The sequence below is a fragment of the Rhinolophus sinicus genome, chromosome 17, assembly GCF_057876585.1.
Source record: "Rhinolophus sinicus isolate RSI-liver-muscle chromosome 17, RSI-T2T, whole genome shotgun sequence".
NCBI lineage: Eukaryota > Metazoa > Chordata > Mammalia > Chiroptera > Rhinolophidae > Rhinolophus > Rhinolophus sinicus.
This window is the reverse complement of record NC_142517.1, coordinates 64,978,233-65,045,000: the sequence shown is the minus strand read 5'-3', so window position 1 is coordinate 65,045,000 and position 66,768 is coordinate 64,978,233. Positions and strand designations below refer to the sequence as shown.

The 66,768-nt window shown below is 38.9% G+C and overlaps 1 long non-coding RNA gene across 1 annotated transcript; it reads right to left on the bottom strand.

Annotated features, from left to right (window-relative positions):
• Positions 1–19,930: 19,930 nt before the first annotated feature.
• On the bottom strand, positions 19,931–41,725 carry LOC141571317 (uncharacterized). Its single transcript, XR_012496084.2, has 4 exons — positions 41,613–41,725; positions 36,164–36,287; positions 25,346–25,542; positions 19,931–24,270 (listed from the first exon to the last, which is right to left on the bottom strand). It is a non-coding gene; the product is annotated as an uncharacterized LOC141571317 (long non-coding RNA).
• Positions 41,726–66,768: the final 25,043 nt, after the last annotated feature.

The following is a 66,768-nucleotide window of genomic DNA, read 5'->3' as shown; positions in this document are numbered from 1 at the left end:
TTATAAAACAGGTCTATTTTTCTAGGGCAACATAGCGTGTTGACTTTTCTACTTTCCTTCTTCACTCAGTTTGGAATGCCTTAGGATTGCAGTAAGAAGATTCACCATTTCCTTGTGAAGAGATATGCTTTCCCATAGCAATAAATGACTCTGACCGAGACAGACAGACTTAACAGCTGCACAGCAGATGGCCCTCAGTCATGTTTTAGGTGACTGCTTCGATTGAATATTATAAAATTGGATGAAATTCTGCCAATTTCTCCTTGTAATTATAAAAGTGCAGAGTGAGAAATTGAAAAGATTTAGTTAGTATTCATTAAAGTGAGTATCCTTAAATAGAGTCTTTACTTCCTATTTCTGAAAAACCCCATGTTTCCTTATAGCACCAGAGCACTTTATTTGCACCTCTAATGAGCTCGGGCCTTTACTAGAGCGATGTCTATATGTTGCCTACCTTCACCACCAGACTGTGAGAGACTTGAAGGCAATTTTATGTCTGGTCCATCTTTATATTCCAGCGCCTTGCACACTCTCTTGCCTACAGTATGTGCTCGCTGAATACTGAACTGATGAACAACCAGATGAATAACTATGCCATTGAAATTTTCATAATTAAATCATACTTTATGATGAAGTGGAACAAGCCACTATTTAAAGGTACTCTGTGGAAAATTGTTATGTATAATGCCAAACCTCCTGATTGTTTATCGTATATTTTACGTATCAAGTTTTCTTAATTTAATACAATGCAAAAATGCACAGAGTGAGCATCTGCTACCATTAGCTGTCCATTGACAGCTAAGGTGCTAAGATACAACGAAGAGTGAGACATGGTCCCTGTGGCAAATTTCATTTTCTGCTTTTTTCACACTGTGATTTCCTGATGCTCTTCCCACAGAATGGTGTCCTCTCTCATGACCTGAGTGGATTTTAGTGACGGCTCCATCCAATAGAGCATAGTGGAAGGGATGTGACCTCTGAGTCTAGATCACAGAAAGGATTCAGCTTCTGCCATGCTTTCTCAATCAGGACACTCCCAGCTTGGAAGGCAGACACCATGTTGTAAGGAGTCCCAAACTAGGCCCCATGGAGAGTGGAGAAACCACATTAGAGAGGTCTATATGACGAGGAACAGAGGCACTCCAGGGAAGGCACAGAATCAGCCACCAGACATTTGAGTGACAAGCCTTTCTATCAGGGTTTCTCAACCTCAGTACCATTGACATTTTGGGAAGGATAATTATTTCAGGGGCAGGAGTCCTGTGTATTACAGGATATTTAGCAGTATTCCTGACCTTCACCCAGTAGATGTAGGAGCAACCCTCCCCCCTCAAAAAATTCTGGCGATCAGAAATGATCCTACACTTTGTCAATGTCCAATGAGGATAAGGCAAAAAAACACCTCCAGCTGAGAACCACTACTTTAGATGATTCTAGCACCCAGCCTTTGAGTTGCCCCAACTAACAGCAAGTGGAGAAGAAATGAGCCATCCTCACTGAACCCTGCCTGATTTGGAGATGTGCGAGCATGAGAGAGAGCTTGTTCTTATTATAAGCCACTCAATTTTGGGATGATTTGTTATAAGACATTAGCTAATAGGAAGAGTCCCTATTATCTCAAGGGACATTCTAGGGTAAAAAAGTTACATAACCAAATAATCACCATTCTACAACAGGAACGTAATAGAATCTGCTATAAACTTTGGCTGGGGAGGCACACCTTGAATCGATGGATGTGTGTGTGTACACAGAGGGGCAGCACTCTAATACTGAGTGCTGGTCTGTGGTTATACTGAGCTATTAGAGCATTTATGTTAACCTAATTTCAGTATATGTAATTACATTGTCTTCTTAATTTGTTCATGCACTTTCAACTGGAAGTGGTGAACACCGGATTCTTAAATAACTCCACATCACTAAGGTTGCCTACAGTAACACACAGCTTGTTTTCCTGTAAGCTACATTAGATGACTCAGTCCCAGAGTATTTGGAACAATTGTGAGATAATGTTCTGAACAGAGCTGTGCAGGGTCATGTTTGGTTTGCCTAGCACTTATAATTTATCTTTAGATATCATGGAAAAAGTCTGGGTACAACGTGTAAACACGTTGTGGCTCCATAAAAAATACATGTGCTAAATTTAGAGGGTTTTGTTTAAAGAATTTAAAATTAAGATAAGACACGATACTATGTATTCTAGAATTTATGATTTTACGTAATTATAACAAGTAATGTGAGCTCCAGAGTGGAAGCTGTGTCTCACTGACCTTAATGGCAATGGCTACTTACTGAATGCTTACGCTCGGGCTCTGAGCAGTATAGCTGTGGTGTGAATCCTTGCCACAGCCCAGCAACTGCAGTTCACAGAGGTTAAATGACTTGCCCCCCAAATCCCCTTGGTTTTGAAGCTTATCTCTCTGATTTCTAAGGCTGTTGTCTTTCCATGACACCTGCTCCCTATATCTTTGTGCCCTCACTAGCTAACATAGTGGATAGTACATAGATAGTCAAACAAGTTTGTAGTTATTGATTAAAAATAGCTTTGAATCACAAATGTAGCAGCTCCATATGGAAAAGAGACAACACAGTCTATTAAATGCATCATTATGACGGTCAATGCATGTTTGTTGATTTCCACACAACAAAGAAATTACCAAATAAGTAATTATTCTAGAGGCTAAGCCAACCGAATTGGCTTGACTCTGTGCAGTATGACTGATTGCCTAGAATCAGCCATTGAAAGGCAAAACTCATCTCCTATGTAGAAACAGCCTTAAAAGGGCCTGCTGTAGTAAGTCATTATTTTCCTGTTTTATGAAGGGAATGTTGTCTCAGGAAGGGGAAATAGAAATCAGCAGAAGTTCTTTCTCATAAGGAAAGTGATAAACCGGTTGAGAGATGCTGACTCTGATGGATAAAACACATTGCATGTATAAGGCTGATAAAATTAATTGCAGTTGGGTTGTGGATTGTAATTAACACTGGGTAATGCCCACAAAAGGTAAATGAATAAATGAATAGATGATTGAATAAAGGACACATAAATAATGAAAATAGTAGTCATAGGCATTGTCAATTGACATCTGATAATATTGCAAAGTGAACTTATCAGGAGAATACGTACACATAGGCCAATTGCAAACAATGGCTATTAGTATTTAAAATCGGTTGATAACTGGTTATTTGAATTAAGCCTTCTTTTCTTCTCCGCTGCTTGCTGCTTCACACGAATTGCTATAAACTTTAGATTCAGATTTAAGAACCATGCCATGTGTGTGAAAGAGAGAGGAAAGAGAGAGAGGGGGGAGAGAGAGAGAGAAAGAGAGAGACAGAGAGAGAGAGAGAGAGACAGAGAGAGAGAGAGAGAGAGAGAGAGAGAGAGACTGGCCTGAGAACTGCTTTTGTCAGATAGACTTTCAATTTTTCATAACCTTAGACTCTCTCAGGTAGCTTATGACCCTAATCTCATAGTTTGAAGCTACACAAATCAGAATCTTTTCACCTGAGCAGGAAGCAGCAGCTAACCCTCTCCTCTCTTCCTGAAAAAGGTGAGGGGGTAACACAGGTTTAATAATTCTCAACAGGGGGTATTACAGGCTTTTTGGTGGGGGCTGGAAATGTGTGGGGACTTTGGAGCTGCCACAGTGACAGGGAGCACCAATAGCACTTAACAAGTGGAAGTCAGGAAAGGAAAATATCCTGCAACATACAGAACGGCTTTCCAAAAGGAAGAATTTCCCTGCCCTGAATAATAATATCTTTGAGAAACATTAGCCAATTCTCTTTTGGAACTTCAGAGGTCACTTGTTCAATATCAGCAAGAAGAACCAAACCAGGATTTGGCTGAAAAAATTTTCCTGATCTGAAGCAAAGAAAATCCCTTATAAATGCTTCCAACAATAACCTCTAAATTCTTCTCAACTTTAGGGATAGCACTTGAGTCTCTACAGGCATAGAAATTTCAAAGAAGAAAGCCAAGGAAAAGACAAATGCTAAGATTCTGTTTAACCCCCAAATTACCCCCTGCTCAGACAGTGAGCTTGGTTGAACATGCAATAAATTAACTAAAGGAACCAGGTGGGTTGTAGGGTGAAATGCTCACTTGAAAGTGCTATACAATGTCCCCTTCCTCCTACCCTCAGTCTTGGGGGAGACTGTGGTTCTTGCGCATTTCTGGAAGACAATTAATGTTCACTATGCAGGTGGGCTGAGGATTTTAGCAGATGGTAACAGGATGGCTGTAAAAGAGGAAAGAGCTCTTGCAGATGGTATACTTACTCCTTTCTGTGTTTTTCTTTTTGGAGGCGGAAGGGAGTTGCAAGACAGTGCAATCATGCTGCTAACTTCCAAAGTACTTACACATTTTATAAAGTCGTCACTTATTATCTTTCATCGCATATCACAGAGGAGAAATCAAGCAGAAAATGGAGAGGACAACAGGAAAAATTCCTTTAACACGTACAACTATAAATTCACCGTCCTGTAGAATTACCCTTCATGAACTTGGAGCCTGTTAATGCTGTAAATTCCCCTTGTATTTTCCTTCTCTAGGTGAACTAAGATAATTACTATAACTTTTTCTCATAGGCCATTTTTATTTCAATGTTGTGCAATTATTTTTGGTGCTTGACTTCCAGCTATATGCATTTTGCTCATCCTGTGTTTCTGAGATGCTACAAGTTGGTCACAATATTCTGATAATAGCTTGTGAGATAGGAGCTGCCTTCACTGGTATTCTCCTGTCAGATGACACCACCATCTCCCCTGGCAGTCCTATCCAAGGGAGAGAATGTAGTTAATGAAGCCACTCTGATGTGATCAACTTCTGCAGTGTGGGCACCAGTTTCCCACCATAATGAGCAGCCACAGCCATTAATTGGGCTGCAAGTCTCTCTGAGTTTTCCAAGCCTACTTCTTCAGCTCCTGTTGTCATTGTAAAGATGGCAAGCGTTAAGTTCTTTGCAAACTCCTGTCTCCCACAAAAGTGATCCTGGGACGTTCACCCCCAAGGACTGCTATCTGCTTCCTTTTCCCATGCTGGCTTTGGGTAAGAGTGTCCTCGGGGTATTTTCTCTGCAAGTATTTTGATACCAAAAAGGGGGGTAAATGACAAAGGCTCTTGAGTGAGGTGGATACCTTTAATAATTACCCTGATGATTCATTCACGTATTCATCTGTCCATTCATCAAGTTAGCAAATATATAAGAACCTATTATGGGGCAATCCTGGGATAGTTACCAGATACAAGGCAAATTAGATCAAGTTGTGGTCCCACAGGAGCTCTAGGCGGGGAGGACAGATAAGGAAGTCCAGAATTACAATTCAATAAGTATGTTACTTTTGAACTGTATAGGATCCTCTAGGAATGTTATTTCAGCCTGGAGGGTCAGGATCAGAAAAGCTCGTAGAGTAGGTCACCCTTCTACACAGTGCTGAAGGATAACTAAGAGTGACTATCAGGGAGCCAAAGACAGGAGAAGTGCACCAAGGAAGGGATGGAGCCCGTGCAAAGGCATAGGGACCTGAGAGAGCACGCCCAAGCACCAAGTAGGTAGGAAAACTTTGGCATTGAGTACAGGTAGGGCGTGGCAGTCATGAAGGTGGAGACAGAAAGTCCAAAAGGAATCAGGACTTAACCAGAAGCTAATTAAGAACCAGCACAGCAAACTGCCACCCTAGCACAAGTCACTCAGCTACCACAGTCTAGGAGGTGTGGGTTCAGAAGGGAGAAACCGTGGTGCAGTGAAACAGACTTTACTTTCCTCTCAATGAGCTGTGGCTATTCCTGCTTTATAACGTGACACAGTGTGAAGAGGGCTATTGCCTGGCGACAATGGGCAGAGCTTCCTCAAGCAACTAGAGAATACAGCCAGGAACTTAAGTGGCTTCTTATAGAGGACATTTGTTGCTTTGACCACACAGTATCCAGTCCCCTTCTTTTATGATACTATCATCCCACATTTTCTTTGGAGAATCACTATACGCCCACTTTCAGTCCATGTGTAGTTCCATTACTCCAGGAGGGAAGTCTGTTACTCAGCTTGGTACATTAGCACACCAAATCACATTGGTCACAATGACTGTTTCTGAGACAGGCACCCAGCTCAAGCTGGGCCAGTCAAGATAAATACTGGAGCTTATTCAAGAGCTGCCAGAAATATTTGTTCTCTCATTTCTTTGCCACTGAACACAAACATGGGAACATTTAAGGTCTGGAGTTACTTACTGCCAGCTATCTTGCTACATTGGGGAACTGGAGAATGAAGTCAACACACGAGGAAGCAGTCAGGAAATGGAGAAAAACTAAGTCTCTCCGACATATTTTGAGACTCTTGGATCCAGCCACAACTGAATCCTGGACTGCCTAGAAATGTATGTCAAAATTTTTTTTCCAATTTATTAAAGCCAGTTTGAGTTGAATTTCCTGACATTTGATACTGAAAAAATATCCTTAGTGATATAATACTAAAATTCTTCAAAAATTGTCTTGAAAAATGTAGTGTCTCAGGGCATAAAAAATACCGTGAATAAGTGAACAGTAATGGAACAGGATCCATAAAACCTGTTTTTCAGGTCTGGCTTTGCCACTTACTAGTTATATAGTTTTGGGAAAATTACTTCATCTTTCTGAGCTTCAAATTTTCTACATCTGAAATACAGATAATAATTCTAACCCCCTCCCCATATCGCAGCCTTGCAATAAAAATAAACTAAAATTATGGAGGAACGACTTGTCAAATCTGAAGTGCTAAATGAATGAAATGGCTACTAAAGTATTTTTTATGTATTCATTTTTTTTAGTAAGCCCTTAAAAAATGTTAGTTTCACATTAGGCATCCGTCTCATGTTCCCCAGTTGTCTAATAGGTCTAAGGATGTTGATATCCAACCAGCACCTGCTACAAAGCATCAGGTTCCTAAAAGCTAAATGGAAATCATCATTACCTCAGGTCAGGAGCCGGCTTAGCTTAAAAACGTGCTGTGCCCATGGTAACACGGTACATGTTAATTGTCATTATGTTGGCAGTCAGTTGGTCCAAGAAAGAAAATGCAAAAAAGCTATGTCTAGGATCTACTTAGATCCTAAAGAGGTCCAAAAAAATAACCAATAAACAAAACCAAACCAATCTGATTAATTTTGCCTTCCAGGTTGTTAACTACATATTCTTTTTTTTTTTTTTTCTCTCTCTCTCTCTCTCAACAACCTGCCCATGCAAATGATCACCTGACAAATAGGTTTTATGAATCCTGTCCTTATAAACAGGGGGAAGTTGGACACAGGGACATGCATAGAGGGAAAACAGCCTGAAACTACAGGGAGAATGCCATACATAAGCCAAGGCATGCCAGGGGCTACCAGAAGTTAGGAGAAAGACATTGGCACAGATTCTCCCTCACGGGCCTCAGAAGGAACCAATGGGCCAACACCTTGATTTTGGACTTCTAACCTCCAGAACTGTGAGATGATCAATTTCTGTTGTTTTGTGGTACTTTGTTACAGCAGCCTTAGGACAATAATACAGTAGTCCTCCAGTGAACCGCAGAGATTACTGGGTACAGGAATGGATTCTTGCAGTCACACAGATGAGATTCTCAGATTATTATAATTTAGATATTAAAGGTAAGTGTGAAAAACTTAGGGACATTCAGAGAGACGAGTCTCTCCCTGCTGCTTTCAGAGTGGAGCACTCCAGCTCTCTTATTATATCAAAGGAGTTAGTTTTGTGACCCAGTTGGAATTAAACTGTTTCATGGCGTATAATACAATACAAACTCCTTCTTGGTGAATTTCACCATCTCCTTCGTTCCTAGAAAGCTATTTGCACTTAATATTAAATAAATATCCTATAACTTATATCTCCTTCAAGGCCTTTCTATATTTGGGGCTTTCAAAAATAACTAGCCCCTCTTAATCCAAAAGTGACCAAAGGTGTCTGCCCACAGAAGTTGTAGGCCAAGGAAAATAATTTCCTAACCATCTTTGGAAGAGTGTTATTAAGAAAGGGACGAGGTTGTTCACAGCACTCAGTGATCTGGAGATAATATTGAGCACATTCTTCTGAAGCCTGCTTTTTTCATGTGGCAATATATCATGAACTTTTCTGTGTCGATAAATATTTCTGCACAACATGATTTTTAATATCTACAGGGATTCTATCATCAGGAAGTACATTCCATAATTCACCTAACTAATCCTCTATTCCTGAGACAAGTCAATGAAAAAGTCAAGACAGTGAGTTGAGCCCAGAGGTGTGTATGCCCTAAGGACCAGCTCTGTGATCATCTGTTTCATATTCCTCCATAAATCTCTTTATGGTGCTTTCTTTGCTGAAGAGAGTGCCTCGTGGAATCTCATTCTCTAGTCAGTGGGCATTTCTAGGGCACTGAAGGGAAAAAAAAACAAAAACAAAAAAACTGTCATCAAGCTTCTGAATATATCATCCATCCCTTCACTCAGCAAACAAGTATTTCTTTTGCACTTAACATACGCATAAGCTAGACACTATTCTGGAGCCTGGTGATGGAGCAATGAACAAGATAGATATAGACCCTGCTTCCTTTGACTTGAACATCTAAAAATAGTATACAAATGAACAAGATAAATTCAAATCGCTGCCATGAAGGAAGTCACACAGGTGATGTGCAAGGAACTGATGTTAGAGAAAATGATTTAGATGGAGAGATGCGAAGTAGCTTATTGACTGAGACCTGAAAAAGGAACAGAGACATCCATATCAAGAGCCAGGGAAAGCACCCCATATAGAAGGAATGGCTGGAATAGGGTATGATGTGGAGGAAAGTATGACATTTTCAAAAAATAAATGTTATCCAGGGTGGCTGTCCAGAGTGAAACAGTGGGTGACATTATTATGTTCAAGAAGCAGGTAAGTGCTGGATCGAGTGGATCCTCACAGGATATGGAAAAGCAGCAGGACTTCACTCAACTACCTGGAAAGGCTTTAATTTGGGAGTGTTATGTGTCAACTCTATTTTAAGAAGACCCCTCTGGCACTGGTGGGAAGGAAGCGTAGGTTATGGAGAAGCATGAGAGGAAGCAAAAAGAGACTGGTTAGCAGGCTACAGCTGTGCACCAGTGGAGAGAGTTGTTGGTACCTTAGACTGAGCTGATGGCTGTAGAAATAGAAAGACCTGAGCTGGTTCATGATAGATTTTTATACTAGAGTAGGCGGGGCATACTGATAGAATGAGTATGGGTGGGTGAGTTAAAGAAGAAATCAAGGATGACAATGTTTTATCATGAAAGTTTTCAAGCTTGCAAAAATGTTGCATGAGTTGAATAATGAATACCCACGTACTCACCACATAGAATGTACAAGTATCATTTTGCTATATGCTTTATCACATAACCATCTATCTGTCCATCCCACGACTCACACGTCATCAATCCATGTTATTTTTGACGCTCTTAGGGTGAAAGAAAAACAAGTTGAGAACATCAAAACACTTCACCCCTACCCCCTAGTGCCGTATGCATGTTATTAATGAGAACCAATATGTGGTTTGGGCTCTTTTATTTTTATAGAAAAGATCTGCATACAATGAAATGAAAAAGTGTTAACTATATCATTTAATGAGTTTTGAGAAATGCATAAATTTATGTAGCCCTGACTCAGGGTTTTAAAATGTGACACTATTGTCAACCTTAGGTAAGTCTTTGTTGTAGACGCTGTCCTGGGAATTATTGAATGTTTAGCAGCATCCCTGTCCTTCACCAATGGGATGTCAATAACACCATACATACCCTCCTCCAGCTATTACAACTAAAAATGTCTCTAGACTTTGCCAAAAATAACCTGAAGGTCAAAATTCCCCCAGTTGATAACCACTGCCCTAATTCCTATCAAGATACAGAATATCCAGAAAGTTCCTTTATGTATCTTCCTAGCAAATCTCCTCTCCTGTCCCAGAGGTAACCAGTATTCTCATTTTTTGCCACAGAGGTTAGTTTTGCCTGGTCTAGAACTTCATATACGTGAAATTGGACCTTATGTGCTCTCTTGTGACAGGTTTTTTTCAATAAGCATAATGTTTTTGAGATTCATCCATGTTACTGTGTATAGCAATATTTTTTTTCCTTTTTTAGTGCTAAGCAGTATTCCATTGTATGAATGCTCCCAAGTTTGTTTAGTCATTCAGTTATAGATGGACAACTGGGCTATTTCCAGTTTTATATATTATGAATAAAGTTGACATAAACACACTCATATAATTCTTTTTGTGGATATTTTCATTTTTCTGAGAGCAGCAGCATTGCTGAGTCATAGGAACACTTTATGTTATTAAGAAATTGCCACACCTTCTCATAAAGCACTTGTACCATTTTACACTCCCATCAACAATGTATAAGAGTTCCAGTTGTTCCACATCCTTTTCAACACTTGGTGTTGTCGGTGATATTAATTTTATCCATTCTGGGGCATACCTCATTGTGGTTTTAATTTTTATTTACCTGATAACTAATTTTGAATGTTTTTTTCATGTTTATTGACCATTCATATAATTTTTTTGTGTGAAGTATTTGTTTAAGCTGTTTGCTCATTTTTAAAATTGAGTTGTACTTTTATTATTAACAGGATTTCTTTATATATTCTGGACATCAGTCCTTTGATGTATGTTTTATGAATATTTATGCAGGATAATTAGATAATATTAATTTATTAATAGTATCTCTTGATGAACAGAAGTATTTAATTTTGATGAAATCAAATTTACTGGTTGTTTCTATTAATTATTTTCTTGTGCTAAGAAACTTTTGCTACTCTGAAAGTCTCAAAGATATTCGCCTATGTTTTCTTCTAGATTATTTATTGTTTTAGCCTTTATGTTTAGGTCTAAGATTTATCTCAAGCTATTTTTTGGTAGGAGGTAGGGGTCAAAGTTCTTTTTTTTCGATACAGATATCCACTTGTTCTAGCATATTTTGTCACAAAGGATTTCCTTTTCTCGTAGTATGACTTTGGTGGCTTTGTTGAAAATCAAATGATTATATCAATATGGGTCTAATTCTGGACTCCCTATTCTGCTCCATTCACCTATTTTTAAATCTGATTGCCACTACTACACTGCCTTGATTACTGCAACTTGATAGTAAATTTTGAAGCCAGGTTAAGTTTTCCAACTTTGTTCTTCTTCAGGATTGGTTTGGATATTCTAGCTCCTTTGCATTTCTATTGAAATGTTAGAATCAGCTTATTAATTTCTTTAAAAAACAACAACAAAAAATCCTAGTGGGATTATTGCTGGGATCACATTAAGTCTGTAGATTATTTTAGAGAAAATCAGCACTTAATAGTAGTATGTCTTCCAATCAACATACATCTCTCTCTCTCATTTTTCTTAGCATTGTTTTGTAGTTTTTAACGTAGTGGTCTTGTTAAATATGTCCTTAATTATGCTTTTTGACTCCATTTTAAGTGTATTTTAAAATCTCATCTTCTTTTATGCAGTTAAATATGGGAAATGCAACTGATTTTTGGATATTGACCTTGTATCCTGAGATATTGCTAAATTCACATATTATGTTTAGTGGCTTTTTTGAAGGTTCATTAGGCTTTTCAACCTTGAAAATTATGTCACCGGCGAATGAAGACATAGTTACTTCATTTCTCATCTTTTGTTTCCTTATCTTTTATGACTGCAATGTCTAGAATTTCCAATAAAATGTTACAGAAGTGATGAGAGTGGACATCCTTACTTGTTGGTGGTCTTAGGAGAGAGTATTCAATGTTTCACCATTAAGAATAATGTTAACGGCTGGTTTTCCATAGACGTTTTTATCAGAATAAGAAAATTCCCTAGAGTGCTGGGAGTTTTTTTATCAATGAATAGGTGTGAATTTTGTCAACTATTTTTTCGCCATCTATATTGAGATCATATGCTTTTTCTCCTTTATTATCAGTAGGGTAAGTTACGTTGACTGCTTTTTTAATATTAAACCAAATATTACTAAGGATAAACTCCACTTGGTAGTGTCTATTTTATGTGCTGTTATATTTTATTTGCTAATAATTTAAGGATTTTTGCATCTGTGTTCATGAGGCACACTGGATAGTAATTTTAGTTTTTGTAATGTCTTTGTCACATTTTCTAATCAGGTTTTTCGTAGTTTTTAACTGGAGCAAATGGTTGAATAATCTTCTAAGATGGAAAAGACTGGCAAAAACATGCTTGGGGAAGTTGGAAATCAAGAGTTTCAATTTAGACTTGTGTAGTTTAAATCCTACTTAACATCCAAGGGAAAATGTCAAGCAGATAGTTGTATAAATAAATTTAAAGTTTAATGGAAAGGGCTGGTGAGTTATGTGTGAAAGTTATCAGTATCTGGGTGATGTTTAAATCCACAGAAATGAATGAGACAAACTACTCTAAAAGTGGCAATTGTAAAGATAGCTTAGGAGAAGCTCTGAGATACTTAAACATTTAGAAATTAGTTAGGGATGTAGGAGACAATAAAAGATGGAGAAAGAATAGCCTGTAAGGGAGGAGGGAAATCAGCAGTTTGTGGTTCATAGAATCCGAAAAAGGAAAGTGTTTCATATTGAATGCTGCGGAGAGTTCAATTAAGATGAGGACAGAGAGAAGACAGTGGATTTAAAACATGGAGTCATTGGTGACATTGACATTAATATTTCAGTGGGTTGGTGGTGGGGTGGAATGAAGGTAGATTGGAATGGATTAAAGAGAATGGCAAGTGAGGGGAAGGTGAGGGCAAGTGTATCCAACTTATGGAATTTTTCCTGTGAAGAGTAGGAGAGAAATAGGGCAGGAAAAGATGAGGCATCAAAAAACAATGAGGAAAGAGTATTCCAAACTTCTAGGCAGATATAAGTAAGAAAAAACAGAAGACAGGACAATTTCACTTAAAATATATATGATAGGGAGCTGTGGACTGAGAATCAGACCAGGGTTCTACTTCCAGCTTTCAAGTTAACCGACTATGTGACTAAAGGTTGGTCATTTCCCTCTCTCTGAGTTTTGGTTTTCTCATCTGTAAATTGATGTCTGTTGGACTAGATAAGAACGAAGACAGTTTAAATGTTCCTCAACTTCTGTGACTTCTCTGACAGGTCTCATAATGAAATTGGTCTCTAATTTGCCATTCTTACATCTTAAAGGTGTTTGATCTATTATGTCTCTTAATTGTTTGGTGGACTTGTATCATGCGAGGCCAAGTCTACTTGTTTACTCTAGAAAAGAAGATAATACAGAGAGAGAATGAGAATTTTATTTATGTGAAAAGAAGCTGTAAAGAGGAGAAATTAGGCCAGCAAGACAAAGCTCCAGAGAAAGAGTGGATAGAGAGCCAGAGGAACTTCCTAAACAGAGGAAACACAGCCACAGATGTTTTTTTCAGATCTTTTATAGTCTCCATAGCAAGTGGGAAGAGAGATGCTAAGGGCACTTGAAGACTAATCACAATCCTCCAATCACATCATGATACATGAAGCACATTTGATAAACTATAATAACTAGTCACTAAAATAACTAGGCCACATCAAATTATCTTGTTTGTTAAGATAAATATATTAGATTAGCCATTTTACTAAATCCATGGATTGATATTTAACTCATTAAACTCATTTCTTCTAAAAGAAGTGATTGTGTTGATGATGTAATGTCAAGTAAACAGGACAAGTTGATTTGGAAAGGAATAAAAATTAAATAGATTTTTCTGCAATGAATATGTGTATTTAAATAGATTCAGAAATCAAGCCATAATCAGGGATCTGTTGAGTTTCTACAAGTCCATGTGTTGAGTTTCTACAATTATTAGATATTGAGAAAATGACTCCTGCCCTTCCGTAGCCTCTAATTGAATTGAGAATACATATAGAACACAATAGTGAATATACTGAACAACATAACTTTATGCCTAACGTGGGGGCTAAAATAAAATACTTTCCCTCCCACCTTCTAAGTTCTTCTAGCTGCACTAATAATCAAATTAACAGAGCTAGATTAACAGGACAAAATCAAATGTTTAATACATGTACATGAGGAATTTACATATGCATGAAAATTCCAAAGACACTGATGCAACATTGGTCATATATGACATTTTTGGACAAAGGAGAAAGGTGTAGGGGGGGCGGGGGGCGGGAAGTGGTCTTAGATTTCAGAAGTGAGAAAGGGTGATTTACAGATATGTGAGAAAGAGTGGAACATACATAGCAGGCAAATTCTTGCTGGGCAACTCAGAAACAATGGGATACAGCGGGCATCTAGCCAACAGGCACTTACCTGATGTCCTCTTATTTACCAGACTTAATTCAAATTAGGCTAAGGCAGCATTCTAAGATTTCCTTCCTGAAACAGGTTTCTCCGCTGAATTTCTTAGGCGGAAGTGCAGGGGGAGGAGGGTGTCAAAGGTTCATTCTGAGTCTTGTTTCTTAATAATCAACTTCAAATCAATATCCCAAAAGGCAGCTTCAAAGTGGCAAAATTTTGATTCCCTTAACTAATCTGGGGATAGACTAGAAAATTTGTAGTTGTGCAGAAGAAATGGGATATTACAGGGCACACGTGGTCAGGGAAAACTCACAGAAGATGTGGATTGTAACTACATCAAAGGTAGAATTGAGAATTAGAATACATTTGTTTCAAGTGACAAAACCCAACATGAACTATATTAGGCATAAACTGGAATTTGTAAAAGGCACAAGTAATCGAAAGAAGAAGAGGGACAATTAAATTGGCAGGTACACAAGTACCTTCAGGACTCCTTCCCTTCTCTTTCTCATTTCTATTTCTTTTGGTCTCTCACCTTCAAGTCTCATTTCATCTCTATTGGAGGATCAGAGAAAGAGACAAAGTTGCAAAAATATTAGAAAAGGTGCAGCAGACCAGCTGAAGTATGTATATAGGCAGGAAAAAGCAAACATTGTTTTTCCATATAATTCTAATTTCATTAAGTGGTGGAACCCCTTTCTTTCTTTCTTCTTTCAGTTATCTGAAGGAGAAAATGAATGACAGGGAGAGACTGCAGTTAAAGATCAGAAATCAGATATCAGTAAATATAGCACAGAACGAACAGTCAAAGGGATAGAAAACAATGTCACTTTTAATGTATACTTATAGTAGCCAAAGTCAGAAGAAAGACCATCAAATATGAATAGGTAGTCAAGTTATGAGGCATCAAAAAGAAAAACAATACAGAAAAGTTCAAGGATAAAATAATATTTTAAGAAGATTAAAGGCAATTAAATCACATTGAAAGGGAATTAAGAAATATGAATTAAAAGAAAATGGAACTTCATCTTCCAGCCATGGAGTAATTAGTACCTGACTACCCCTCCCACCATGAACAGTGGAGTGCTGGTAAATATTTAACAACCAGTTGTCTGAAAAAAAAAAAAAAAAGCCTTGATTTGTAACGTTTGGCTGTTCCTATGGCATACATATTCCTCCTCTGGCTGATTTCAAGCTACCAATTGTTTAACTGGCTGGCAAAATTCCTAAACATTTAATTTGCTTCTCATGAGCTGGTAGGAGCTGACTCCAACACACCAGAAATTGCTATAAAACTGGACAAAATACAAAAGAAAATTACTTTTAGGCATTCGAAAACAGGGAAGCTCACAAGGTGACCATGATATGTAAAACCTACCATCCCACTCTGCTTTCCACCAGGGGACAATTTACCAATACAGGTGAAGTTAGACCTGGCGTCCTGAGTATAGCATTCCAACAGAGCTCAGTCTCACATTAATCTGATGATACAGAAGGAGCTGAAATGTGAGCAGCATCACAATAAATAGGAGGTGCCTGTGTAAAAGTGAGCCCCAGAACTCTAAATAGGGTACTCTGGTAAGTCCTTGGCTGAGGGCTGGGATGTTCTTGTGCAAGGAAACAATACATGAGGCTTACAAGAAAGTAACTGTGATGGGGCTGAGAGTAGAACAGAGATACTAAAAGTTAAGCAGAGTTACGGGTTATATTAGTGTTCTGGATCAGATAGTATGGAGAGACTTCTTTAACACTCTGTTAACACCGCGTTAGCACTCACCATGCAGTTAAAACTTCAGTAAGGCCATACATTAGTAGCAAAGAATGACATATTTTAAATGCTGAAAGAGAAACATTAAAAACAATGGTCAGCCTAGAATTCTATTATCTAGTCAGCAAACATTTCTTTACAAAATGAGGATGAAGTGAAGACATTTTCCTTAAAAAGAAAATCTGTAAAAAAATCTGTTACCTGAAGACCAGCATTTCAACAAATATTAAAGAATATTTTTCAGGTTGAAGGAAAGTGATACTAGATGGAAACTCATATCTACAGGAAATCAAGAAATAGAAATAGTAAATATACGAAAACTGTTTTCTTCTTTTAATTTCCTTTAGAAACAACTTAATGATTAAAGCAAAAGAAACAATTTTGTAAGGTTACATTCTAATATATACACAAGTAAAAGATATGACAAGATTAAGACAAAGGATGGTGAAGTAGGGGTAAATGAAATTATATTGCTGTAAAATTTTTTATATTAGTGAAACGGGAAGAATAAAGTGTGCAGAAAGAATTCAGAAATGCAAAATGAGAAGTGTGAAGTGATACATTAGCTAAAAGTAAAGTCTGAAAGGTAAAGATGCATATTGTTTTCTCCAGAGCAGCAACTAAAAAGAGGCATAATTATAAAGCCAGTAGGAGAAATAAAATGGAACACTAAAATATTTTATTAATTCAAAAGTAGTCTGTAAAGGAGTAACTGAGAAACAAACAACAAGGGATAGATGGAAAACAACTACCCCAATACAGATTTAAACTAAATTATATTAATAATTACATTAAATTTAAACAGATATGTAAAAGATTTTCGTGCTAGATTAAAAAAACAATTATATACTATCTACAATGCACTTTAAATATAAAGACAAAGATGGATTAGAAGTCAAAGGATATAAAAATATATACAACACTAACAGAAAGTATAAGAAAGTTATTGTTTCTGTATTACTATTTGAAAAAGTGGATTTCTAGACAAAGATTATTATCAGAAACAAGAAAGGAAAATTACATAGTGAAAAAAGCATCAACTCATCAGGAAGACATACAATCATAATGGCATATGTACCTAATAACTGGCAGAATTAAAGGCAGAAATAAATAATATATAATCATGGTTGGAGATTTTAACACAACCTCTCAGTAACTGATAGAGCAGTTATTCAAAACACTGGTATATCTACAGAAGGTCTATACAACATTAACAACTAATATAGACTAAATGACATTCTTTAGAACAGTCCACCCAACAACAGAATAATCATTCTTATCAAATATCCGTGAAACATTACTTGAGACAGATGTGACTAAAATGAGTCACAATATATTTTTAAAAACTACAATCTTACAGAGTATGTTCTCTGGCTACAGCAGAATTAAACCAGAAATCAATAACAAAAAGGACTCAGAAAACCCCCAAATGTTTGAAAATTTAATAAAACATTATAAATAACCCATTAGTCAAAGAAGAAGTCATAGCCAGAAAATATTTGAACAAAATGATAATGAAGACACAAATAGAAAATTTTGTGTGATGCAACTAAAGAATAATTTAGAGGAAAATGCATAACTTTAAGTTATAGTTCTAGGTCTGGTTCTCTGGAAAGATTCGTAAAATTGATAACTACCTACCAAGACAAATCAAGAAATAAGATATCGTAAATTGCCAATATCAGCAACGAATGAAGTGATATCATTATAGACATTATGGTCATTGAAACTTAATATTATGAACAGCATTATACCAATAAATTAAAAAACTTAAATGAAAATGACTACTACTTGAAAAACCACCAAGTTATCAAAACTGACTCAAAATGAAATAGGAAATCTGAATAGCAGTTTATCTATTGAAGAAATTGAACACATAATTAAAATATAAGTTCAAAGAAAGCACAAGATCCAGGTGTCTGCTCAGGTAATTTATCAGACAGTTGAGGAAGAAATAATACCCACTTAAATATTCCCCAGGGAGAAATGTTTGCCATCTTACTGTATGAGGCCAGCATAACCCAGATACAAAAACTTGATCAAGACATAAGAAAATTACAAACAGCCCTCATAAACATAGATGCAAAAATCCTTAACAAATTATTAGCAAATCAAATCCAGAATTATATAAAAGGAATTATCCCAAGAATGCAAAATTGGCTCAATAATGAAAGTCAATAATGTAATTCACAATATTAACAGAATAAAGGACAAAACTAATATAAGCAGCTCAATAGATACAGAACATCTGACAAAATTCAAAATCTATGCATGATTTTAAAAAACTCTCAACATTTGGAAAAGAAGGAAACTTCCTCAATTTAAAAGAAGGTCAGCTACAAAAACAATTAAATCTAATAGAAGATTTAATGGTGAAATATTGAATCATTGTTAATATCAGGAACTAGGCAAGATTGTCCATTCCACTTGCTTCTATTCAATATTGTTCTGGACCCATAAGCAGTAAAATACAACATGAAAAGGAAATAAAAGGCATAAATATTGAAGGAAAAAAGGAAGTAAATCTGTTTTTATTCATAGCATGTTTGTTTACAAAAAAATCCTACAGATACACCGTCAATATACAAATATTAATTGCATTTCTATCAACTAGAAAAAACAGTTGAAATTTTAAAAAGATACTATGTATACTAGCATCATAAAACACTAAATTCTTAGGAATAAATTTAACAAAAGATGTGGAAGACCTTGATTCTGAAAACTACAAAATATTTCTGATGAAAAAAATTAAACAAAATTTAAATAAATAGAGATATAACACATTCATGCACTGAAGGACTCAATATTAAGAGTCCACTTTTCTCAAATTGATTTACAGATTCAATTTGATTCTAATAAAAATCCTATTAGGCATTTTTTTGTAGAAATTAGCAAGCTGACTTGAAAATTTATATGGAAACATAAGGGACCTAGAATAGCCTAAACAATCTTGTAAAAGAAGATCAAAATTGGAGGACATACACTACCTAATTCTAAGACTTGCTATAAAGCTACAGTAATCAAAACAGTGTAGTACCAGCATATAGATCAGTGGAACAGAATAGAATCCCCAGAAGCATAGTAACACACATACATACACATATTCAAGTGATTTTTGACAAAGCTTCCAAGGGCAAAGAGATTCTTTTCAACAGATGATGTTGGAATAAATGGAAACAAATAGAACAAATGGTGGGTGGGGGAGACAAATGAAACTGAACTCCACGCTTTTAAAAAATACATAAGTAATTTAAAACATCGTAAACATAAAATAAGAAACTATATAATTTCCAGAAGAAAAAATGAAGTAAATCTTCACACTTTAGGCGTAGGCGAAGATTTCTTAGGTGGGACACTAATATCACACCAGAGAAGAAAATGAAAAAAATGAATTGAAATTCATCAAAATTAAAAACTTCCGTTTTTCTAAAGGTACCATTAGGAATTGAAAAGGCAAGCCACTGAATTGGAGAAAATATTTGTAATACATATATCTAACAAAGGATTTGTGTCACAACATATTAAAGGAAACTCTTCTTACTCACTAATAATAATAATACAAGCAGCCAATTTATGGAAATGGGGGAGATATTTACCAGATACTTCACCAAAGAAGATATACAAATGGACAATGAGTGCATGGAGAGAGGCTCAGCATCACTAGTCACCAGAGAAATGCATATTAAGACCACAGTGAGACACCACATCACTGGAAGAGTTTAGGTTAAAATTGATAATACCAAATGTAACATGGTTGTGGGAACAACTGGAACTTTCATATTTTGCTGTTTGCTGTGTAAAATAACACAGGCACTTTAGAAAACAGTTTGGCAATTTCTTAAAAAGTGAAACATACACTAAAAATATGACCCAATAATTCCATTCTTAGGTATTTGTTCAAGGGGGGGGAATATATATATACACACATATATATGTATGTATATAATATATTTGTCCATGAAAACTCTTATAGATGACTTTTCATAACAGCTTTATTGCCAATAAAAAAAAAGCTAGACCCCCCCAAATGTCCATCCAAGGTGAAAGGTTAAATTGTATATATTCATTCAAAAACAAATTGTGTATATTAATACAATGAAATATTCAGCAATAAAAGGAATGAACAACTGCTACATTCAACAACATGGAAGAATGTTTGTTTTCATTGTGCCGAGCAACAGAAATCAGACACACAAAAAATACATACTGAATGATTCCAGTTATATGACATTCTAGAATATGTAAAACAAATCTAAATTGATAGGGGTCAGATCGGTGTTTGTCTAGAGTGGGGGCAGAGGGAACTGACTGCCAAGGGGCCTGAAAGAACTCTCTGGAGTAATGGTAATGTTCTGTTTTGATTGGGGTGGTGATTACATGGGTGAATATAGTTACAAAACCTCACCACACTGTACACTTAGTATTTGTACATTCTATTTTATGTAAAGTATCTCCAATAAAGTTGAATTTTAAAAAATGAAGATGGAAGTACTAAGCACAAGAATACTTCTCAGTGTTTTGTATGTCTCAGACACTGTGTAGGATGCTTGTAAATATTACCACTCAATTCTTAGAGCACACTTCAAGGGAAGAGTTACTCGGAAAACTGAGGCTAAGAGCAGGGAAGTAACTTGCTCAAAGTCACAGAGGAGGGAGCTCACCCAGAAGAAGGCCAGGAAAAGGATTGTATGGAAAAGCAGAAATGCACACTCCTAGAAGGGAATGATGGTAGCAAGGTCATGACGTCTGAAACCAGAGAGAAGAATTAAAAAGTGTTTGTAGTGGCAAATATGTGTGAAGGAAGGGATCTAGGTGGATATGGGGGCCTTATGTTTGATTAGCTGGGTCTTCTCAATGGAGTAGACCTGGGATCGCCTGTTGAAGTGGGGCTGGAGCACAGGGAGAAATCTGGAATGGTCCCCAACGGATAAAAGAACTCCTGGACAGCAATAAGGACCCTCTCTGAAGCAGTGGGACATGAGGCATGTCCTACGCAGGTGCTGGAGGACTCTGCCACTTCCTCTGGCAGGTTCTGCAAACTAAGAACAACAGTGATAAGAGTGATGGTGGACACAGCCTAAGAGTGAGTGTGTAAGTGTGTCCCAGGCAGGAGTGACCCAGAGGCCTCTAGGAGGGGAGTGGGTAAGTAAAGCCTTTTCCGTCGAAGTTAAAAATATCCAATATCTCATCTGTCCCAGCTGAGGGGAAAACTGGCAATTCTCTCTCTCTTTTTAATTATAATATTTGACTTACTATGATTCTGTCAGACTACTAAATTGGAAATGGAATAAAATATAATAGAGTAAAAATTTTGGCGGAGCCAATTAAAATATTCCATAGGGAGTCTTTCCTGTCCAAGCAATATTATGAACCTCGGAATAAATTGGGTCTGGGCCCTGGTTTGTTATTTTTAATTTGGATTAATGAAGTGGATATAAAAGACTAAAATCTGGAGCTTATTCAGTCACTCATGTCCTGATCAAAACTCCAACATGTCAAAATTTGACTTCACCTTGAGTATCTCAATTCCCTCTATTACTGCTAGTATTTGCCCCATTCCCCTCCTTCCCAGACTTGAGACCATAGAGGTCTTTGGACCTTAGAACTGTTCCCTTTTTTCTAGTCCTCTATCGAGAACTAGTGCCACACTAATAGGTATAATACGCATAATGATGGTTCTGCGGTCAGATATGTTTGGGAAATGTTGTGTTAAACAGTTTCGACTTCTTGCTGCAGAACTTCTCAGAGATTTTAAAGTGTCCCTGGGCACTGTGAATCTCCAAGGGTGAGATAAAATAGTTGATCGTGGAACGCTGGTGGTTGCAGCATTACCTGAAATCCATCCTGGGAAACACTGACCTTAATTGCAGAAACTGCCCCCTAGCCACCCTCTCTGCCTTCAGTTTCTCTTGTTCCAATCTATCTTGAATACTACTGTGGGGAGTTATCTCAGACCACATATTCCTTAAGCTGGTCCTCAGCTGTAGAAGTTTTGGTGAGTACACACAGGACCTAGTATGCCATATCCCACCAAGCCTCTCCCAGTGTGACCTGAAAAGCTCTCCTTACTCAAAAGTGAGAAGAAACCGGCTCCATCTTAGCAGCAGCAGAAGCGGCAGCAGCCACAGAGTAAGCAAGGATGTCACATGCGATCCGTGGAAGGACCTTACTGTTTCCAGAAGGCTTCAGCGTTTACATTTTAAGTCAGCATGCATAAATACAGGGACAAGTGGAAAAGGGCTAGATGCCCCCAACTTCTAGAGGGAGAACTGGTGATCAGGTTACCAGTGGTTGTTGCCCTGATCCTAACCTCTGTGGGTTACAAGCAGGTAAAAAATGGGTGACTTGGGACCGAGGGGAATCACTTACTAAACTCTCCTTAGCTAGTTTAGATCTACCAACAGCAGAGAGAAGACTTTCATTAGCCACCTCACTTAATTCAAGGGTAACACAACCACCTCTCCCCGCCTAACTCACTAAAACTAGACGAGTTTCCACAATCGAGTCTTGGAGGCAGCATCAGCAGCTGAATTTTGCCTCTTCAAGGAAATGCTTTGCTATATCACACACTGTATATGTCATATGATTTGTCTAGGACCCCCTCACATCCAAATACTTTGACCCGAAATTATTTAAATACTTCAGGTCAAAATGTGGTTTGGGTTTGAATTACCTAAATAATTAAGTGTGTAGACAGGTGCTTAGTTTCAAGAGCATGTGACTAGAATAAAAACAGCCTGTTTCTTTAAGTAGTTTTTACAAAGGCTTTCTAAAGCTCTCTCCTGTTTTGTTGATTTATTTTTTAAAGAGAGAAAGACATGTTGATGAATGAGTTGGACTTGTGCAGGCTCCCAGGGGAGCACAGGAGGGGCTTGTGGGAGAAGGAGGGGTGGGCAACTTTTGCTTCTGCTTTGCAAATGCTCCAAGGCCCCCAGTACTCCCTGATTACTCTCCAAGATGCCGCACTCACTGTCTGAATTGACTCCACGCCAAGAAAACCCTTCTTTCAATCCATGGAGAGTTTCATGCTGTGGGATAAAAAGTAACAAGAACAGAAAGGGATGAAGGGTAGAGAGTGAAAGAAAAAGAAAGCTGAGGAAATTAGTATATTTGCAAGCTGGGGGATTTCTGCATCCCCTGGCTTGCTAGACTCTATTGATCCTTAGAAATAAAAGGAACAGTACTAATATAAAATGCCCCAAGCAGAATCTGCTTTTGCACAGGAGGTGTCCAAGCAGTTTCTCTGCCTCTGGTCTGGCAAATAACAGACAGACCCTCAATAAGAAAACAAGTGTGCGAATTTGTCCTGAAAATCAGCTGGAGACTGCAATACCCACACGCTGCTTTCTAGGGACTTGTGGCTCCCTTAGGAGTCTGTTCTCATGACTGTATAACCAGAGCTATTAAATCTCTCATTTGTGCCTAGAGAGGACAATGCATTACCCAAATTATCCTGCATTACCCACATGGCAGACTTTAGGGAGCAGCAAGGTACCCAGAAAAACAGGAAATCACCAAAAAAGAAATGTTTTTGGTATACATAATGTAATATTTGCTATTTCAAAAAACAATAATAATCAAAATAACCAGCATGGGAAACTGGAATAGTTTCCTATGTAACAGTTTGACGGGCCTTAGATTTAGTCATTGCTACAAAAATACTGTGTAACAAACCATCCCCAAACTCAGTGACTTAAAACACCAGTGATGTATAACTCAGCTAGGCATTGTCTCATCTAGGTTGGACTCAGCTAGACAACTTTGCTTTAGGCCAGAGTGGCTGGAACAGCTCTGCTTCTCAGAGTGGGGCTGAGAGATAGCCAGATGGCTCTGTTACTCGTGTCTCGCCTCTTCTTTGCACCACCATCAGGCTAGCTCGGGCATGCTCTACTCTTGGTGTTAACAGAAGCACAAGAGAAGATAAGTCCCAGTGTGCAAGCACATTTCAAGTCTCTGCTAGCATCTTGTCTACTAAAATCTCATTGGGCAAAGCAAGTCAAAGAGCCAAGTCCAAATTCAAGCGACAGAATTGTATACTCTACCTTTTGAGAAGCAAACTGCAAAATCACATGGCAAAGGATGTAACTACAGGGAGAGATGAAGAACCCGGGTTCATAGTTCCACCTATTGTAATGCACCATTATCTCTTCAGCTTTTAGGGCCTCTGAAGATCTTCTCAAGACATCACTGATTCTTCACCAGTTAGTAGCTACATAACGTTGGGGATGTCTCCTTGGGACTCAATTTCCTTACCTGTAAAAGAGGGATAATGTTTTCTCCACCTATCTCACAGGATTGGTTTGAAAGTTCTTAGAAAGTTCTATGGTATTATACACTGCAAGCTAGTTCCACAATTATTACCAAGGGTAATACTCTTTGTATGTATTGGGCTTGTAGGCCATACATTCTCTGTCGCAATTGCTTAATTCTACGATTGTAGCATGAAAGCATCCATGGACAATGCATGAGGCATGGGCATGGCTGTGTTCCAATAAACTTTAAATATAAAAAAGGCAGCTGACCCGAGGGTAATAGTTTGCCAGCCCTAGTATATACCCATGAATTTTAGACAGTGGATATCAGGATGGCTTTTCATATGTCTGAGGTGCTTGGGCAAACACTCCTTCAAGAGATTCCCTACCTCCCTCCTTAACTCATCAAAACAGTTTAATAATCTTTGTCATTAAAAGATACATCATAATAAGTCAATTATACCTCAATAAAAATTATTTTTAAAAAAGATGATATATTCTCAAAGCTCCTCACCCTGTACTGTAAGCCCATGTTTTCTTATTCTGCATGAGGGATAGTTCGTTATATATCAAGTACTTTGCACATTATAGGTACTTCTTATAAAGCTAAGATATTTAGGGATAGCTGAAATTTGAGAGGAGGGAAGGGACGCTTTTTCCACTTTTTTCTGGGACGTGAGAAGAGCCCTAGCTTCCTCCTTTCCCTGTGTGACACTATCCTGCAGAGACAGCAGGCACAGTGAGCATACGGAACCTAGGACATAGCTGCAGGCCCTGTTAAAAGTATGGGCCCTTCAATTCTACTGAAGAAATAGCTGCTGCCACTGAGAACCCTCTACAACCCTCTGCTGTTCTCAGAACAGTCTTAGAATTTTTCATTCCCTGCCAGCCAGAGGATTGATTCTCCATGACAATCAGGGATGAGCCTGGCTCCAGCCAGCATTCTTGAGAGGCAAGTGCACAGGGAAGACTTCTCACTTCTAAGCACTGGCAGGTCAGTAGGCCTACCTTGCAGGAGAAAGTAACCTGAAAAATAAGCTGGAGGAAATCAAGAATAGTCACATTGAAATAGTTACCTGAACTTTTCAATAGGCATTCGGAATGATCCACGTTGGAAGTGAAAACAGCTGGTGAGAAGAGTACAAAGGCTGGTGCAGGGGATTTATTTTTATGAAAAAGCAAACAACCCAGAACTTTCCACAGAAGCAGGCTGAGTCAAGATCCTCAAAAGGGCCCACTGTACAAGGCCTCTTTGTCCTGGAATGATCTCCACCTGAAATGAGGGTTTTGATAATAAGCAAATTACCTGGAAATGCCTAGTGAGTCAATGCAGGTAATGAGGACATTTGGGATCACAAAGCTCCCTGCTTGATACCTAGTCTAGAAAGCAGGCTGGACCCCATATTGATTTCGTGCCATCTCCTCCAGAGCTGGAAAGGCTTTCAGGGTACAGGAAACTCAATGCAGGCATCATGGGGACAACCTTTGCAGTAACCTGGAGCTTTTTAAGGTCTGAGCTCCATTTACGGTTGGCAGATGCCCACTTTTCCTAGGCTGCTCTGAGAAGCAATCCTTTGTACCACAGACCAATGTCAAAGCGTTCATATTCAAAGGGAAGATTCCCCTTCTTCGTGCTCATCTGAGAATGTCTGAGAATGTAGACCTGCTGAGGAGCTGCCTCCTCGGGAGCTGGCACCCTGCATGGGGCATTCACCCTGCCAGGGTTAAAAGCCAGCTTTGCTGCCAGTCACAGCACATACCTTCCAGATGACAGAAGCAGCTGGCTAACCGATGCTCTGGCTCTACAAGCTGTCCGCTATCCATCCTTCTCTGGTCTTCGCTCATTCATGACTTTCTAACTAAATGCTGCCCCTCTGCGGCCAGCCTCTCTTTTCCTACAAATCCACCTCACAGGCTGGCCCCTCCTCAACCTTCCTATAGCTTGAATTTGTTATCCATGGTTCTATTTTTCTAAACTCATATCCTTTACTGGCTCACATGCACCCTATGTTCTATCTAGCAAGCGGTGTTACTCACTGTTCCTCAAACTCAATGTATCCTTTCCTACCATCTTCTTTCCTCATGCCATTTTCTCAGCTTGGAATGTTCTGCCCCATCTCTACCCACTCAAATCTTTCAAAGCCTAACTTATTCTATACTATTTCTTCTAGGAAGTCAATCAAAAATAATACACTACAGTCCCTTAAACTCTAGACTTCAGTTTTATTTCTCTTATGATGTTAATCCTGTTTTCACTCATATTATAATGAAATATCTTTTCTGTCTTTTTAGATTAGAAGCACCATTGTCTCTACACTGTCTCCCTCTTCCCAAAATATAATGCGTAAAAGATGCTCAGTTAATACTTGCTACTGAATTTATTGGTCAAATGCAAGACCCATGGCTTAAAAGAGTTAATTTGCCTTCATAAGCACTGAAAGCATAACCAGGAAATGTTACGGTGTATACAGCTTGTCCACTGGCTTGTACAAAGCAGGAAAGGGATTTCACAACACTTTTACCAGGTTGTTTACCAGGTTGTTTACTGAATCAGATCCTACAAGCCTAAGACAAATAAGTTAAATCTTATTTTCCCATAAAAGCAATCATATAAAATTGGTTTTTATTCTTAACCAAGGTCTGGTGCCCAACTTCTTTATATGAATGGTCACAAGCATGATATTTAATCAATTATAAATGTTACACCTGTTACACTACATGACATAAAGCTTTCTATAGTGTGTATAAATCAATTAAACAAGGCAGCACAGCAGCCTATAAAATAAAATTTTATTTAATATGGTCTATCATAAAGGTCTACTGTACGAAGTTTCCATCTTTTTTAAAATCCCTGCTAAAATAAATCAGCAGGTGAAGATACTCCTTTGATAGGGTCACGGTTTCAGAAAGATTTCTTTGAGGCAATTCTCAAGGCATCTTAGGAAAACCCTGTAGGGGATTAAAGACCGCAGGAGCTTTTGGAGAAACTAATGCAGGAATGTAGGCTGGATTGCCCCAATTTCTCCCTGACAATTTCCCTCATGATATTAGCCAGCAAGCTTGGATTTCTCTCAATATGGAAACAGAAAGTTTGCTGCCTTTTATGTAGTCCTCTTATCAGCACTAGTTAATTTTCCCTGTTATGGGATAACAACATACTTGGCCAAGAAGACTACCCTGTCATTAAAATGCATCCATCCATTTATTCCCTCATGCTGGTGTCTTACTTTTCTATCTGATAAAAGTCTTGGCCTAGGTTCCTTCCAATATGACAGACGAAATGCAACATTCACAGCCATCTCCATGCTACCTCTTGCAATGATAAGCCTCAAAGCTGCCTTTGATAACTAAAGGTGGTGTGGCTCCTTGCTATTGATCTACCTCTGATTTATAAGCATAATACCTAGGTCCTTCTCCACAGTTACCGTGTCTATGTCAGAGGTGCTTAACCCTGCCTACACGTTAAAATATCACTGCCATTTACCCAGTGAATGAAAACTTAGGTCCACACAAAAACCTGCACATGGATGTTTACAGCAGCTTTATTCAATATTGCCAAAATTTGGAATTAACCAATGTCCTTCAGCAGGTGAATGGATAAACAAACTCTGGTACATCAGTGAAAAGTAAAGACATCAATGATCACCAGGGTTAACAGGAAGGGAAAGAAGAACAGATGAAGCAGAGTAGACTGTTAATGCAGTGAAACTACTCTGTTCCATACCATAATGGTGGATATATGTCATTATACATTTGTCCAAATCCACAGAATGTCCAGCACCAAGAGTGAACCGTAATGTAAACTTTGACTTTGGGTGATAATGATATATAATGTAGGTTCATCAGGTGTAACAAATGCACCTCTCTGGTGGGAATGTTGGTAATGGGGGAGGCTGTGCATGAGTGGGGACCGGGAGTATATACGAAATCTCTGTAATTTTCTCTTTACTTTGTTGTGAACCTAAAACTTCTCTGAAAAATAAAGTCGACTTTAAAAAAATGTTAAATAAATAAATGAGAGTCCTGTCCCCACGCCGAAATTGTATCATTGCCTGGGTACTCTTCCCCATCCCCAAAACCAATTAAATCAGAAAATCAGAATCTCTGGGAGTAGAATCCAGCTCTAAGTATTTGCTCCCTAGGTGATTTAAATGTGCCCATAAGGCAAGAACCACAGATTTCTACAGATTAAAGGCAGCCTGCTGACTTAATCAAAAGTCAAACGAATTAAAAACACAAGGGGATTCAGAAATCTTGTGTTCTAGACTCAATTTTGACACTAATATCCAGATACATGACTTTGAACAGACCACCTCCTTCTCAAAGTCTTAGTTTCCTTTTATACAATATGAGAGGAGTGTCTCCCATATTAAAACACTGTGATTCCTCAACAAATACGAACAAACAGAATTTAACAGCACACTGAAAGGATTATACACCATGACCAAATGGGATTTATTCTTTCAATGCAAATATGGTTCAACATATTTATGGTTCAACCAATGTAATACACCACCTACCAGTAAACAGAATTATGTAAAATAACCATGTGACCATCTCAACTGATACAAAAAAGCATTTCACAAAATTGAACAACCTTTCAAGATAAAAACACCCAACAAACTTGGAACAGAAGGAAACTACTTCAAATAATAAAGTCCAAATATGAAAACCCCACAGCTAATATTATAATCAATGATGAAAGACTCAAACCTTTTTGTCCAAGTTCAGAAGCAAGACAAGGACACCTGCTTTTACCACTTCTATTTAGCAGAATACTGGAAGTCCTAGTCAGAGCAATTAGGCAAGAAAATAAATAAAAGTCATCAAAATCAGAAAATGAGAAGTAAAATTACCTCTGATCATAGATGACATGATTTTATATGTAGACAACCCTAAGGATTCCACAAAATTGTTATAATTAATAAATTCAGCAAAGTTGCAAGATAAAAAAATCAACATGCAAAAATCAATTGTGTTTCTATACACTAACAATGAACATTCCTAAAACAAATTGAAAAAAAATCCCATTCACAATAGCACCAAAAAGAATAAAATACTTACAAATAAATTTAACCAAGGAGGACAAAAACTTCTACACTAACAATTGTCAAAATGTTATTGAAAGAAACTAAAAACAATTAAGTGAAAAGACATCCCATATTCATGAATTGGAAGATTTAATATTGCTAAGATGCCAGTAATACCCAAAGGGATCTATAGCTTCAATGCCATCTCTATCAAAATCCCATTAATGTTTTTTGCAGATAGAAAAATCCACCCTAAAACATATGGAATCTCCAGCGACACCAAATAGCCAAAACAATATTGAAAAGTTGGAAGTCTCACATGTCCTGATTTCAAAACTTACTACAAATGACAGTAATCAAAACAGTGTGGTACTAGAATAAAGACAGACATAGAGACCAGTGGAATAGAATAGAGAGTCCAGAAATAAAGTCTCACATATATGGCCATGTGATTTTTGACAAGGTTTCCAAGACCATTCAACAGGGAAAGGATAGTCTATTCAACAAATGGTGCTGGTGAAACTGAATATCCACATACAAAAGAATAAAGTTGGACCTTACCTTACACATATCTTACACATATGCAAAAACTAATTCAAAATAGATCAAAACCCTAGTTGTAAGAGCTAAAACTATAAAACTCTGAGATGAAAATATAGAGGTAAATCTTCACGACTTTGGATTTAGCAATGATTTCTTGAATATGACACCAAAAGCACAGGCAACATAAAAATAGATAAAATGTACTGTGTCAAAATTTAAAAGTTCTGTGCATCCAAGAACAGAATCAACAGAATAAAAAGGCAACTTACAAACAAGGAGAAAATATTTGCACGTCACATATTGGATAAGGAGTTTATATCCAAAATATATAAAGAATTCCCACAAGTAAACTACAAGAACAAAAATCCCAATTAAAAAAGGACTTGAATAGACATTTCTGCAAGGAAGGTATACAAATGGCCAAAAGCACATGAGAAGATGTTCAACATCACTAATCATTAGAGAAATTCAAATCAAAACCACAATGAGATACCACCTCATACTCATTAGGATGGCTACTATCAAAACAAAACAAAAAAACAATGACAAGTTGGTACAGCTGTTGTGGAAAACAGTATTTTAAACATTGACACCATATGACCCAGCGATTTTACTTCTAGGTATCTACCCCAAATAACTGAAAGTAGAAACCTGAAGAGGTATTTGTAAACCCATGTGCATAGCAGCAGCATTCCCAGTAGACAAAAAAAAAAATGAAACGTGTCCATTGACAAAGGGATGGATAAACAAAATGTGGTACGTATATACATACAATGAAATATTAATCGGCTTTAAAAAGGAAGGAATTCTGGCATATGCTACACCATGGATGAACCTTTAGGACATTCTGCTAAGTGAACTAAGTCAGTTACTAAAGGACACATACTGTATAATTCTACTCATATGAGAAACTTACAGCAAACAAATTCATAAAGACAGAAAGTAGAATGGTCGTTGCCAGAGACTGAGGGTAAGAGGAAATGGGAATTATTGCTTAATGGATACAGAGTTCCAGTTTTGCAAGATGAAAAGAATTTTGTGGATGAATAGTGCTGAAGGTAGCACAAAAATGTGCACACACTTAAAAGGCACTGAACTGTACAGTGATTAAGATGGTAAATTTTGTTATGTGTATCTTACCATAATTTAAAAAATAGTATGATGCATGGATTCTGTTTAAATGAAGACACTCAAGAGTTAGTGAACACATGAGCACCTATGTACCAACTGGTGTAACACAACCCCCTCTATCCTGAGGATGATGAACCCGCAAACTAAGATTACACTTGGTTGATATTACGGAAGATATCAATAAAAGTTAACTTGAAAATGAATTTCAAATCAATTATTTTAGGTACCATTGAAATACAAGCATTAGCTGAGATTTCTGTCTGCCAGTTCTGCTTGAATAAAAGAAGGGGTTTTTGCAGAACACTCCATAATCTGATGTGAAGATGCTAATACATGAGTGCTTTGCATATAATGTACAACATAAGTACATGTGTGTTCACACTTTTGGGTGTGGGATAAAGCAATATTTTACTGCATTGCTGCATTGGATATACAGAATCTGTAAACTGATAGCATTGGTATTAACCTAAAACAAACAGCACTTATTATGTAATATATATATATATATACTTTTTTTAAAAAAAGACACTATTACCTCACCAAAAGAGAGCAAATTTCCATCTTTTGAATGTGCATAGCTGAGTGACATTTAGACCAATCAGACTCTAAATAAATATAGTCAGCCAGAATGCAGCATTGCTTCCAAACACACTAGGTAGCTGAACTTAGTAACTACAATAATAAAGTGGCATGTTATAAATAATATAAGACAGTTGCAAAAGTGAACTCCTATAGTTATTAAATATTATGTTTTAAGTTGATTATATCCATTGCAAAAATCACTACAAGTTAGCAAGCATACAACAATGGCAGAAAATTCCAAACCAAATCTCTCTCTCTCTCTCTCTCTCTCTCTCTCTCTGTCACACACACACACACACACACACACACACACACTCATAATATTGGATATGGTTTCATCTGAGCTTTATGAGAGTAGGGACTTTGTTTTGCTCTCTGCAGTATCTTCTGGGTCTAGAATAGCTAAAGTGGGTGCACAATATGAATGAAATATGAATAAAAATGTATGTAGTTTTCACTGAGGGTCTCTGGTCAGATATCCTGAGCAAGGCATGGGTGGGGCACACATAGCCAGTAGATAAGATAAGCTAATGGAAGAGAACCAGACTAACTCTTCCTCACCAGGTGGGGCAGACCTGAGGAAAATACCTCCCATAAAGCACAATGTTTAGGGACAATAGATAGCAATGTCCTGTCAGAGCTGAAGCAATGAATATTGGTCCCCCACCTGAGGGGTACAGGAGGTTCCAATATGAAACAGGAAAACAGTGATAGGCAGTTTAGCATGGGCTATATTCAGAAGTCCAGACAGGAAAGTGGCAGCCAAAACATAGGAGGACCTCAGTCACTACATTTCTGGAAGAAAGCCTCATGTCAGGCATTCCAGAAATCAAAGTCAAAACTCTAATTAAGGAAGCTGAGAAGAACTATGTTAAAACCAATCAACCAGAAATTTACATTTCCAAAATGGAGGCATATAACGAGGGTCAGATTTGCAAGATGGTTAGTGCCTCATAGCACGTCCCACAGCATGGGTCTGGGGAGACTTACACATTTCCTATGCCTGGAATTGGAGGTAAGTTTAGATGCCTGATGTGTTCATGTATCCTGGTTATGAAGAATAAAGAGATTCAGAAAACAGAAAACCAGACTTGCAATAACCTGTGTCACTGTCTTGACTTTCGTTCTCCCTCAGTGCCATATGTTCTCTGTGTGCTTCCACCTCAGATTTTACAGAATAGCCTTTCAACTCAATGCCAAGGAAATAAAGTTGGGAGGAAAGGAAAGGTAGAACAGAGGAGACTGGGTATCTACAGAAAGGATGCACAGTGGGAAGGTTTTACACTACAAAGAGAATTATACTGACAAATCACTTGGAAGACATGAACTGGATGCATAGAAACAGTCCTTCCATGAAAAGGATTCTACAGATTCTTTTCCCCTTGCTTACTGCAGTAACATGATTTCTCTAGCCTGTGTTAAACAGCCTAACTATTTATTCTTAGTTGGGGGTTTCTCTGATGCAATCTAATTAATGTGTTCTAAGATTCTCCACTCCTTGTCAAGTATAGCTGGAATAATAATAACAGTAACAATAATATATAGTAGCAATAATAAATTTTTTGAGCACTGACTATAAGTCTTTTAATTGTCACATGACCCTATTAAGACTGGTATTGCTAATATCATTTTACTAATGACCAACCTAAGGCATGGAAACAAAAAAATAATGTATCCAAGGTCACATCCCTAGTAATCTGGAATTCAAATTCAGAAGACATTCTGACTCTAACGCCCTTGTTCTAGACCACTGGGTATACTGAACTACTCTCACTGGTCTTCTTTGATAAATTTGTACTTTCTGAGCAGGATTTCCGATCTACTATGACCTCTTTTTAAAAGACCCATATCCTTTCCCCACAGATGTTAAGTTTTCAGTACAGTTTTACAGTACATAGCACAGCAATAATGTAGAATAGTGATTGAATCTGATCTATAGGTCCACATAGCTATGGCACAGGGCAATGATTTCCTATCATTTCATTTAAACTCCCCTCTCCATGTGGGGAGTTTCAACCATCCTCAGGGAGAAAACCGTATATGGTGGGCAAAAACAAAAAACAAACAAATAAAACAGGCTAACCAGACTGTCTGCAGGGACCTTGAATACCAAGCTTTCTTGAAAACTTGAAGTACACAAATTCTGTGAAACCCATGTCATTTCAGGGAGATTTTGTCCTAATTACCATGCCCTGGAAAAAACTACAATTAAATGATGCAGCGATCCATTAAATATAACATGCACTCACAGGTACCCCACTGTATCTAAATATTTGATTTTCTTTAAAGCAGACTCTGAATTATGTACTCTGATTAAAATATTATACTTGTTTTGATAGGCAGTTTGTTTGCTTATTTGTTTTCAATTAGTTACCAACATCTATCAGGAGTGTGACAGAGCAAGCTAGCAAAGGCATCATACTATGGGGCGGTAACTAGCTCTAATAGTTGGCTAAGAATTAAGAAAGATAAATACAATAACCCTATACTTCAGGGTTGTAGCAGCAAAGCATTACAAGAGCCAGAAGTATATTTTATAATGAATCAAAGGCCAGAAATGAAAAATGGGCCCTTCAGAAGGTAGCCTTTCCTATTAAGAAGTTGATCAAGCAGTAAGTACGCGTCCAAATGTTCCCCATACTACATCAGGGGCTGAGGGCTACAGAGACGACTGACTACCTGCTCCCCACTCTTGAAGAATTTTATAATCGCTAGAACTGAAATGTCCAACAGAACTTCCTGTGATGATGAAAATATTCTACACTGGCTCTGTCCAATATGGAAGACAAGCACTACAGGTGGCTATTTAAATTTAAATTAAACAAAACTTAAAATTCAGTTCTTCAGTCACAATAACCACATCTCAAGTGCTAAACGGCCAAATGTAGCTGTTTAATCAAATTTAAATAATACTTAAAATTCAGTTTCTCGGGCATGCTAGTCACATTTCAAGAGCTTAGTAGCCATATGTGGCTCGTGGCTGTGTTGGTCAGCCCACACATAGAACAATTCCCTCATCGCAGGAGGGAATGGATTAGAGCTGCCCTAGAAAATGTCAGAAGAGGAGAAAGCATAATGTCCTTATTTTTAAGAAGCATTAATTGTATGGGCTTCTTCAAATGAAATCTTAAGTTATTATGAAAAGAAAACATAATGGACAAGACTCTAAGGAGAAATCTTATCAACCAAAGGCAAACTATGTATCCCTCACAGATGGATACAGGATCTTAAACTGGCTTTGAATCCATACATGATTATAACACTGTTAGGCAATGTCTTTCGCAATTGAGGGTAAAGTGTTAGTCATGAAAAACATCCACTTGAGAAATTTTCTATAAAAAGAATTGAAATCTATCAAATTCTTGACTTTGTAGTCAAAGACAATCAGTGTATTGATATAGCCCACTATCGTGGAAAGAATGAAATTTAGGATAACAGAGACACCACTGAGGTGAATTATTTTGCTCCAGCAAACCTCATGCTGAGATTTGTTTCTTTTTCTTGGTAATGCATAACAAAGAAATTTGAGTGTGGGCTTGTGTCAGTAGGACCATTTAAGCTGATGCATTAGAAAACTAGTAGTGGCTTTCACCTCATTCCAGCTACGGGTCTATTGATGTTCTCATTAAAAACTAATATTCTCAGTGATTTGAAACACATCATAAATATTTAAGCGGTATTACTTCTCAAAATGAGAGCTTTTTCCCTACCCTTTGTTCATAAGAGGGCCTCAACCCATTTGTGACTATGTTTCCACAGAGGAGCTTAACAGGTGTACCCACAATGATGGGCCCTCAATATTCATGTAGACTCTGATATACACACCGTGAAAATGGAACACAGTAATTGCATAGACTAGAGAACATGTGACTTCCATTATCTTGTTTATATACCTGGATGAAAGATTTATGTATTTGGGATTGCTTTTTTTGGTACCATCTTCAGAATGCTGTTCTTCAATGACTTTGGCCTAGAAAACACTCAACAAGGCAATTTAACTTCTGAAAATTGGTTTTTTCACACATGAAATAATTTAATTTAATGACAATGATAGTAATCATGTTAATTGAAGGAAGAAAATTCACTGAGCAAAGCCACATTAATGCCTGGCCTTATTTTAATCTGTTCAGAATTTGTGAATTTAGCAGGCTATGTCCTGGCTTCTGCAATGCTCCATTCTAGGTTTGAGTGGAGTGTCCTGGGTGAGCACTTCCTACCTCAAGGAAAACGATCTCTGCTCCAGTCATGGAGGTTAGTCAACAGGCTGGCAGAATACCAGTGTGAAATGAGCTGCTTTCCTTTTTCCATTTCCTCATTCCAAATTCCTTTTTTCCTGTTTTTTTTTCTTTTTTCTTAAAAAAGAAATGTTTTGATATAACTTAAAACAGTCCTTTAAAAAACAGCCTCTCATGCTTTCCTCCATTGGCTGATCTATAGAAACACTCAGTATAAATCCCCAAACCCCAGCTCCAATATTAAACTAACCATGACCAGCGAGCGTTGTTAATACAACCATCAGATATTCATCTGCTCCTGCTTCCATGCTTACTGGTCTCATTATACTGGTTAAAACTATCCCACCAGTACTGCAGCTCATGAGGTACTTACCACCTCCTCTGGGAAATGACTGCCCTGCTGTGAGAAGCTCCCAGGTGCAGGCTCCATTTAGTCATGGCTGATTGGATTAAGAGGGGACATCTGAGCCAAGATGAACTAGTCAAATTAGTTCTTCCTAAAAATTTAGAATTAGAATTAAGAATTAGTCAGTCTGACCTGGTTTTTGAGTGAAGCAGTTGCAAACACAGAACTGAGTTGGCTACCTTCTGCCAGGCACTTGATGGAGGAACACAAAAAAACAAACCAATTGCAGAGGGACAAAAAGTGAACATCTGGCAATTTTGCAACTCAAGCTCCTAACTCCCTAGTCCCACCCCAACACACCACTCATGGACGTATGCAAATAGGCACTATCCTCTTTCAAAGAAGATTGCCACATCTCTAACATAATCATCTCCATCTCCTCTCCTTTTTACTTTTAAATGACTGTTTGGAGGTATTTTATTCTTCCTTCTTATATTAGGCACAAAGATTCCCTCCTTTTTAAGGCTAACCCTTCAATTTGACTTGGGCCCATTCCTTTTCATTTCCCAAGTAACCTTCAACAGCTATTCTTCAATTATCCCCTCCTCCACCTACATTTTCATTTTCCATTTCTGTATATTTCTCTCCTTAGTTTTCAAGTGTGCTTCTGTTTTTTGTTTGTTTGCTTGCTTTTGTTTTTTTACCTTCTCACCATGCTACTGGAGAGAAAAGTCTACAGTTTGTAAAAAAGTACTGAGCTCTGGCTACCTCCAAGTTACTGTGCTGAGTATTTTGTACTTTTTAACCACAACCCCACAGCTCTGCCTACTTGTGGGGGCAGAGCCCCAGAAAGTAGTTTCCAGGCTCTCAGCCTCACATAGACAGGTGCTGGCTCAGGTAGTAAATGGCCAACAACTGTGATTAGATGGCCGTCAGCTGTGGCTAGTTGGCCGTCGGCTGTAGCCAGTGGGCCATTGACCACTAGTATAGCTGCTGTGGCAATGCTAGCAGAAAGAGAGAAAGAGAAGAGGAGAAAAATGGGGCTAGCAAGAAGATGGTGGCTGAGCTAGCAAGAGCGGATTGCAGTTAGGATGGCGTGTTGTGGACAGTGTGGATCCAGCCTCCAGTGAGAGTATAGTGCCGCCAGCGAGAATATACTAGTATGACTCCCCTATCTATGGCTCCGTGGGTGTTCCTTTTTGGCCTCACCATATCCTACGTTCTTATGGCGGGAGCGGGACCAAAGACCCCACTGGACTCCCCGCACGACACTACTCCATGACTCTGACTCCACCACCTGTCCACCTTCACACTCCATTAAGCCCAGGAAGCTCTGCCCTCATCACTCCATAGAAACATTTATCCCAAAGGGCACCTGTGGGCTCTCAATCCCTAAATCCTAAGTTCTTTTCTTATTTCTCACTTTATTTGGCCTTTGCATCACAAAATAATAATTATTTCTCCTCTGCGATAGGCAGAATAATGATCATCCCAAAATACCCAACTCCTAAAATCCTGGATCCTGTGCATTTGTTACACTATATGGCAAAAGGGACTTGACAGATATGATTAAGGTTGCAGTGCTTGAGATAGGGCATTTCATGCATTATCCAGGTCTAGGTAAACCTAGTAATATGAGCCATTTAAAGCCAAGAGTCAGAAAGATGTCACAGAAGAAGCAATAGGAGAGATTCAAAGCATGAGATGAACTCAAGCTACCATTGCTAAAGATGAAGTAAGACAGACAGGGTCAAGGAATATAGAAAGCCTCTAGAATCTGGGAAAGGCCCTTAGACGATAGCCAGCAAGGAAATGGGACCTCAGTCGTACAACCATAAGAAAGTGAACTTTGCCAACATAAGGAGCAAGGAAATAGATTCTCCCTTAGAATCTCCAGAAATGAACACGGCCCTGTGACACCTTGATTTTAACCAGGTGAGACCCGTGCCAACATTGTGATTTATGGAACTGAAGATAATAATTTGTGTTGTTGAAGGCACTAAGTTTGTGGTAATTTGTTACAACAGCAGTAGGAAACTAAAACACCCTTTCTTTCTGAAATTATTTCCTTGGCTTTTGTAGTAACACTTTTTGTGGTTCTACCCTTATCTCCTTGAATTCTTCTTCTTTAGCTCTTCTTTAATCCTATTCTTCCTACATATATATAATTCCTAAATTTTTGTGTTCATTTCTATTTTCCACCTAGCAATCTCATAAGAGTTCATAACCTCAACAACTACTTTTACTCATATAGCACCAGAAGCTAAATTCCTGCCTCTGACTTTTCTCCCAACTTCCTGGTGCTCATCATCATTTAAATCACTCACCCATCCGAAACATTCGGTATGTACAAAACTGAATGCATCATCTTCTCTCCAAGGGTTTCTTCCCTTCCTTATTGTTCTATTTCTTTACTCACACTGCCATTCTCTCAGTTACTCATATTCAAATACTCCAAACTATCTTCGATATCTATTCATACTCTAAAATACCCAAATCTACAATTATTTTCAAAGTCCTATGTAGTCATCTTGCTATGTGTTTCTTCTTCTCTATTCTCTACTTCTCTATTCCATGGTCTGCTGTATCAGACAGGGTTGAACTGTGAACATAGAAAGTACTCTAATTATTTTAAATAGAGAGACTTAAGTACAGGATTTTCATTCTACAGGTGACAGAAGAACCAAGAAACTAAATAAGAAATAATCAAGCAATCCAGAAATCAGTACAACAGTGAGTTGCTACCATCCCTACCTTGGAGATGCAAAAATGGAATACAGAGTTACCAAAGCTGGAACCACAGAAAAGTACCACCTAAAGCAGAGTGAAAGAGTACTACCCTTCCTCTCTTTCTCTCCATTCTTCCACCAGTGCTCCTCATTGGCCAAACCAGCAGGAAGACAGCTGCCAGCTGACGTGGAACCTGGGAAACACAGACTGCAGGAGTCAGCTCGTTTGTAATCAGGGGAAGACAGAGGTATAGACCTGAAAGCATAGAAGCAGTTGGCTGCAATATGCCCTAGTTCCACCCTTCGTTTCTTTTCACCTCAACTATTTATAATAGTCTCTTCATAGTCTTTCTATCTCATGGGTCTCCACACCATTCTATAACATTACTGCCAAATGAATCTTCTTACAGCAATAATCTAATTATGTCACTTTCCTCTCCAAATGTTTCAACAGCTCCCTATTATCTACTGAGAAAAATTCATAATCCCTTTGCCTGGCATGGTAGATGGTTACTCTCTTGGCTGCCAGTGAAGCATATCTCTCAGTATCCATGCTTTTGTGTAGCCCCCTCATACACTGACTGACTCCAGGCTTGACCAGCAGGACATCAGCAAGTATGATGCAAGCATAGGCCTGATATGCATTTGAATACTGAGGCTTATCCTACTGGAACAGTTACTGTTGGGATCCACTATGTAAAGCATAAAACTAGCCACATAGAAAGTGGTAGGTCGAGAGAGGGAGATCACAGTCTCCCAGCCATCCCTGCTAAGTACCAGATATGTGAGGAAAGCCATCTTGGACTTTCCCACTAGCCACATGAGAGATCCCAAATGAGATCTGCAGAAGAGCCAGCCAGCTGAGCCCCAGCCAAACCACAGACTCATGAGCAGGTAAAATGGCTGTCTTTCTAACCACTAAGTTTTGGGGTAGTTTGTTACACAACAACAGGAAGCCAAAAATACTTCAGCTCCACTCACAATTGTGTAAGGTTGAATTCCTGTAATAAATCATTATTCTACAATATTTGTAATGATTGTGCTTCTCTGAGCAAACCCTGACTGCTACATCAGGCATTAAAAGCTCTCTGCCATCTGGCCCAAGCCGGCCTTTCCCTGCTCGTCTCTCATTCCTGTTTTCAATCACCTTTTACTTCAGTCAAATCACAGGTTTTCACACACGTCCTTCACTTTCTAGATCCACATCTTCCTTACCCAGAATGTAGCCTCCCGCTACGTTCACATATGTGAACACTGGTTTAATATCACCTCCTGCAGGAAGTACTATTAGCACATCTCAACAATAATAATCTCTTTCCTCTTTAATACTCTTTCCTCTTATGTTTGTATGGTGCCTACCTTGCATTACTGTTAATTAGTTCCTTTGCAGAAGTGGTAGCTATAAGAGGACAGGGTCGTGATTCTTAATGCATCTTTACTTTCATCAGCACCCAAGATAGTACCTTATATATAGTGTATGTTCATTAAATGTTTGTGGGCTGACTCACTGACTCAATTAAATATCAATTAATCTTGGGTGACCAGGAGGAAAAAGAAAATAAGTGATGTGTGTCTACCACTAGAATGAAAACTTTTCTAGGCACTGATGAAAGGCTCAGAAATTACTTGCAAATTGCATGACATATTCATGTGATATGTTACATGAACCTTATATTTCAGGGACACCTTCCTTAAACACTGAGTAGTTCCCAAAATGTTTGAAACATTTAAAGTTACAATTACAATCTTCCCTTCTTTTTTGATAATTCATTTTCTCCTTCCTCTTTCTGCATTACTTTCTCTCCCCAGGCCCTGCTTTTTTCTCTTGCCCAAGGACAGAGAGCCTTTTTCAAGCAGGCTGCATGCTGCCCAAACCCCCATGTCCAGGTCCACAGAGATATAAGGGTCATCACAATTATATTAATCTGACCCCTTTCTTTCCATGCAGATTCATTTTCTGGCCTGGAACCAACAAAATTGTATGTTTCCAGAGTCTTAAACCCTTCAAGGGTAAATTTTAATTTAATCATTTTAAAAAATGATAGGAACAACCAAGTTCATGGTTAGCACAAAACATCTAGGGGATTGTTGCAAATATTTGGCAATATTCACTAAAGAGGGAGAAAAGCATGTTAGGCCAAATTGGTTATAAACGCGAAGCAATTTTCATGGAAAATCAAAAACTAGAATGACAATGGAGTGGTACCCCATAACATGATAATTTCTAAGAGTCCCATTTAAAAGAATCCACCTATCAGTATGCCTCCATTTTCTTTTTTAAAGAAAAAAAAGTGGGGCTTGTGCAAATTTCTAAATTGTAAACTAGATTCATGCTCCCTATAATATAAGGGGGAAAGCGAGGGCTTTGCATCGAGAAACCAGCTTGAATGCCAGTTCCACAAGGTATTTACTGGGTACATTTCTTCAGCTTTCTCACTCTCCCAGTGTCCTCAATTACCAAACTGGGATCACAACACCTACCACTCAGGGTTGTGAGAACTACTTGTAGGAACATAGGAAAAGCACACTTCCTGGCACGCCGCAAGTGCTCAACTGCTCAAGAAATGGCAGGGTTGTGTTTCTTAATGAATCTTTTTCTCTCACCACCACTCTCAAAAGAGGATCTCATATATAGTATGTGCTTTGCATGTGGCCCTTCCCCAGAGAAGCTAGCGAGTCCTTTCTGTGTTTACTTCCTTTCACTAACCCGGTTCTGCAGTTTTGTGTTTGTTTGTCTGTTTACTTACACAATGATAAAACACAGTCTTGGAAGTCTGGGGAGCATTAGTGGTTGGCAGGGAGGTGTCGAGCCCCTGCTGAGCTCTTCTCTGTCCTTGGAACTCTGAGGAAGATGTGAGATGCTGGGTTCCTGATCAATAGGAATTTTTAATCTGTGGACACACAGCACATACACCTGTGAAACAATGACAAATCCACCACATATTTCATAGCATTTTTATAATATTTGGTGCACTTTCATAGGAAACACTCCATTCAATCAGTGCTTCTGAGGCAGGCAGGACAGCTATTAATTAGTATGCCAATCATAAAGCCGAGGAAATTGATGCTCAAAGGGTGAGCAATGTGTCAGGGCCACGGAGGTGTTTAGTAGCAGAACGCAGAGGCCCTGGGTCCCCAGACACCCTGCCTCGTGCCCTTCCACATACACACTCTTCTTGTGCTTCCTTCCTCTACCCTCCAGTGTATTTCTTTGTGACTTCAATATGCCTGAAAGAAAGATATCTTCAGATGATTCATTCATTCAGAGGCCTTTCCTGAGCTCCTACTTAGTGAAGGACTCTGTGCTGGGTGTTTTGTGGGGTACAGAAATGGTTATAGGAGCCACAGAGAAAGGCAGCATCATAGGAGAAGAAGTGGCGAGTGCTTCCATTCATGAGAGGCCAGAAAGGCTTCTGGAAGGACATGGCTCTCAATTGCACCTATGAAGACTGGGTATGAAGCAGGTATGTCAACTCAGGCCATAGACTCAGATCTGCAAGTAATGCAGCTTCATTTCTTTATACTTCAACTGAATTTCTATTGTGAGCCTCCTTTGCACAGAGAGAAAGTACCCTATTTTCGGTTTGTGTAATCTCTGTCTATTCAGGGTGTGGTGGTTAATTTGATGTGTCAATTTAACTGGGCCACAGGGTGTCCAGAGATTTGGTTAAACATTATTCTGAGTATGTCTGTGAAGGTGTTTCTGGAGGAGATTAACATTTGAATCGATAGACTGAATAAAGCAGATTGCCCTCTCCAATCTGTGTGGGCCTCATCCATTCTTTTCAAAGCCTAAATAGAATAAAAAGCTGAGTAAGAAAGAATTATTTCTCTCTTCCTGACAGTCTTTGAGCTGGTACATAAGATTTCTCCTGGCTTCAGACTCAGACTTGGACTTGAACGTATATCATCAGCTCACTTGGTTCTCAGACCTTTGGACTCAGGCTGAAACTATACCATCAGCTCTCCTAGCTTGCCTACTGTAGATCTTGGACTACTCAGCCTCCGGAATCATGTGAGCCAATTCCTTATAGTAAATCTCTTTCTCTAGGTACATAAATATCCTATTGGTTCTGTTTCTCTGGAGAAACCAGACTAACACACAGGGTCTTTCTTCCCTCACCCCTCACTGATGGAGTGTCTGTGCCCCTGGTGGTAACAGCAGAGGGACTTACTGAAGGCCAAGAGACAGGAAGGAGGAGACACTTGGTCTTCATTCCTCATGACCTATATTGCCACTAGCATGACTTGGGGCTCACACTAACACAACTTGCTGGCCGATGTCTCTGCAGATGTCTGTTATACTCAGCTCAAATCATCACAAGTCCAAGATCTAGCCTTCACAGCCTCTCCCACAACCCTCCAAGGTATTTGGGAAACATATGGCTGTTCTCTTGCCCATGCCAGATACCTAAGAAATTTGGCGAGGCTGCCTCACACCCGTAAGTGTACACACCCCACACAGCCCCATCGGTATAATGCTCCAAGCTTGGGGAACTCTGCACGATTTTCATCTTCTCAGGATCCATCATAACATGAAACACAGGTCACATCCACCTCAGCTTTCCACAAGCAACCTAGTATTTCTATTATGGCACATTCTCAGCATCTCACCATCTACTCCTTCCTAGCTCCCTCTAAACATTTTGCCTCCCTCAGCCTGTAGAAGCTTTACCTGGACAGGCAAGTGTGCAAGTGGAGAAGCAGGAACAAACAGAGTGACCACATATTCTTATTTGCACATGAAGCTCAGTTTTTGATCATCCAAAAGCCAATAATCTGACTCACGTTCTCTACAGATTTAGTGATTTGACTCTTGTTTGTTTTCTGTGATACTATCTTCCCCTCAGTTATTCAGCATTGCTGACTGACTGGGACAAAATTTGAAGGGAGAAGAAATCAGAAACAAGGAACATTTTGGGTAATATTTAGCACACTTACCCTCCACAGTAGGGTTTGAATATGCTGATATGCCATTGGAGAAGGACGTTCAAGGGAGCAATGGGAGAGATATTGTGAAGGTAAAATTAACAGGATTTATTATTTGCATTTTTACAAAACCTTTCTGCTCCAGAAATTTTATTTATGAGAATTAAATAAATCACAAAACAACTTATAAAACTAGCCATTTAAAATAATGGAAAAATAGAACTGAATTCTACCCAAAACTCCACATTTTAGTTTCATTCCTCTGCTTTTCCAACCATGCTTTGTATGACGTAAACAAACTTGCTTACTTAGCATCCCTCATTCATTTCCAGACCCATGCCTTTGTACGTCCATTTTCCTTAAAGCACTTCTGTCAAATGAGAGTAAGATTGCACTCAGTAGTCCCTGAGGCCTGGCTGGGGAAAACTGGAGCTGTTCTATCAAAGGTTGTGCCAGGGCCTCTGTCTACACTGCTGGCATCAGTGCTCAGACTCAGAGCGGGTGGCTGACATGAGTTAGGGTAGAGACAGAGATAAGCCTGGTCTGGTCCATCTGGCAAAGGAGGGATCAGGGACATCCCTGCTGGAGGTGATATAGCAGAGTGGACAGAGCAGTGCATGGTTCTGAGAGGATGGCCACGCACATCAGGACACCCCCCCCCCCCAGATGGTACCTGGAAGAGGAAAGGCAGGAACTTGGGGAAGGACCCAGTCTCTCAGAGAAGGATCAACAGGAGCCAGCAGAACAGCACCTCTTATAGAATTCTGGGATACCAGGCAGGATGGGATGTGTGGAAGCCAGTACTTTGAATTAGATTCATCTTGGCACAGGATACAGCTACAACTGGCAGCCTACCACAGGGCCCAGGGTTGGTGCCTCACATAGAAAAATGGTCTTAGTATTCTGTCTCAATCCCAGGTACTGCTGGTTCAGGAAGAGCAATAGCCCTGGTTTGGGGCTATGAGGAGCTGGAAAATGCCATGAGAAGAGCTACAAAGCATGGCAGTAGGAAAGCGTAATAGGCAGGAGTCAAATTCCATGAGAATATAAACTCCAGGAGGGCAGGATTTGGGGGTCTATTTAGTTAACTGCTATATCCTCTGTATTTATAACAGTCCCTGGCACACATGTGTACTCAATAAATATTTGTGGAAAGAATGTATATAATCATGGTTCTGTCTTTTGCCAGCTGTAAAACCCTAGGCAAGGTATTGAGCTTCAATTTTTCTTAAATCCAGTTGTTTCAGACAATATATGTTGTCATAGGCAGAATTTTGGCCCTTCATGGCCTTCACTCTCAGGTGTTACTCCCATGAATATGTTACATGACATGGCAAAAAGGGACACTGCAGATGTATTTAAAATTAGTAATTAGTTGAATTTAAAAAAGATTATCCTGGATTATTTGAGAGTACCTAACGTAATCAAACAAATGCTTAAAAGCAGAGATCTTTCTCCAGCTGGCAGAAGAAAGGGAGTCAGAGGTTCAAGGTATAAGAAGAATTTAATGCACCATTGTTGGCTTGGAGATTAAGGGGGCCATGTGTCAAGGAAATGGTGAACTCAGTTCTACAATCACAAGGAACTAAATTCTGTCAGCAACCTAAGTGAACTTGGAAGTGTAATCTTCTTCAGAGCCCAGCCAACTTCTTAAGTTCTACTTTATGAGTCTCTGACCAGAGCAGCTAGTTGAGCCACACTATGCTCAGACTTCTAAGCTACAAAGTGTGTGGTAATTTGCTATGACAGCAACAGCAAACTAATACAGTATATATATACATATATATATATCATATATATATATATATATGATATATATATATCATATATATTTACATATATATATTTATACATATATGGCATATATTACATATGTATATATTTACATATATATCATATATATGATATATTTACTTACATGTATTATTTATTTTTGTTTTATTTATATATATTTATATATATATTATATTTACACATATTAAAAACAAACTATACACACACACACACACACACACACACACACACACACAGAGGGTGCCAAAAAGTATACACACACTTTAAGAAAGGAAAACTGTATTAAAATTGTAATACTCAATATATACTGATAACAAAAGATGAATACATGTCACATTTGACTTCTGCAATTATAAGAGGTGCTCAGAATGGTTACCATCAGCATAATTTTAATACAGTTTTTTTTTCCTTTCTTAAAATGTATATACATTTTTTGGTATCCTCTCTATCTATCTCTATATATGTATATGTATATGTACATATATATGTATACACATACATATATATGTGTGTGTGTGTGTGTGTGTGTGTGTGTATCAGAATACACACACACACACACACACAGACACGGCACATTCTAGTACTAATAGTGGTAACTAGAACTGACAGTCTGCATGGCTTACATCTGAATTTCCAGGTTACTCATCAACCCTTACTTGGTGAGCACCACCTACTCTTAATCACTTCATTACTTTTGTAATGACATGCTCCCATGGACCTAATTTTGAATTAATTTTTTAGGCAAGTTTCTCATGCTGAGAATAGAATCAACACTGAAGGACTGCTTGTGTGTGTAAAGCCTTAGTCTACCAAAGAAGACGGTCTCCATTGTGTATGAGGAGGGTTGAGAAGAAAGGGCGAAGGAAAGTAATGAGTAAGCCTGAATAAATGGCTCTGTAGGCTTCCAAAAGGAGAAGGGGGTCAGGGTTGCTGCTTTCCCCAGGCACAAGTGAATCACCATAGATGACTTAAAATAAGTGAAGCCCTCCTTCACTGATGTTTTCTGCATGGTTGCTGGTACCTGAGCCTGACAGTTGTCAATCACAACACATGTGAAATACCTCATTATTAAGGGTAGAATCCTGCAACGTCAGAGATGGCTGGGAGCCTCAAAGGTCATCTAAATCTGCAGGATTCAGCTTCAGAAAACAGAATTCACTCTTTGAGCAATATGAGATTATCACATTGTATACTGAGTTGAATAGTGTCCCTCCAAAATTTATGTCTACCCAGGACCTCACAATGTAACTTTATTTAGGAATAGGGTCTTTGCAGATGTGATTACTTAAGTTAAAAAGAGGTCATACTGGATTACGTGGGCCCTAAATCTAGTCACTATTGTCTTTATAAAAAGACCATGTAGAGGGGGATCCAAGATGGTGGAGTAAATAAATGCTGTGCTTGCTTCCTCCCATGACCACATTAAAGTTACAATTAAATTATAGAACAATCAACCTGAAGAACCAACTGACCTCTAGCTGAACAGAAGTCCTATAAGTAAGTATATAAAGAAGAAGCCATGTCAAGACTGGTCAGAGGGATAGAGATACAAAACAGGCAGCCCCACACCTCTGTGTGATGATTGAGAATAGGGAGGGATATCTGCAAAGGTTTCCCACCTCAGGAGCGAGAGACCCCGGCCCCATACCAGGTTCCTAACCCAGAGTACCTGTGCTGGGAAGAGGAGCCCCCACAACAACTGGTTGTGAAAAACAGTAGGGATTCCGATGGTCCAAGTCAGGTGGAAGGTTGCAGGAAACTCAGATTTTCTCTTATAGGACCCACACACTGACCTACTTACTTGCATATATTCACCCTGGGCTCTGCCAGAGGGACGGTGACTCAGGAGGTGTCAGAGACATACAGGGAGACACTGAGTTGTATGGCTTTAGGACAAGGACTGAAGGGATAGTCACCATTTTCCCTGTGAAGAATCTTCCTCTCATGCAGCCAGCAGGCAGTCACTACCTTTTCTATGTTCAGCCCTCCCCCACATGGCCAAATCTGCATTGACCTAGTGAATACTGCTCACCCCATCCTGATGACTCCCTGGGACCCCACCCCACCCAACTCGTGCAACACGAGAGGCAATTTCTCCACGAACAACTAGCCCTGCTTGCACTGCACTCTTTCTTGGACAACTCTCTCAGGGATCTGTGGGCCCCAGATGGGCGATGGCTGGTCTCAATGGGCTATGAGACTTTTGCTGAGTACTTCCAGGCTCAGCAATGGCACCAAATCAGAATCTAACCCAGTGAACACCACTCATCCCACCCTGGTGACTCTGAGATCCCGCCTCACCCAAATTAAGTAACACAGAAGGCTTTGTCAGCAGCTGAGCCTTGCTGGAGCCAGCAGGCAGCAGCAGGCAGCAACAAACCAATAATAATACATGGTTGTATGTACTGTTGGAGTGCTGAGAATCAGCCTAGGGCAAAGAGCATGGTGGTGACCAGTTCTTCTAGGGAAGGGCTGAGCTTTGCTGGAGCCAGCAGGGAGCAGCACAGAAGGGCTTCTTGTGTAGCTACCCCAGGCCCAGTACTGGTGGCAGCCATTCCCAGTCCACAGTGTGGCCTCTCCCACAGGCCTCCAGGTACAGCACAGGCAGTGGCCAACCATGGATTGCTTCGTAGCTACCACCAGGTAGTCCCCGAATATAGGAGGTGGCTGAAATGGGCCTGCACCAGAGCCCCTCCCCAGAGGCCCCACAACCAACATATCCAGAGATATGCTTCAGGCCATTTCAGAGCACCACCCAATTAGCTTCACAAGTGGCACACCAAAAGGGCAGTCTCAGCAGGCACCAGAGTCCACTGGGGTGAATCCCACTCCATGGAGTAAGTCCCCTACATAGCAGCCCATAAGCTGTGGACATAGCCAAACCCACAGCCAGTCAGCCTGAGGGTCAATATCACGAACTGACATGCCAATAGCAATCAAGGATCAAATAAAACAGGGGACACACACAACCCACACAAGGGATACTCCTGGAGCACCTGGTATAGGTGACCAGGGAGACTGCACCACTGGGCCCCACAGGGAACCTACTACATAAGCCCACCTGGCCAAGACTGGGAAATGTAGTAGATCTACTTAAAATGTAAAAAAAAAAAAAAAAAAAAAACAAAAAAAAAAAAAACACAGAGAAGCAGCCAAAATGAAGGAATAAAGAAATATGTCTCAAATGAAAGAAGAGGAGAAAATTCTAGAAAAAGAACTAAACAAAATGGAGGCAAGCAACCTACCAGACCAGACACAGAATTCAAAACAATGGTTATAAGAATGCTCAAGGAACTTAGAACTTTAACAAAGAGATAGGAAGCATAAAAAGAGGGTATAAGAACTGTAAAAAAAAAAAAAAAAAACCAGTCAGAAACGAAGACTACAATAATTGAAAGGAAGAATATACTAAAAGGAATCAGCAACAGACTACATGAAGCAGAGGACTGAATAAGCAATTTGGAAGACAAGGTAGCAGAAAACACCCAATTGCAACAGCAAAAAGAAAAAATAATTTTAAACAATGAGGTTAATTTAAGAGACCTCTGGGACAACATGAAGCTTAACAACATTCATATCATAGGGGCACCAGAAAGAGAAAGCAAAGGATTAAGAACCTATTTGAAGAAATAATGACTGAAAACTTTCCTAAGCTGGTGAAGGAAATAGTTCAGGAAGTGCCGAGAGTCCCAAACAAGATGGAACCAAACAGGCCCACACCAAGACACATTATAATTAGAATGGCAAAGGTTAAAGACAAACAGGGAGTCCTCAAAGCAGCAAAAGAAAGGTGACTAGTTAGTTACAGGGAAGCTCCCATAAGAATGTCAGCTGATTTCTCAACAGAAACTTTGCAGGCAAGAAGGGTTTGGCATGAAATATTCAAAGTGATGAAAAGCAAGGACCTACAATGAAGACTACTCTACATAGCAAAGCTATCACTTAAAATTGAAGGAGAGATAAAGAGCTTCCCAGAAAAAAAAAGTGAAAGTTCACCACCACCAAACCAGTATTACAGGAAAAGTTCAAGAGACTTCTTTAAGAGGGAGAAGAAGATAGAGGGGGAAGAACATAAATATGAATAATAAAATGGCAATAACTACATATCTATCAATAATCTCTCTAAATGTAAATAGATTAAATGCTCCAATCAAAATAATAGGGTAGCTGAATGGATAAGAAAATAAGACCCACATATATGCTGCCTACAAGAGACTCACTTCAGATCAAAAGATACACATAGACTAAAAGTAAAGGGATAGCAAAGGATATTTCATTGAATGGAAAAGAAAGAAAATCTGGAGTAGCAATACTTATATCAGACAAAATAGAATTTAAAGGCTATAATAAGAGACAAAGAGGGACATTACATAATAATAAAGGGAGCAATCCAACAAGAGAACAGACCCTAGTAAACATCCATGCATCCAACATGGGAGCACCTAAATATTCAGAGAGTGCCAAAAAAATGTGTACACATTTTAAGAAAGGAAAAAAACTATTAAAATTGTAATACTCAATATATACTGATAACAAAAGGGGAATACAAGTCATGTTTGACTTTTGCAGTTACAAGAGGTGCTCAAAGTGGTTACCATCAGCACCCAGACACTTCTGATTACAGTGAACTACTGCTTGAGCCACACTGACCAGGGTCCACTTGTATACATTTTTTTGCCACCCCAGTATAAAATAAATATTTGCAGACATAAAGGCATAGATCAACAGTAACACAATCATAGCAGGGGACTTGAACACCCCCTGACACCAATGGACAGATCCTCCAGACAGAAAGTCAACACAGAAACAGCAGCCTTAAATGATACACTAGACCAGATGGATTTAATTAATATTTTTAAAGAATTTCACCCCAAAGCAGCAGAATATAGATTCATTTCAAGTGCACATGGAACATTTTCCAAGACAGACCACATGTTAGGCCACAAAACAAGTCTCAATAAATTTAAGAAGACTGAAATCATATCAAGTGTCTTTTCTGACCACAACAATATGAAACTAGAAACCAAATACAAGGGAAAAAAACTGAAAAAAACCACAAACACATAGAGGCTAAATAGCATGCTATTAAACAATGGATGGGTTAACAATGATCAAGGAATAAATCAAAAGATACCTTGAGACAAATGAAAATAAAAACAAAATCTATGCAACAAAGTGAAAGCAGTCCTAAGGGTGAAATTTATAGCAATACAAGCCTACCTCAAGAAACAAGAAAAATCTCAAATAGACAATCTGACATTACACTTAAAGGAACTAGAAAAAGAACAGCAAATGAATCCCAAAGTGAGTTGGAAGAAGGAAATAATAAAGATCAGAGTGGAAATAAACAAAACAGAGTCTAAAAAACTATAGAAAAAAATCAATGAAACCAAGAACTGGTTTTTTTGAAAAGGTAAATAAAATTGATGAACCTTTAACCAGACTAGTCAACAAAGAGAGAGGACCCAAATAAATAAAATCAGAAACAAAAGAGAAGTGACAACTGATACCATAGAAATACAAAGGATTATGAGAAAATATTGTGAACAATTACATGCCAACAAATTGGACAATCTGGAAGAAATGGATAAATGCCTAGAAACATACTATCTTGCAAGACTGAATCAAAAAATAAAAAATGAAAAACAGAAAATCTGGACTGATTACTACTAATGAAATTGAATCAGCAATCAAAAAACTTACAGCAAACAAAAGCCCTTAACCAAATAGCTTCACAGGTGAATTTTACCAAATATTCAAAGAAGAATTAACACCGATCCTTCTCAAACTATTGCAAAAAATCCAAGAGGTGGGAAAGCTACCAAACTCATTAAACAAGGCTGTTATTACTCTGATTCCAAAACCAGACAAAGGCATTACAAAAAAAGAAAATTATAGGCCAATATCCCTGATGAACATAGAGGCAAAAATATTTAACACAATATTAGAAAACCTAATTCAGCAACCCATTAAGAAGATCATACACCATGATCAAGTGAGATTTATTCCTGAGATGCCGATGTTGGTTCAGTATCCACAAATAAATTAATGTGATACAAAACATCAACAACAAGAAAGATAAAAATCACATGATCGTATCAATAGATGCAGGGGAAAGATTTGACAAATCCAGCATCCATTTACAGTAAAAACTCTCAGCAAAGTAAGAACAGATACATACCTCAATGTAATAAAGGCCATATAGGACAAGCCCACAGCTAACATCACATTCAGTGGGGAAAAGCTAAAAGTATTCTCCTTAAGATCAGAAACAAAACAAGGATGCCCACAGTGAAAACCACTTTTATTCAACATAGTATTGGAAATCCTAGCCACAGCAATCAGACGAGAAAAGGAAATAAAAGGCATCCAAATTGGAAAGAAATAAGTAAAACTGTCATTATCTGCAGATGACATGATACTATACAAAGAACCCAAAAGATTTCACCAAAAAACTATTACAACTGATAAATGAAATTAATTCAGTCAAGTAGAAGGATACAAAATTAATATTCAGAAATTGGTTGCATTTTTATATACCAATAATGAACTGTCAGAAAGAAAAATTAACAAAACAATCCCATTTACAATTGAATAAAAAATGAAAATATCTAGGAATAAATGTAATCAAGGACATAAAAGATGTGTACTCAAAAACTATAAGACACTGAAGAAATAAACTGAAGAAGATACAAATAAATGGAAGCACATACTGTGCTCATGAATAGGAAGAATTAATATTATTAAACTGTCCATACTACCCAAAGCAATATATAGATTCAATGCAATCCCTAACAAAATACCAATGGCATTTTTCACAGAACTATAACAAATAATCTTAAAATGTATATGGAACCACAAAAGACCCTGAATAGCCACAGCAATCTTGAGAAACAAGAACAAAAGTGGAGGTATCATGCTACCTAATATTAAACTATACTACAAGTCTACAGCAATCAAAACAACATGGTATTGGCATAAAAACAGACACAAAGATTAATGGAACAGAATAGAGAGCCCAGAAATAAACCTACACCTATATGGTCATTTAATCTATGACAAAGGAGGCAAGAATATTCAATGGGGTAAAGATAATCTCACCAACAAACAGTGTTCGGTAAACTGGACAGATACATGCAAAAAAATGAAATTGGACTACCCTGTTACTCTGTATATAAGAATAAACTCAAATGGAATAAAGACTTAAATGTAAGACCCCAAACCATAAAACTCAGAAGAAAACATAGGCAATAAACTCTCTGGCATTGCTCTTAGTAATATTTTTTTGCTGATCTACCTCCTTGAGCAATGGAAACAAAAAATAAACAAATGGGACGACAAAAAACTAAAATGATTTGCACAGCAAAGGAAACCACTAACAAAACAAAAAGGCAGTCTACTGAACAGGAGAAAATATTTGCCAATGATACGTCTGACAAGAGGCTAATATCCAAAATTTACAAAGCACTCATACAACTCAACACCAAAAAACCCCAAACAATCCAATTTAAAAATGGGCAGAGGACCTGAATAGACCTGAATTTCTTCAAAGAGGACATACACATGGCCACTAGACATATGAAAAGATGCTCAATGCCACTAATCATCAGAGAAATGCAAATTAAAACCACAATGACACATAACTTCATACCTGTCAGAATGGCTATCATCAAATCAACAAAGAACAAGTATTGATGAGTATGAGGAGATAAGAGAACCCTTGTGCGCTATTGGTGGGATTGCAAATTGGTGCAGCCACTATAGAAAATGGTTTGGAGGTCCCTCAAAAAAATTAAAAATAGAACTACCTTATGACCCACCAATTCTACTTCTGGGTATTTATCTGAAGATATGCAAAATAATAATTTGAAAAGATATATGGACCTTTATGTTCACTGCAGCACTATTTATAATAGCCAAGATATGGAAGCAGCCCAAGTGTCCATCAATAGATGATTGCATAAAGAAGAGGTAGCACATATATACAATGGAATATTACTCGGCCATAAAAAAGAATTAAATCTTACCATTTGTGACAACATGGATGGACCTAGAGGGTATTATGCTAAGTGAAATAAGTCAGACTGAGAAAGACAAATACCATATGATCTCACTTATATGTGGAATCTAAAGAACAAAATAAACAGACATACAGAAGAGAAACAGATTCATAGACACAGAGAACAAACTGATGGTTGCAAGAGGTGAGGGGAGTTGGGGAGCTGGGTAAAAAAGGTGAAAGGATTAAGAAATAAAAATTGGTAGTTACAAAATAGTCACGGGGATATAAAGTACAGCATAGAGAATATAGTCAATAATGTTCCAACAACTATGTACAGTGCCAGGTAGGAACAAGACTAATCTGGGGATCACTGATAAATGTCTAACTACTATGCTGTACATCTGAAACTAATATAAAATACTGCATGTCGACTGTAACTGAAAAAAAAATGTTTAAAGTTTTTTTTAAAAAAGACCATGCAAAGACATAAGAACACACACAGGGAAGACGGCCATGTGACAATAGAGACAAAGATTGAAATGATGCAGATATAAGCCAAGAAAGGAATGCCAAAGATTGCTGGCAACCACCAAAGGTTAGGAAGAATCAAGGAAGGATTTTTGTTAGAGCCTTCAGAGGGAGCATGGCCCTGATAACAATTTGATTTTGAACTTTTAGTCTCCAGAACCATGAGAGAATAATTTTTGTTGTTTTCAGCTATCCAGTTTGTAGTGATTTGCTATGGCAGCCCTAGCAAATGAATACACACTGTAATAAATGGCTCAGAGAATTCTTATGGGGAAAGAATGCTGAAGAAATAAACCATAGGCTTAGTGCCTGGGAATAATCCCACATTACGGAAGCCGTTAGCCAAAGGAGCCACTGCTCCTGACTCACACAGGAGCCCACCATATAGACTCGCTCTAGAACCACACTGTCTCCGCTACTGTTGCCAGAGGCTCTCAGATGTCCTGAGGCAGACTCCACCTGGAGGAGAAGCCAGGTTATTGTCTCCAAGCAAGAAAGAATTCGAGAGCAAGACAGATGCAGGGAAGTGCAGGGAGTTTACTGAAGTGAAAGTACACACTGGAGAAGGAAGTGTAGGCCAACTCCGAGGTCAGGTTGCCCCGAGCAAATCCTGACCAGGGGTTTTCATCTCCCTGAGGGGCTGGAATGGATGATGTCCCATTGTTTTCTCCTCCCCCTGGGCAGGACCCTCCACTTCCCACTTTTTCTTCCTTATTTGGTTTTTCCAGAACTGCCATGGTATCAGGTGCATGATGGAAGTCCAGTAACCACAATTAAATGACGTCATGATATTATAATTAGCTAAAGGTTAGGTCCCTGTCAGGGACGCTGGCCTTAACAGATATAACTGGTTCAAGTGGTTCTCTAGCTGTAGGTGTCAGATACAGTTTCTTGTGAAACTGAAACTAGGGAGGTGCCTCATGTTGTATCCTGGACAGGGAGGTCACTTCCCAAGGCTACTTATCCTGCCTCACTACGACGCTGCATTAATAAGAAAGGATAACGGATGCCTGCTTCTCTCCCTTCTTAATTCAGTTCCTAATTTAAGTCTCTAGCAAGAGTATCAGATGGGTGGAACTGAAACAAAATCCAGCAAGGGATCTGGAAAGGTAGGTTTTAGCTCTCTAGCCTCGGCAACCAGAAAGGCACAATCAGAAAGATAAGAATCCATAGGAACCACACTAGACAACAAAGTGCACTCCCAATTCCTCACATTGATTCAGCTAACCAGATTCAGCTCACCTTTACTGAAATCTTCACATGGGCCAGGCTTTATAATAAATGTTAAGACTCTGAATAAATTAGTATTATTTTGTTCAGACTCTTAACAACCTTTTAAGGTACTTATTACTATTTTCATTCTATACATAAGGAAACTGAAGTTCAATAAGATTGTAAATCTCACTAATTTCCTCACTACAATTTATTTAACATTCAACAGGTTTTTACAGAATACTTACCACGTGCCAGCCTTGTTGGAAATAAACAGTAAACAGGAAAGACTTAATCCCTAACTCTAGTAGCTCAGAGTCTAACGTGAAGATTTTAAACTTTGGCATACGTAAGAATTGCCTAAGGCCCTAGGTTTTCAGGTAGATTGCTGAGCCCCCGATATCAGAAGGCTGGAAAGAGAAACACAGTCTTTACCAAGGTGATGATCTGAACCCTAGTCCTTTTGATTCCAGGCCCAGTTGCTCTGTTGACACCCTGAAAATTCCTCCCGGTGCCAGGCAGGTAAAATAAATATGTGGAGAAGGTGAATGTAAGTCAATAGGTGTTCAGTCAATTATTTGTAACCAAACCCTGCATGACAGCTGCCTGGTGAAAAATAACACGTTTTGGATTATTTAGGGCCTTTGAGTATCTAGGCTGTGAGCTCTGCAAGGCTCTGCACCCTCTTCCGTACCTGGCATGAATCCCAGTGAGGAGGAGAATCTACTTCCAAGGCAGTCTCCTCTCAGAGCACCTCTCACACTGAATGCTAACTGCCTCTTGTCTTGGCTGTCAGCCCTGATGGTCTATAAGTAACGGAAGGGCTAGGGATTGCATCTGCCTTGTTCACAGTCACATTAACTACGGGCAGTATGCTAAGTTTGAACACACAGTACATATTTATGGAAGAGAGAAAGAAAGGGAAGGAGGGGACAAGTCATGTCCCTTCATACCAAGTCAACATATGTCCTCTAGCCTCACCTTCCATAGACAGGAACACACACCCTGTATTCAGGATGGTGTGCATGATGCCCTTCTTCCTTCCACTGGCAAAAGGGCCATGGCACCTCCTCTGTGAACTGAAGGTGCACTCACACTTCTTTGGCCCCCACAGGAGGCACCCCCACCCCCAGGAGTCGCGGGAGCTTCATTCCCCCACCCCACAAGTGGCAGAGGCAGCAGAGATTTTACTTTTCATTCTTTAATTCAGCAAATACTACTTTTTAAATTTTTTTTATTTCTTTTAATTAAAGTTTATTGGGGTGACAACTGTTAGTAAAATCACATAGATTTCAGGTGTACAATTCTGTAATACATCATCTACATATCACATTGTGTGTTTACCACCCAGAGTCAGTTCTCCTTCCATTACCATATATTTGACCCATTTACCCTCTTCTAGAACCCCCCTTACCCTCAGTAACCACTAAACTACTGTGTATGTCTATGAGTTTTTGTTTCTTCATTTGTCTGTCTTGTTCTTTTGTTGTTTTCAGGTACCATGAGAAGACCTAGGGAAAGAGTGTTCCCCCCAAAAAGGAACATCAAGAGCAAAAGCCTTGTCAGGGGCGGAGGTTGGGGGGAGTCATAGGGACAGAATAAATCCAGTGTGGCTGGAGCTTAGTAACTAGAGTATAATGTAGGAAAGTGCCAGATCACTCAGGACTTTGTAAGCTAAGGAGAAGAAGCAGTTAAGTGACAACCCCCAAAGACCTTAGAACTCTACTCTTAGTACTTCTGAGAGGGGTCCAGGCACATGGCATGGCTGGTAGCCAGATACAGTAACAACTGCCCCTTTGTAGATGCCTTTGATCTACACCCTTGAAGAGAAACCTAGAAAAGTCTCCTTTGCCCTCTGCTGTCAGTGGACGTGCTCCCGAGGACACCCAAGAGACCTGTCTTATTAAAAGGAAAAACCTACTTTAATGTAGCAATAGTAAAAGTGTCTGAACATTACTAGATTCCTTAGATCATAGTCATATGTGCATACTCAATTCAAATGCACTGAAGTTATAACTCAACAGATGGTTGTTCTTACTGCCCCGCAACCAGGTCCACTTGGGATTTCACAACCCATCTTACCCTGATTCACTCCTACTGCCCCCATGGTTATCTCAGGATGGGCTGGCATAACTGAGCACAAACGGAGTCAGTCTATACACAGGTGCTGGGGAGAGAATGCATGCCACCTACCAACATGCTCAGGGTGCTGCTCAAAGAACCAAACGAATGTGGAGGCAGCTGGCAAAGTGACGCCTGGGTTGGAAGAGATTTTTGGAACATGCATATAGAGTCACTTCCCCGGATATCGTTTTAAAAAATCTTTTATTTTAAAATAACGTTTGACTTGCAGAAGAGTTGCAGTGACAGTCAAGAGACATTCTTGTATACTCTTCCAATTCCCCTGGATATTAGCATCTTACATAACCACGGTACAATGATCAAAACAAAAGATTAATATGCTATAATCTAAGCTACAGATATTCTTCTGATTTCCAAGTTTCCCTAGTTTTCAAAATGCAACTGGCTTGAATTTAACCTCCACTCCCCACCAGAGCCAATGGGAATGGAGGGACTTAGGATGGGAACTAGCAATTAGAACTCAGCCAGGAATTGGGAGAGCCCAAGAGAGCTGAACTACCGTAGAAAGTCAAGGAGGAAGAGGAAGGATGCACACCTTCTATGAGATTGTGTTTGGTGGGGGAGACCTCAAGGGGAAGTGGGGTGCCATGAGCCTCCAGAGGGTGAAGACAGTGGAAAAAGTAACCCCCCAATGCTCACCTTCATTTGAGAATTGAGGCCCTCATTCACGTTCACTGGGCCTGTCTAACCCCTGGGATCAGGAGCAGCTTCTCCAGATGGTGGTGATAGTGGCTACAGAGAAAGTGGACGCTTCCCTCTGGGTGGCATCGGGCATTCAGTATATTCAGAATCTACATATATGACACTCCCTAGGCTCCCCAGTACCTAAACTGCACAGTTACACAGGGCCAGACCCAGCACTGGAACCAGTGCGGTATTTGCCCTATTTAACAGCATTTGGGAAGCAACAGGATGTGTTTTGACCAGAAGTGATTGAGATGACAAGAAGAAGAGGATAGCTAAAATTGCAACAAATTACCCTAGCTGAGACTCGTCAAAAAACATATCATTTTTATTGCCATTGAAGAGTTAATTATCCTTCTTTATACCTGCACCCAGGCTTGTGGGTGGAAAAGCAACTGTCACCAATACTTTCTGGCCTTTCATGAAATCTGGAGAGATGCAACCAAAGGAACATCAGAATATTTGCAGGAAGTACATTAATAGTAGCTGTTCCCACCAGCCCCTCACTCCACCCCCACAGGGGCAGAAGTTGTTTCACCAGTTGGATTTTCCAACCTATAAAACCGAGAAAGGATATACTTAAGCTATTAGTAAACATCCCTGATGTTTGCTTGAATAAGCGGGGAGGGAAAGGTTAGAGGAATGAGTCGAAAGAGAATATGGAATTACTTGCTTTCAAGTAATGAGTTTTCTGCCTACATCGGGGGGAGGGGAGGACTCAAGCTGAACACCGAATGTGCTACATAAATATGCCTGCTTTTTCATTGATAAATGAAATGGAACTGGAATCTGGATGATTAACTCAGTAAGTCACAATTCCTTGAATTTTAGTGTTTGGTATTCTTTTATGTTCTGTGTTATATGGGGCAGAACTTTGGGGGCCTCAAGCAAGCAGTTATTTAAGTACTTAAAGATGTAACACTCTTTTCTGACAAGTAATATTAACTACAGACACAGGTATCCCTGCAGCAACTGCATATGAAGGAGAAGGCTGGCCGTCTCTCTGGGTCAGATGACAAGTCCACTTCTGACACTTGGGCCATGTAAGAGCAATGCTGGCTCCTCTGGGGAGTATATAAGAAGGGACGCACTGTCCTGCACGTTCCAGTTCCTCATCCCTAGTCAGCTAAGGTTAGGAATTTTTGTTTATCATTCTAAATATATTCTATGTAATAAAAATAATGGACTACATTGTGTTTCCCTAAAATTTATATGTGGAAGTCCTACCCCACAACGTGATGGTATTTGAAAATGGGGCCTTTACAGAAGTAATTCAGGTTGAATGAAGTCATAAGGGTGAGGTCTGAATCCAATAAGATTGATGTCCTTATAAGAAGAGGAAGAGAGACCAGAGACCTCTCTCTCTCTCTCTCTCTCTCTCTCTCTCCAAGCTCCAGGGGAATGGCCACGTGAGGACATAGTGAGAAGTGGCTGTCTACAAGTCAGAAAATGAGTTCTCACTGGAAACCAAATTTGCCAGCACTTAATCATGGACTTCTAGCCTCTAGAACTGTGAGAAAATAAATTTCTGCCACACAGCCTGTGGTATTCTATTATGGCAGCCCTAGCAAGCTAATACACACACACACTCCCTTCTCCCTATTTCTTCCAAGAGTGAAGCACACTATCCACACCTCTGCACCTTGATTTTTCTAATTAACAATGTATTTGAGACTTACATGTCAGGACATACAGACCTTTGCATTCATTTTTTTATTTGTGTGTTCTTAACACCAGCCCAAGAGTCCATTGAATGGATATACCATGATCTATTTCACTGGTCTCTTATTAATGAACATTTATGCTGTCTGAAACTTGCCAGCACACACAATGTTATAATAAATAACCCTCATACGTATGTGATTTTGCACGTCACAGAGGGCATAGTTTTTAAAAAATATATATGAATTTGTTGCTAATATTAAAAATTGGGAGATTTCATGTATAATCTGTATTTGTTTCTTTTCTTGAAAGATCAGAAGATCTGATGACACTGGCCCACATTCTCTCATGGCCCCATCGCTGGAGCTGAGAAGCTGCTGTCCTGGTCAGATGGGCCACAGTGATCATGCCTCCCGGCCTGGCTCACTCACCAGTTTTACATATCAGGCCCCCACAGACACAGAAGTCTGGACCCCAGTCACATTCTCTGGCCCCACTGTAGCTTAAGGTGAGTTATCAGAAAGCACAGTAACTATGTACTAGCTTAGGTCATTCTCCTCACCTTCTCAAAACATTAAAAAAGCCTTTACTAAGTTAGAATTTAATGTTATGCCTTCTGCCTCTATAGAAAGTTGAAATAAAAATTGTCTGAGAAGAATTTTAGTGTCTTTTACAGAGCTGTCACTAAAGATACTGTCCACTGTGTTACTCAAAGTTCTTTAAATAAATTCTCATTCCATAAATGTCTGCTTAGGTTTGATTCCAGAATAACAAAAAGGTCTCTTCAGGTGAATGCATATCATTTCTCTTTTCACAACATGAAAATGAAATCATGCACAAACTTCTACCCTTGCATTAGAAAACAAAACAAAGTTTTAGCCAGACTCAGCGTCCCCAAGAGTTACAAGCGGGTCCCTGCTTCCTTGGGAGGCTCTACTTCTCCATTCTATTTAAATCAATAATCAGTGGCCCCCATCCCTCAGTCACGTATAATCCACCTAGGTTCAAGTTCCCACCTTTTAGTCAATTTCAGGATGCACTTCGATATGTCTGAAAATTAACATTTTAATAGCTAAAACTCAGGGCCATTTATCTCATTGACATTCTCATATTCAATAATGTAGGTAATCTAAATTATATAAATATACATTTCCCCCAAGGGATCTAATAATCCTATTTCATTTTGAATGAAATAAAAATTACATATAAATATGTATATTTGTCCTGGATTAACTCTCACAGAAAAACGAAGGCTGCCTGGAACTAAGTTAGTTGAACTTCTTTTTTAATCTCTAAATGTCTTCTTGAGTCCTGTGTTTCAATAGGCATCTGCATCGTGGAAGTATGTAGGGTACAAATTTTAAATAGGGAAAAGAATACTGTTTTTTATTTTAAAAATTAACATTATTACCATTTAATGCTAAAACTACAACCTAGTTTAAAAGTTAATTTCATATATTTAATGACTTAATAAAGTTCTAAATTCACTTAAAAATTCTGATCACACATCCAAAGTCTCAATTCTTAGCTAAGCAATGAGTCTGTCATGCTTACTTATTCAGTAGACTGTCATTTGAGTTGTCAGCCCTTTTCCCAGTTTCAGGATCTAAGAGAACAATAGTCAAAGCATATTGTCAAAAGCCCTGGACACTTGCTGCAGTGCTGTCATTCATTAGCTGTGTGAGCTTGAGCAAGTGACTGGAGCAATCAGCTTCCTTACCTATAAAATGTGGCTGCTCCTGCTCAAGGTTGCTGTGATGACAATCCAATGAAATGTAATATGTAAACATCCTTGGGGAACGTTCCAGTGACATAATAGTAATAATAATAAAAGTTAATATGTACCAGGCAGCCTTCTAAATAATTTACATATATTAACTCACTTAATCTTTACAACAGCTCTATGAGGGGCTATGATTATAATCCTCATATTTTAAAGATAAATAAACTGAGGCACTCGTAAGACTTGCAAAAGGCCACGCAAGAGCCAGAATTTGAGTCCAGGATGTCTGGCTTCAAGGCTTATGCTCTTAACCACTTTGCTGCCACCCAAATATAAGGAATTTTTAAAATTAATAAGCCCCCCACGGAGCCCCAAAGGTAGACAAAGTTCTTTCAAGTACACTTTTCCCATTTTCTTGCCAGACATTAGTTAATGTCCAGAAAAGGGAAGAAAAACAAACATATCTTCCTTTGTGTCCTTCCTTCAGGACTAGGTCCTGCCAAACGGGAATGGATAGAGGACTGATTGTTCTCTAATTTGTTATGTTGCATTTGTTGAGTGTGTTATAATTTTCAATATATATTTCTCACTCATTATCTAACTCTAGCTTCACCAGGGCAAGGCAAACATAAAAGATTACTATTTTCATCTGACAGAGGAGAAAGTCAAGATGGCAAGAAATGATGGAAATGGCTGAGGTCTCATAGCTAGTACAAAAGGAACAGATAGGATTGGAACTCACATTTTCCTGAATCTAAACCCAGGTCTCTACCTACAAACCCACCCAGGTTTTCACCAAGCTCTCACTAAGATGCAGCATGGTGAGGGGAAACATAATTGAATCCTTTGGTTCCTAGGTTTATGCTTTTCTTTCATGGCAGAGAAGAGAGCATGGTGGGAGAGTAAGAATGCTCTGTTGTTGAACACAGAGCATTGACTGCCAGGGAACACTGAAATAAAGATATGGTGCCTCCAGTCCCTGTGTGTATGTATGTTGGGGGCATATGTGCTCATCGAAGAGTAGGAGCCACCTACTCTGTATTTCACAGCAAGGGTGCCTGTAGAGGAGGTACCTTCCACTTTCCCATTCCCCAAAACTTGAAGTGGAAGGTAGGAGAGAAAGGAATGTCGGGTCCCTACTAGTGCTTTTGCAATCTTTCTGTGGAGGCACCATCTGGGGCAGCCCTTATCCCTGTGCTTTACTTCCCAACTGTGGCAGAAGATGGCCAAGAGGTGGTCAGGGACTAGAGAGGATACCCAAGGACATTAAAGAAAGACAAGAGGGAGGAAAGGCATGGGGCATTACCTTTTGGATGCAGAAATGAAGAAATACTACGGAAGGGATGACAAGGGTACCAAATATTTACTGATGAGGAAATTGAGGTTCATAGAAAATAAGTGGTTACCTGGCAAACCTTTCACAGACTCACAATGTTCTTCCAAGATATGCGCTTTAAATTCAGCTAAAAGCTCCTCACAGCACTCACCTCTGTGACTTCACAGGAAGCCCAATCCCACTGTGTCAGCCTCCGAGATAGAATCAAATCAGTAGGTGACGACACAATTGAGAAAGCAGAGTGATCCTAACTGAGATGAGAGAACTGGGGCCTTCATGGTGTTAGCCAGGACAGACCCATTGGTGGCACGCAAGTTTGTCCCTGGTACTGCCTCGACTCACCCAACAAACACACAGTCCCTCTGAAGACCTCACAAATGCTTTCAAAATTCATTTAATCCGTCACATTTCTCTGATATTCTCTTAAAATGGCCATTCCCCATATTTTCAATGTGTTTATTCCAATTATCATCTGGTTTTCACAACACTATTCTAGTATGTCTGCCTCCCTGTACAGGGGTGTGGTATGGAGAGTTTCTACCTTTAGATGACTGACTCGTTCCATCCAAATTAGTGGGGATCCTCCAGCAGAACCATACACCCTTTATCCTATAATTCCAGTTAGCAGAGCTCACAGCCAGAGAAATAAAGGTTGTGGGAAGAGCATGTGATATGGGGATATGGTCATGGGTATGGACATCAGAATTGGGATTCAAGCCCCAGCAATACCCCCTTCCGATTGGGTGACCTTGGGCAAGTACCTAATCACGCTGAGTCCTAGTATTCTCCTCTATAAAACACGTTTTTCCAGGGGTTGATATTTTTTTCCAAGGGTTGTTATAAAGACTACGTTAGATCATTTTTTTTTGGTACTAGAGATAGTACCAAGCACATGGTAGCTGCTCAAGAAATTATAGTAAATAGCACTAGCACTGTCATTATTGCTACTAATCCCAAAATAATAAACAAACAATTAGAAAAGCAGAGATCAGAGAAGACTTTTCATAGCAAATGAAGTTTACAAGCATATACTCTCCAAAATACTCAACCAATGCCTCCTTCATACTCCAAAAACAAGTGTACCTATCACTACTATAGAACTTATATCAGTGGGATTATTTGCGTATGAATCTGCCTCTGAACTGGAATGTGAGCTCTGCAAAGTCAGGAAAATTTTATCCATCTTGAGCTGAATCAAGCTTCTCTTGATGCCTTCCAAGAATAGGAATTAATAAATTGCGAATGAATGAAAAGCTGTCAAAAAAAAAAAAAATCTTCCACAGAAGAAATTTATCCCACAAGTTGATTGGGAGATATACTACCAAATGAGTTTATAATGCTTCCCTAAATGTCACTAGCAAGTAGCCAACCTAAACTGCAATTAATTAAAAGAAATCTGTAAACTTGTCAAGTGTAAACTGTTACAAAAGGATGTGAAATGGAAAAGGGAAGGACCGATGCAATAACAAAGGCAGGTGACAATGAGCATCACAGGAGAGAGCTGAGGAGCAGGGGTTGGTCTCTCTCTCTGCTCTGCTCAGCGTGTGGGTGCTCAGACTGGAAATGTCTGGCTCTTCACACAGAAACGTCTCTTGGGACGAAAGAGACAATTCATCAAGCTACCAAGGCTTGACAGGACTGTCCCTTGAGGACATCCAGCTCTGATTCTATATTCACCAAGAAACCTTCTGAACTGTCATGTGTTTTTCTGAGTGAACTCACAATCTCAGGCCAAGTTTTTCTCCATCTGTAAATTAATAAGCTTGCATTCTGACTTCCATATCAGAATTGTGGTGGGAGGGAGTATTATCATGAACCAGTTATCTACTCCCTAATCGTGCCAGGAAAAACATAAATACAATAAATCTGTAAACTAGTGCTATAAAACTGTGGACTGGATGTTAAAACGAAGGAGGTAAAAGTTAGCAGGTGTAGGCCTGATGGCCTTATTGGTCATACTACTTCAATGAGTACAGCGGAGCTTACAAGAAAAGCTAAGGGCTAGAAGGAAGCCTTCCAGCTGGAAGGTTGACTTCAATGCCATCATTTCCCATTGGGTCCTTCAGAGTTCAAAGAAACATTACATGGACTACGAAAACAATGTCCTTTGAGTCCATAGACATCTAGCAAAAGATCAAAAGGCAATAGGTGTATACTATGGCAAAAGAACTATTGCTTAGCTAAAAGAAGTTAACTTTGACAGGGCTATTGATATTAGAATTATTATAAAGAATAGCTATAAAATCCAAATTCCTAAGCTTTTTCAATATAAGGTAGATAATTAGTGGTCCAATATAGTTAACATTCAACCCTGTCCTCTTAGTCATTTCTAGCCCCATGACTCTTCAAACGTACTTACATGGCACCAAAATAATTTGTTGATTCAATGAAAATAAATCAAACTATTTTATCTTATAGATACAAAACAACTACCTTTACTTCTTTAATGTTCCAACACATTGTGTTGGTATTGTATAGATTAGGTATAGGTAATCTGTGGTCTATGGGCCAACTCTTAGTTTATTTTCATCCGAACAACATGGAAAGTACAAAGAGGTAAAAATCATCCAGACATATTTTTGCATACAGTTGCAAAAAATGAAACATGGCTTTGAAAACCATTATCTGTGGAATCCTAGATATCTATAAAATTAGAAAGTCTTTCTGAAAATTCTCTCTCTTACTCTGTGTCTAAATACAACAACTAGCTACACCAGTCCATCATCTGTGACTTTCATTCTCTGTGTGAAAGTCCATCTAACGCTGTGTAATTCTCTCATTCTCTCTAGATGACCTACCTCGTTATCTGATTCTTGCCCCTCCATATTCAATTTTCCCTCCGTTTCTTCTCATCTCCCATTTATCTTTTTATCTATCCTACTGCTGTCTAATAAAACTTTCTTTAATGATGAAAATGGTTTACATCTGCACTTTCCAATACAGTTGCCACTAGCCACATGTAGCTATTGAGCATTTAAAATGGGGGTGATGCAACTGAAGAAGAGAATTTTTCATTTAATTTTGAATAGTTACATGTGGCTAGCAGTTATCATATTGAACAGTGCAGAATTCTATTCCACGGAATTAATATGTTTTCAATCATTACAGTATGTGTGCATATATGTGTATATATACTCTTTATCTCTTAAAAATAAGAAATTAAATTTATGTGGCTCTCCAACGATTTCTTTTCACCCCTCAATAAACCCGTGTCCCTGATATTTTTTTTTAATTCCCTAAACTTGAAATCTCTAAGGACTTCGAGGAAGAAAAAGAAAAACTGAAGCAATGAAGCAAGAAGAGAAAAATAAAATGTATTTTGTGTGTTTTTTTTAGGTTATGAACTTGAGCAGCAATGTAAATCTATGAACTCATTCCTGGGAGTCTGCTTGGGCCCTGCCTATCAATAGAACATTAATGGCTGATTAGCAAATACTGAGGATTTGTTGATTTGGCATGAGGAAATCTGTGCCGGGGCTTTCGATTAGGCGTCCCTGAGTACAGAGATTTCACACGACTGCACCCTGCCATGGCCAGAGCAGACTCCAGCCAGGAAAGCAGCCTTGAACCTAAGGGTGATTCAATCTAGAGCAAAAGCTCCGCCTACAGGCCATGGAAGTTAATGCAGTCTCGCTAACACAGGGTCTTCATTCATCCTGACAAGAAGCCTATACAGTAGAAAATCTCATCTCCAAATCCTGCCACAAAATCACACGTTCATGGGGGTGTGAGGAGGTGGATAAAGTGAAGCATTTGTCAATTCCATCTCACCAAAACACTACCTCCCTGATTCCATCACAGTGAAGCACTTCATTTCAGAACAAATAGCAGTTCATCACCAACCTCCTTCCTGGGTGCAGTTTAACTCGGCACCAGGGTCTAAAGTCCCTT